General features: G+C 45.6%; 1 long non-coding RNA gene across 5 annotated transcripts; it reads right to left on the bottom strand.

The window, feature by feature from the left end:
- Positions 1 to 13,369: 13,369 nt before the first annotated feature.
- LOC149121834 (uncharacterized) lies at positions 13,370 to 61,617 on the bottom strand. 5 transcript variants are annotated; one of them, XR_016222780.1, is made up of 5 exons: positions 61,404 to 61,617; positions 18,545 to 18,632; positions 16,630 to 16,750; positions 15,526 to 15,570; positions 13,370 to 13,869 (listed from the first exon to the last, which is right to left on the bottom strand). It is a non-coding gene; the product is annotated as an uncharacterized LOC149121834 (long non-coding RNA). The 5 variants fall into 5 exon arrangements; XR_016222778.1 differs by having other exon boundaries at positions 13,410 to 13,869; positions 15,526 to 15,604; positions 18,549 to 18,632; XR_016222777.1 differs by having other exon boundaries at positions 13,410 to 13,869; positions 18,549 to 18,632.
- Between the last annotated feature and the right edge of the window lie 10,472 nt (positions 61,618 to 72,089).

The following is a 72,089-nucleotide window of genomic DNA, read 5'->3' as shown; positions in this document are numbered from 1 at the left end:
TTCCCAAAGGAGCTATTGTTGGTGACCTGTGTTAGATGGACTTGGATCCATCTAACCTAGCACTGGTGCATGTTGGAATTGCTGTAATTTGTTTTGTTTCTTGGTCTACTTTGTTTATTCTTTTTCCCATTTTGCTTTTTTTACCTAAATTTTTTGCCCATTTTGTCTCTTTTTTGCAGCTTTTTTTTTATTTTTGCTTCTCCCCCATTTTACTTGGATAGCACGCTTAGGCCTATCTTATATAGGACTTTTCTGTTCTTTTTCGTTTTCTTTAGATAGCACTTAGTCTTGCTACTTAGCTGCGTTAGTGTGGTTAGCTTAGCAGGTGGTGTGGTTAGTTGTTAGCAGTGAGTGCCTTGTCGGATTGTGTTCCTGGGTACCGTGGTCAGGGTAGACGTTGACGGTGGCTGGCGTAGATGGGAGAGAACGGACAGGTGTCCACCAGCCAGCGTGGAGGGTCCGGGCCTGTCCGGGCCTGGGAGGCTCTCCCTGGGGCGGGGCAGAGAAGATCCTCCTGGGAGCCTCTAGCTGGGGGAGGGCGGGAGACTGGAAGCACCCACCGTGTCACACGCACAGTGGGGCTGGGTTCTGCCATCTCCAACACAGCAGGGAGCTCCTAGTCTATATAGTGAGGGGCGCTGCAGCACAGCTGAGAGTGTCCATGCCCAGTGGCTCCCTGCATTGCTCACTGAGAACAAGACCCCCGCCCACACCCCGGGGCCATGGCCCCCACATCATGGTGTGTGTACTCGACCAGATGTGGACTCAGACAACTGTAGGTAGGAGCCAGGCAGGATGTCCACACTGCCCTGTCCCTGCACCCCCACACTGAGACCCGAGTTCAGCGGAGGACAGAAGCGGGCCAAGGGCCCAGGGACTCTCTTCTAGGTATTCAGATCAACAGAGCACCTGACCGCTCCCTGGCTTCCACAGCCGCCTGTGCAGAGTGAGCTGAAAGGGGGGCTGGGGCCGCCTGCAGAGGAGTGTCCCCTGGGCCTCAGCTGGGGAAGCTGTGGAGATGGGGGCCTCCCCCCCCCCGTCTTCTCTGCCAAGTTCCTGGGGGAGAGGAGGGTTCTTGGTGAACGGCCCTTTCTTCCAGATCTGAGGGAAAGGGGGTGCTCCCCCGGGTCGGATCTCAGCTCTTTTCTGTCCTGCATTCGCCCAGCACAGAACTGGGGCTGTGCCTGCTCCTGCATGAGCAGGAAGCCATGTCATCCTTGGAGTGCCTCTGAAAAGTTACAGGGAAGAGTGACTTCAGGAAGTAGCAAGGTCACCCCCATGAGTGGCAGATGGTTCACGGTGGGCCTGAAGGGCTAGGGCTGTGAGCCGTGTGCAGGGCACAAATGCAGACCTCCCGGCACACGTTACCTTGGTGCCAGTGTCCGAAGGGCAAGGGGAGTGCTAGGCTCTGCTGGCATGTGTTTTCCCTGATGATGTTACTGTGACCTCCTCGATTCAAAGACTTGGCTACACAATCTATACACACATTCACTCCTAACAGAAAACAAACAAAAATATGCATTCATACCATTTAATTATGCCTAAGGAAATTCAAGCTTTCTTTTGGTTCTAACTTGTTGACCAGAGCTGGCCATTTGCATGGCTTAAAAAGATAACTACCAATTATAAAGATTGGTTGAAGGCCATACATCTAACACCCCAACTCTCTGACCTCCATGTAACTGTCAAATTGCCAAAAGATAGTAAGATTAGCATCATCCTTGAATAGCCAAATAAAGGATCCAAGAGTTTGAATTCACATGGGGAAAAGAAACATCTTTCCTGGTTAATATAGGAGGCTGACTAACTTACATGCATTCCCAAATATCCCAGAGAACAGGAATCTGATGGAGAAAGACTGGGGAACAGGGGTTCCTACCAAGGCCTGGCAGTAGATGGCAGAAGAATTGCCCAGGAGTGCTGGGTCTCCCTTCGTATTGTATCCCCCGAATGCCTAGCACAGGGTCTGGTGTAAGTGAATGAATAAAGGAAAGGATGTGTGGCTGTCATGGTGGGAGGGTGTTTAATAAGTGCTGATGGTGGGAGCAGCCTCCTAAAACCAGCAGGGGAACGGGGCCACCTGGGTGTGTAGGGAATGCATTTGGTGAGATTTTGTTTTTTAAGGGCAACTCTGAAGTCCTGGTGTTTGTTTTGGGAACACGCTCCCAAAGCAGTTGCCTCTCATCAGATGCGCCGCGTTTAGAAAGGGCCAGGTCCCCTGTCCTGGCCTTTCTGCCTGCCCTGGGGCCCACAGCTCATCCCAGCAATGCACAGCACACCACCCACACAGTCAGCCCTCTGTCCAGTAGACGGCGCTGTTGTGCTCCAGCCTTGCTGCTGGTGACGTCCTTCTCCCCCAGCCCAGGTTTTCCTAATAGAAAGGTTCTTAGGCATTTGGGCAAAGACTTCACCCCCTCCCCAAACTAGATGCAAAAATATCTCTTTGCACTGGGTTCACCCCTCATGTCTATACCAAGTAGCACAAGAGGAAAAAAAAAAAAAAAAGAAAACATTCACGTTTCTCACGATCTGGGAAACAAAGCCAAACCACTCCGACTTCTCTGGGATGGGGTCCTGACACCGTCGGCTGGACTCAGCGGCTGGAGGACAGGAGAGGAGGTAGTGGCGGTCAGGTCATCTCCACCACTCAACCGCCAGCCTGTTTTGGTTGAGGGCCCCAGTCACACACTTGGTGGGAGGCCTGAGCTGAGCAGGACAGGTCCTCCTCCCAGGGAGCTGTGCAGAACACAAGGGCATTGTGTGGGAAGGTGCAGGGGCTGCAGCAGGAGGCCCAGGCAGCAGCTGTCCCCAGATGCCCACCGTCAAAGAGTCCGCAGAGCAGCAGCGCTGGCTGTGACCTCAAAGGGACCAAGGAAGCTGCCACCCTGGCCTGGGGTCAAACTGTGTGTGGTGACAGGGAAAGGAATGTGGAATTTGGCCGAGTGGGGAGAGGAAATACGGGAACCCAGGGGAAAAGCCACCTGGGTTTGTTGAAGATTTACCACCAGCCAGGGAGGGCAATGTTCCTGGTCTCTCCAGACGCGCTGTGGGAAGCCCCAATCTGTTAGCTGCTTTGAGCAGTCTCATTCTCTCTGTTGGGTACCATCCGGCTGAATCAAACGAGCTCTTTAGCTGGGGAGAGAACTAGCCGTTGGGTCGGTTCCATGGAAAGTCAAAGGCACATCAAAGCAAGAAGCTGTTTCATAAACACACAGGCTTCTCCTGGATCGTTGCAAAACGAATGTGCAGCTAAGAATGATGGAATGATGGAAAACCATCAACGGGAAGATTTACTTAGTGCAAATTCTCAAGTCTAGTTGTGAATGGTGGTAAACAGGTTGGATTAGGGAGGGGCATTTGTGGGACTGAGCCCAAGGGTCTTCCGTTTCCTGCTTCAGATGGGTTTCAGTGTGCCGTGACAGCTCGGAGTCTCAATCCCATTGCTGGGAAGTGAGGGTATTCATTCCTGTCCCGACCCCCTCACTGGGTTGAGGGGCATGCATGGAAAACAGTGGGTCAGCTCTGAAGTGCCCTACAATTGTGCAGATTTCTACTTATTAGGGATCATATTCTTTTCCTGACTCCCTGCCACAGAGATGAATACATAATTTCTACACACACCAAATAATAACACAAACAAATCAAACAAACCCAACATGCATGCCATACAGAGCAAACTCCCTGTCACATTGATGTGACATTGCAACAAACATTGGAAGGTTCCCAGTGCTATTCCCCGTCTATACCTTGGGTGTTCCAAAGCTTAGCTCACTGCCTGCTATTACAGAGCTCCGCATTCAGAATCTTCATTTAGCTCTTTCACTGTTGAACCCACTGCTTCTTAGCCCAGTAGCACAGATACACACCAGAAAAGACTTGCTGTGACCTCAGAAGGTTAAGAAATACTACTCCATGAAGATTGTAATCATTACAGAAGAGATGAGAAAGACAAATGCATTTGTAATAATTCCCAAAGGCTCAAGAGAAACTGTCTATGGCAAGCTGAATTCCATAGAAAGTAGAACAAATAAGAATTAAAATATTATATACCTGTAATACAAGCTAAGACTCTAAGAAATACAATTCAACTTCTGTAACGGATATAAATACTCTAAGATCAGAAAGAAAAGGAAGGGAAATGCATTGTTAAAGATCTCAAGTCCTTTAGAAAATCCCCAAAGTGAGCTGCCTTCAATTCTTTTTTGGATACAAACAAATGCAGATATATACACACTAAAGTCAGTCCAGGTTTATTCTCTGCACATATTCTTAGGCTATGACTAGCTGACCAAAGGGAACACAAAATTAGAATAAGTGGCTGGTGAAACAAATCCAAATAAGAGAACCAAATAACCATTCAGCACAATAACTGAGAGCAAATATTAATACAGGGCTTTGGTTGGCTTCCTGCGCCTCTCCTGCTCCTGCCCCCACCCCCACCCCTGACAAGAGCAGTCTTTGGCTGATCTTCTCCACATTTCAGCACAGCCACCGTGGCCATGGGACTGTGCACATGAGAGAATTCTGGGGGGTAGGGGGCGCTAGGAGAGGTGTTTCAGGGCCTCTTCACCGCCCATTCAATTCAACTTCCCAACAAATGTCTAGGTTTGGGGGGAAAGTTAGACTCAACAGGATAATGAGTCATCAAGCATCCATTGAAACAAATGGGAAATATTAACAATGCAATGTAAGGGAGAATTAGAATCCAAATTATGATGGCACAAGGGGGAGGGAAAATGTGGAAAGAAAAGACATGAATTGTGGACATGGGCTTCCTGAAAACTTATTTATTTCCATACTATTTTTGAATTGTATTTAAAAGCAATGTTGCTTTTTTCAGTTTATAAAAACTGGTTGTTCAGACTCCATCATGATTTCCTTAAAAAATAAATTAAAAAAACCCAAAACCTCTTTAATATTCAATTTCGGTGCAGTTTTTTTTTTTTTTATTTTCTAGACCTTTTTATTTTCAAGACCTTTTGATGATTAAAGCTTTTATATTCATGCTGTTTAATGTTTTTCTCTGGATGATGCCCAGTGTTCTACTACTGCCCTCCTAAGTGCAATACTGCCTGGATTGGGCAAATATTTAATCTATTTCTCTTGAACAAATACTTTACTAAGGTCTTAAAAGTACATACGTAAATATCTTTCTATGTCATTTAAATTTGATTTTTAAAATTAACTTGGCATTTTTAAAACATAGTATGAAAAATGCTGATGCTAAAAGAGAAACCAGAGAAACGGTTAAAGAAAACTGATGCTCCTGACCGTGTGCCTCTGATTCGGCAAACGTGGAGTGGGAGTCCCTGGGACCTGCAGCAGCTCCTGTCCTGACTCCTCACTCGGCTTCCCTGCCTCGCTGTGTGACAGCATCATCTTCACCTTACAGCCGCTCAGAGGAGTTCACCCATCGGCACAAGGGACAGAGCCAGGGAGAGGCTGGACCCGAGCGCCAGCCTTCTGATCGCATGTCTAGATTCCTTCCCAGATAGCTGACTCTCAGAAATTGAAGTTGACGCATGTATCTTTTTATATAAGTGTGTTTTTTTTTTTATATAAATGTGTGTTTTGTGCTTTCAAAGTTTACTATCACATCTCAAAACAATTAAGATGAGATACAAAAACAGGCTGCTGGAAAAACTAGAAAAAAAAAAATCAAGTGGATGAGATGTTAAGATAATCACAAGGGAGTCCAGTAAAAGTTACCTTGGAGGCCTAGCAGGTAGGACATGGGGGTTCAGCCCTGGGTCTTTCCCTGAAATGCTGGGTAAGTTTGGGTAAATTATATTACCATTGTGGACTTTGGCTTTTCATTTGCAAAACAAGGACACTGAATTTCATGATGTACTCCCTTTACCATCTCTCATCTCTTTGAGGCTGTTTTGCCAGAGATTCCTGATATGCCGGTTGGTCTAAAGATTCAAAGCAAAGATAAATCTAAACCTTTGCTTGCTAGGGCATTTCCAGGCTCTGGGGAAAACAATAGCTCTCCCTTGAATATTCGTGAGCAATTTTTGTTACTTGTGATGATCCTGGATTGAAGGGATCACCAATATTTGTTAGAGAAATGAAAATTTGGGGAACTTACAAAGCTGGTCTGAGAAATGCTTGAAATAAACAAAAAGGAAGCGGGTGTTTGGCCTGGTGGTTAAGACGTATGCGGCCCCACTGGAGTGCTTGGGTTCAATTCCTGCCTCCAGTTCTTGATTCAAACTCCCACTATGCAGACTCCAGAAAGCCAAGAGGATGGCTCAAGTGGCTACATTCCTGTTTTCCACTTGGGAAACCTGAATTGACTTCCCAATTCCTAGCCCTGGCCTTGGCTCAGTCCCAGGCATAGATGCATTCTCATTCTTTCTCTCTCTCTCTCTAAACCAACAAATTACAAAGCTGGAGACATTAAAGATTCCTTGCAAAAGTAGATCTGCTTAGACAAGACTGGATCAGGGTCCAGCCAATGTCCTCTAAAGAAGATACAGGGGTGAATGGAAACCAGGGAAGGTTCATTTACCCATCAAATTGGGTGTTTATCAAGTTCACGACTTTGTGCTGGTTAGCTGAGATAACAACTCAATTACGCTCTCAAGAGCTTTTAAGTTTGAAGTGCTATAAAAATATACATAAATATGATCATCTACAGTAGCAAATTTTAACTTTCAATAGAAATACAGGTAGTATCAAACATTACTATGATAGTAATTGTGAAGGCAAAAGACCTTTTGATGATTAAATACATAAGGGAAGAGCATTCGAAGCAGAAGTGTACCAGATGCCAGGAGGAATGAGAAAAGAGGCCCAGAGAAGGAAAGAAGGAAGAGAGCTGCTACAACCACACTGATTCTACCTAGGTCTCAGTTCCAAGCAAAATCATAAGGTAAATTCCCTCTGATCTTCCTGGGTGGAAGTGGAGCAGCCAGAACACGAACCTGTGCTCATATGGGATGCTGGTATTGTTGTTGTTGTTATTGTTACTTAAATTGGGACCAGCATTGTGGCATAGTGGGCAAAGCCATTGCCTGCTGCAATGACATCCCATATGGGTGGCCAGTGAGTCCTGGCTGCTCCCAGCTCTCTGCTACAGGCCTGTGAAAAGCAGTGGAAGATGACCCAAGTCCTTGAGTCCTTGGGCCCCTGCACCCACATGGGAGACCTAGAAGAAGCTCCTGGTTTTGCTTGGTCCAGCCCCTGATGTAGCTGCCATCTGAGGAGTAAGCCAGCAGACAGAAGCTCTCTCTCTAACCCTGACTTTTAAATAAATATTTTAAAAAATATTTGAGAGGTAGAATTACAGACAGTGAGAGGGAGAGACAGAGAGATCTTCTCTCCACTGTTTCACTCCCCAAATGGCCACAACGGCCAGAACTGTGCTGATCCAAAGCCAGGGGCTTCTTCCAGGTCTCCCATGCAGGTGCAGGGGCCCAAGGACTCAAGGACTCAGGCCATCTGCTACTGCTTTCCCAGGCCATTGCAGAGAGCTGGGTGGGAAGAGCAGCAGCTGGGACTAGAACTGGCGCGCATATGGGATGCCAGCACCGAAGGCGGAGAATTAACCTACTGCACCATGGCGCCGGCCCTTTTTTCTTTTCTTTTCTTTTCTTTTCTCTTTTCTTTTCTTTTCTCTTTTCTTTTCTCTTTTCTTTTCTTTTCTTTTCTTTTCTTTTCTTTTCTTTTCTTTTCTTTTTTCTTTTCTCTTTTCTTTTCTTTTCAAGATGGAGGTAGATGAAGGATGGTGCAGTGGTTAAGAGCCCATTTATTTGAAGCCAAGTCCTAGTTCCAGAGCTCATTCATATTAAGACTTGGGGATTCAGTTTCCACTTTGATGCTTTGCTTCCTTATCTGTAAAATGGGGTTTAGAGAACCTGTCCCATTCACTCCACTCCTGACAAGGACCAAATTCAAAGAGGCCATATTTAAGTAGGTACTTTCCTCCTCCTTAACAGCAGGCATGTAACTTGTACATTGATCTCTTTAGTCCCAAGCCATCCCATTACATACCCCAGACACTTGGTAAGTTGGGCTCAGTTGTGTTGCCCTTTGAATAAAACACGAGGCACTGCCGTGGTCTCTTAGATGCATGTGATTCTGTCTCAGTGACTACTTACCCCTTTTGCCCATCATACCAGGTCAAGGTGAGCTTCTCTGATGAAGTACAGTGTAGTCTTCCTCAGCTGTAACTATCAATGTCTCCATCAGATCATGCCATTTTCCTGTGGTCCCCCTTCATCAATGCACACACAACGTCGTCTGTCATATAAAAGGATTTGCCATGTAAAGTCCTAGGGTCTGTTCTGTGTTAGCTAACAGCTACCCACTATGGGACAGCTTAGAACACTGCTCAGCAGGAAATCGTGTTGTAAACGATTTGTTTTAGTTTCGTCTTGTCATCTTGTGTAGCTCTGCATTGCTTTATCTGGGCTGTGGAAATGGCTTTGCATGCAAGTGGTCAGAATCAAGCAGTGTTCTCTCACTTCATCACATTTGGCATGTTTTCTCTCTGGGCAAATCCAGTGGACATTTTGCAGACCTGCTAATCTCAGGAAGACTGAAGTTTTCAGAAGGCCACTCTTCATATTTAGGGATAAGTGGCAAGGAGAGGAAATACTCACTACTGTTGGGATGTGTTTTCTTAGCTTGGCAGAGACTTATAACTTAATGGGATTGATTAATGACTCACACGGGAGACACAGTCCAGTAGTTTGGGCTGAATAAGCCTGAGTGCCTACTTTGCTTTTCAGGCTCCCAAGATCTTTAGCAATCGCAAAGCATCTGCACCTCCAGTTTGCCTCTGGAAGTAGATCTACCAAGAAGAAATGTGCTTGAGTAGAATTCAGTTGCAATTTCTGCAGCCCCCTAGGGAATGGCAACCTCCAAAGAATGGAATGTCTGATTCCATAGAAAGTTGAGGGGGCCAGTGCTGTGGCTTAGTGGCTAAAGCCACCACCTGCAGTGCTGGCTCCCATATGGTTGCTGGTTCGAGACTTGGCTGTTTCACCTCTGATCCAGCTCTCTGCTATGGCCCGGGAAAACAGTGGAAGGTGGTTCAAGTCCTTGGGCCCCTGCACCCACGTGGGAGACCTGGAGGAAGCTCCTGGCTCCTGGCTTCAGATCAGCCCAGCTCTGGCTATTGCAGCCTTTTGGGGAGTGAACAAGCAGATGGAAGACCTCTATCTCTCTCTACCTCTCTGTGTCTCTCTTTCTCTCTCTGTGCCTCCACCTCTCTGTAACTACGCCTTTCAAATAATAAATGCATAAATCTTAGAAAAACAAAAAAGAGGGTTGAATTCTTGAAATGGGTTTTTGAAGTTTTGTGACTGCTTTGGTGATATTTGCTTCTAGAACATTTCAGACATTAGGGTGGTCAGACTGGCTTGGCAGCCCTATTAGAAGGTAAGGTCAGGGGTGAGTGCCCAGAGCTTTTGGGCCAGGCACTGCTCCTTGGCCTGCTCCATCATGATGGTCAGGTGGGTTTCTATTGGACTTTGAGAACCCCTTCCTAGTTCAAGTTCCTTCTGAAGAGTTTAAAACTAGTTTTATCCAGATTTGGATTCCTCCGTTGACAGTGGTTTGATACGTGGGTTGATGTTGTTCATGAGTGTTTTACTCATTAATATAAACATTTATGCTGCGAACAGTTGAATGAGTTCCAGGTGAAAAAGGTACTGATACAAGCCAAACCAGGCTCCTGGTGTCTTGGAGCTCGCTTTCTAGTAGTGGGGAAAACCATGCACGAATACTCAAGCTAATGTTTCCTATTGCATCAGGCTGCTGTGAGTGCTATAAATAAAAGAAGCCGCTGCACGGCCTAGAGAGTACAGGGCGTGCTGCTTCCAACAGGCAGCTGGGACAGGTCACGCGCAGGAAGTGACGTTTGAGCCGAGGCCTGAATGGCGAGAGGAAGGGAGCCATGCAGACGGGTGTCTAGGGGCTGATGGGCCCGGGAGGAACAAAGTCAATACAGGATTATGGTCAAGCGAGCGGTCCTTGGAGTTTGGCTGGCCAAGTTCAAATCCTGGCTCTGCCACTTGCATCGGGGCCTGACACACTAATGATGATCCCAGTTGGTGTTCAGAAAGGACTTACAATGCTGAGTCTTTTACAGGGGCTCTTTTGTTCAATTTTCACATGAGCCCTACACAACCAGTATGATTATGAGTCCCGTTCTTCTAACAAAGAAAAGAGGTTTGTTAAGGGTGGCTCCGTGACTCAGGCCCTGCAGCTGGAATTGAGAGCCAGCAGTTTTAGTGCAATATAAGACGCGGGATGAGCATAGCCAATGTGGGAAAACTGGGACATTTGCCCTTTGCAATTGCTCCCTCGCCTGCCAGTGACTTCCTTGCCTCCAACTCCACCCGGGGTGGACTGGGAGGGGGACCCCAGGCATCTCCACTTCTTGTTCTCGACCTTTCCCCACAAGAAGCATTCCTGGTTCCAGCACAGCCATCTCTTGTCTAATTCAACTGGCAGGTCCGGCTTAGCAGAGTGCAGGTGGGAATTGTGACTTAGCACAACTCACAGGAGATGATAAGTGTTTGCTGTGCGGGTAAGCAGCTGCGTGACCTCGCCCACATCACTGGATGGCTGATCCTCGGTTTGCTCCCATGTGAAATGGGTTGATACCATTTGTGCTGCCTATGCTGCCTTGTACTATTGCCTGTGCATATCAAATACAGCCCTCCATGATAATGCATAATATAAACCAAAATACATGCTATATTTGAGCACAACCTAATGGTATAAATAGAAAAAGATCCTGTGATATCAATTTTGTGGCTACCAGAACAATTATTGTGACAAACTACTGGCCCTGTTTGATATTTCCATCTCTGATGTCACACCCTCCCATGCCTTCCAATTCTTTATTTTTCATTTTAGGACAGTAGAAACTTTTCCCTGGGCACTCACTCAGAGTTTCCTCTAAAAATGCTACTTCTCTAGAAACTAGATAAATTAGAGCAGTTTGCACCTTTTGGACTGGAAGCTATTTGCCTCTAATGTCTACCACGTGCATTTATTTTGCTGTACAGAAAAATATCAGTTGATCAGAGTGCTAGGTGGAATGAGAGGTTTTAAGAACTAATTACTGGTCAATTTAAAATGAATGAAGAGCTCGTCCTCTTCTTATTCTGTAGAAATTATTCTTGAAGTACATCAGTTACTCTCCAGTGGGGGTGACCAACTGTATGTGTGTGTGTGTGCGTGTGTGTGTGTGTGTGTGTGTGTGTAACTGTCTTATGGAGAACAAAATTGCCATTTTGAGCATCTCTGCTCAGCATGCAACACTGTTTGTGAAGTCATAGGCAACACAGAAAGTTGAGCTAGAGATGAAATGACCTTGGGATAGTGAGAACTCATTATACCTTAAAAGGGTGTTAAAAATGACATAGCAGTTAAGGGTTCAGGCTCAATGCCAATTCACTTGGCTGGGAAGCCCAGTGTGGTTATTCAGCAGCTCTATGGCCCTGGACAAGTTACTTAACTTCTCTGAGTTGCTAATTTCCCCATCGGTTATAATAAGGAACGAATGAGGATTCTTAGGTCAACGTTGCTTGATGCATCGGTACGGCCTATGAAGGCCGGAATTCCTGCTGTTGTCGGTTGTGATGAACACTATGTACTCAGCTGTCAACTCACAACAGCTCTACAAAGCAGCTACTGCTATTACCTCTCTTTTATGAAAGAGGAAATTGAAGATGGGCATAGTGAGTAATTTGCCTGAGGCCAGTCAGCTTCCACTAAAGGTGGCGAGATCCCATCCCACACCTGCCTGCCTCCAGATCCGTGGTCTCCACCACCATCCTAGACTGCCCTGGACACATCCTTCTCAATCTCTCTCCTTCCCACTTCCTTTAGTTCTCGTTGTTTGCCTTCCTCTTTGGAGTTAGATTTAACAGTAAGCATCCTGGGAATAATCAAAATTAGAGATCTGATTGCTAGATTCCATTTAATTGAGATTTTCAAGTATTACACTAATGAACATTTCTTTAGTATCAAGCCCAGCAAAGCTATCATACGATGCACCTTGATGCATTTTATTCTCTTTTGCTTTGCAATGCATCTACTCAGAAACTTTTTTGTTGTTGTTGTTAATGTACTGTCTTCTTAGACTTTTATTTGCAAGATTCAGGGTTAAATCTGAATGGTGCCTAGCATGGTCCACTCTTGCTCCGAAGTGACACAATTTGATGTGGGGCTTGCCGTGCAGTTTGTGATGGCGGGGCAGTGGCCTTGAGAAAGGTGTGCACCATTAAAGTCTGCCCTTTTTGGTAATGGCAATGGGTCATGGGTGAATTTTAAGCAGAAGGGGAGAAATTACTTTTCCATCTCAAAGTATAAAACTATGACTCATGCTGGAATAGGTCTCCAATGTTGGTCAAATAACCCAGACTGACAACTTAGGTTAAAAGATTCTGGGAAGGCAAGGTAGAGACTGGAGTGCCGGGACAGATAGATGGGATTCTTGGGTGCATCTGAAAAAAGTGAACACATTACAGAAAAGGAACAGGAAAGCAGAGGGTACAACATCTTTTAAAAAATCAAAGAAAGTGCCTTTAAAATGCCTCTGCTGATCTCTTTTGATAATCCTAGGAATTCCAAACTCCCTACCCAGCAAAGTCGCGGCCTATCCAAAGAAAACCAACTCCTCCTTGTAAACAAAGTGGAAATTTCCTTCTTTCCAAGAGGGCCCCAGTCCCAGCCATGGAGGAAGCAAGGAGGCAAAAACACATTTCTGCCTGAAATGACCTCCTATTTTAAGAAAAAACAACAGGCCCAAAAGAAGGAAAGGAAAAACAAAGTTCCACCCAGAAGGAAATTGTATGTAAACAGCCCAAAGGGAGACGCAGAGAGAGAGGGATGGGAAACTGAACCAGGCAAGGAGGGAAGGCGGCGATCAGCCTGGGGATGTCAGGAGCTGGACTGGGCGACCACCGACAGCCGCTTTGTGATCCACAGAAAGGGGTTGGGGCTGGGGCACTCAGACAAAAGCAAGCTGCTTGGGAAGGCCCCTCCTCAGCCTGGAAACTTTGAAGTTGGCTGCCTTTTTTTTTTTTTTTTTTTTTCCAGGTCTCTGCTAGCGTGTAACTCAGGGAAGATCAGCAACCACAAAACGTTGGCTATAATTTTCTGCAATTTGTCACATGCCCTCTTCAAGCCCTGGTGTGATAGTTTTCTTTTGTTTTTAAGCTGCAGATGGTAGCAAGGTAGTTTGGGCAAAATAAGAGCAAATTGGAATCTTCCTTCAATCCCCCTAAGCCTGGAGGCTACATTAACCCACAGGCTTTGTTTTTGTTCTGCATATGTATTTTATTTGGCCTACAGGGCATTCTTTTTTTTTCTCCCTCCCTCTCTCTTCTTGGATTCAGAATTTAAAAATCAAAAGATCCCAAGTTAAAAGTGGATTTTTACTTACTCTTGAAAAATCTAGTGACACAGTCCCAGACTCCTGTGAGGCAAGCGTTGTCCGAATCTGAGAACCTGCCACCTGGCTCAGGTGGGGCACACAGCTACAGTCCTCCAGCCCTGGGGTGCTGGCACTACCCTCTTGGACTACTGGTTGGTCCCACCCAGGGGAATCAGCCTTGGGTTCTGAGCTGATCCACACATATCGTTAGGGATATCTCCTGTTTAATTCAGGATTGCAATAGCCTAGAGATGCTGAGGCTGTGTTTGGGCTTGGCGTAAGGAGTTTTGATTGGTTGCTGATGTTCTCTTCGGGTACAGCGTGAGTGGGAGGCTGCACATGTGCCCTGCATGACTACTTACAACCCCGGTTTCATCCTGTTTAATCTCCTCTTAAAATAGGAGCCAGCCTGCTTCTTTCTGTACTCTTTCTGCAAACATCTGGTAGTGTTCACTTCATCTCCAAACCTGTAAACAAAACCTTCCTTAAGAAATCCCATTGGCTCTGTAGGAATCTCATTATCCCCAGCTTCTTTCCACGGCTCCTCAACTGCTTTACAAGCAGCTCCTGGTACAGAGTCATCGACGAAAATTCACAAAAGGGGATGTGCTAGTAAACTGTAGCCCTGGCTTTAAGATGGTATATGAAGTGGTAGAGATGGCTGTGGCCTGCTTGCTCATTCATTCATTCAATGGTTTGCTTGTCCATGCACCCATACACCCATCCATCCTTCTGTACTCTGGGCCTCCCAGCTTCCTGCCATAGGAATCAGGCAGAGGTAGTCTCTCCTCCCCTTAAGTGGCTTTCACATCCTCCTCATGGTTCCCTACCTATTTACTGCCCCTTGGCCAACCCCTCCAATTCAGCGGCGGCCAGTGTGTAACTAACCCTTTCACACAGAATGGCCTGCCACAAGTCCAGGGGTGGGAACCTCAGTGAGCTGCTTTTCTTAAATGAAACCTCTTTAGTCCTTTTAGGGATTCTGTTGTTGCAGCCACAAGGACCCTTAAGAAAAATACTTGGAGCCAGCTGGTCCCGGCCATCACAGAAGCCCAAGGGAGGAGCGCCACGGGTGAGGAACCACTCCTGAGATGTCTTGAAGTTGCTTGTATTTCAAAAGAATTCAGCTCACCACCACTGTGGCTTTTAGCCTCTCTAATAAAGCAGTTTTTAAAAAGCTAAAAACGTAATCTGCCTTTTAAATCTGCTCTCCCTGCTGAGTCTAAATGGGGTTGCAGCAAAATGCCTGGCCAGCATTAGAGTTCTCCCAAGTCAATCAGCTGAAATGGGGTTGCTTGGGGGTTTGAAATATATTTGAAAACACTCCAGGGGTGGTGCAAAATAACCGAACAAAGGCGAATTACATGAAAGGAAGAAGCAGGTGGAGGTTTATAAGGCTAAAGAATCACTTGTGTATTTTGGAAACATCAGAAACTGAGACAGCAATGCTGACCTTAGAAGTTCATCTATTTGATCATGAAAATGTTTTCCATTTGGACTTAGGAAAAGATTATGCTAATGCCCATGGCTTCAAATACGAAGTGTGGAATAGCCAAGGCCATGTAGACTCTTGGAAGACATAACCAAGTACCCAAAGCAGATCTGAGACTAGAACGTGCTACAGGCCAGGATGCCTGCATGTCGGATAATGTCTCAACACCTATGAATGGAGCAGCGTCATACATTTTCCTTGTCCTGTTGAAAAGGTGGAGGGGCCGGCGCCATGGCTCACTTGGTTAATCCTCCGCCTGTGGCGCCGGCATCCCATATGGACACCAGTTCTAGTCCCAGTTGCTCCTCTTCTAGTCCAGCTCTCTGCTGTGGCCCAGGAGTGGAGGATGGCCCAAGTCCTTGGGCCCTGCACCCGCATGGGAGACCAGGAGGAGGCATCTGGCTCCTGGCTTCGGATTGGCGCAGTGGCGGCCAGTTGGGGGTGAACCAACGAAAGGAAGACCTTTCTCTGTCTTTCTCCTCTCTCTCACTAACTCTGCCTGTCCAAAAAAAAAAAAAAAAAAGATTGTGGCAAGCAGTGCATGATACTATGGGTCAGAGTTACTTGGAACAAGGCTGATCTGAGGGAAATATGTGAAAAGTGTGGGTTACCTGACAAAAATGCAGCTTACCTGGTAGGGAAATCTGGAGGGTCTTCATCCCCACGGGAAGGCTCCCTGAATCATTGAGAAAGGAACAGGACGAGTTTCCCTGTAAATTTGTTAGTTACGTGAGCTGCCTTAAAATTTTACTTGGCCACATTGAATTCTATTCCTACAAGGGAAGAGAATTTAGTAATGTAAACAAACACACTGCTGAGAAATAAATTTTTACGCAGGAGGGTATGTAACACTCCTCTTCCTGTCCTTTTATTCTGTATGATGCAGAATGGATACCGTCGTTGGAAGCTCTTGCTCTCTTTGCTGGATGACAAGACAGAGGCCTACACTTGAAAATACGGTTTTTGCCAGCACACAATTGCTTGTTACCCTTGGAAGGCCAACATGTGTGCTAAAAGAAAGGCCTCGGAACACTTGAGAAGGTGGATGCATAGGGGTAAATTGTGAGGATTCAGGCTGGGTTTGGATAAGAAGGGAAACATTCAGTGGCTTCGCCAGGGCTGTTCCACACGACTTTGATCTGGGTATCTCAGGAGAATGAGCTTATGCTGTTCCAGCATTTTCTGGTTTTGGCTAGGCAAAGCATATAGTAAAGACATAAATAAAAAATAAAACCCAAAGTTTTTAATGGACTTTTAGAACTTCTACTTCTGGCTGCAAATGGAAGACAAAAGACAAATAGATATTGTTTTTAAAACGCTAAGCCAGGCTTTTTCAAACCTCAGAAAACATTGGGGCTTGATTAGGTTCAGATTTGGGGCAAGTTTCGGGATGCTGTTTGTTCTAGCAACTTCCTCCCAGTCTCTGTGGGCCGTCTGCTGGAGGCTGTTGTGGTCCTGGGAGCCATGCTCTGGAGCCCTAGGCTGGGGCATTGCTGCGACACAGGCTTCGGTCGTTCCTGGGTGCCTCTGCCCACGCTGCCTTCAGTGTGTCCTTGGACCTGGGCCTTCACAGGGCTGCACAGAGCCCTTCCTGTCCAGCCGTTGGTGTAGGCGCTCTGGTTTCCCTGCCACCCCCACACAGCTCCTGTGAGTGCACCGGTGCCCAGCTCCCTAAGAGGAGCACTTGTCCATTCCTACCTTCAGGGGAGCTCTCTTCCACTCCTCTGCGTCTCACCTTGGATGTGAGGGGTCCTTCTCGGATTCAGTCAGCAGGCTCTCTTTGCTGCGTCATTCATCCACTTCTGGAAACCCCTTGTTATCTGCTATATATCAGCCAGAAGGCAAAATTGTGATATCTGGGAAATAAAAGGTAGAAAATTAACATTTTATGAGACTCCGTCATGCTGTAAGCATGAGCTAGAAGCTTTATATGGAATCTCAGTTATAAGCCACATCAGTGTAGCAGTATCCAACCCTTAGCGTCAGGAAGACAATGAGAGAATTCAGAGGACACGGAGCCAGGACATGGCATGGCTCCCAATAAACACCCAATAACTGAGTCATTATCGCTATTCTTTAAATTCCTTCCAAGAAAGCAATTCATTCATCTCTGCCTTTCGTTAGGGTCTCCTGCAACACCTTGCTATTTATGGGGCTCTACACATGTTTGTTGAATGACTGAATGGACTCTTGCCAGAAGTGTGTTATTACCATTGCTGGTGTTCTGGTTAACAAGATATAATGTGACAGATTAGTTAGTGTTCCTTTATAAAAACCATAGCTTTGAAAAAGAATTTGAAATCAAAATTGTCCAGATAAGGCAACAATTTCCCCCTAATTTTATCTTAGTTTCTTTTCCTTCATTTTGTTATCAGCCCCGAGTTCCAATGAGCTATATACTTCTTACGCTTGGATGAAATACAAATATACTACTTAGATAGCATTGTTTGATAAACCCAACCAGTAAATGCAATGTTTTGCAGAAATGGAAACTAGCTTGAACTCAAGCCATGGGAATATAAAAGTAAAACTGTGAGAAAATAGAGAATCACTTAAAAATTACACTTGAGAAAGCCAATACAGGCAAATGTTATAAGAATAGCAATTATTTAGAATGCAATAATTTTTTAAAAAATTATTATTTGAAATAGAAAGATAAAAACAGAGATTCTCCATCTGTTGAGAGAGAGAGAGAGATCTCTATCTGTTGGTTCCCTCCCCAAATGCCTCAAACAGTGAGGGCTGGACCAGGCTGAGGATGGGAATAAGGAACTGAATCCAAGTTGTCTACGTGGATGTCAGGGACCCAATTATTTGGGCTACTGCCTGCTACCTTAGGAACAGGGAGTGATGCTGGTAGTCAAGTCCTTGTATTTCAACATGGCATGCAGCCATCCCAAGTGGTATTTTGTTTGCCCCATTAAATGCCCATCATTGCAATGCAATTCATGAATGCGGGAACACGTGATCAACTAAGAACTCAAATCTCTAGCGCTTTGCTTTCTCTGCTTCGGTTTTCTTATCTGTGAAATGAAGCCATGCAAGTTAATCTTTAGGACCTTCCCTCCTGAACACTAACATCGTAGGAGTCCATTTAATAACATTTATTTTCCAGCTTTCAAAAGTTTCTTATTTAAGAAAGAAGTACAAGGTACTATATATACATATACATATACACACATATATATTCTATATATGTATACATACATGTATGTGTTTTAAATGTGGTTTACTTACATCTGTTGAATAGTAGGTAACAAAGGTTGAAGATAAACGTAAACGTATTACTTAGCTTCCCAGAATGCTGGAAGGGAAGGACTTCAGAAATCACGGTGATGAAAGACAAAAGAATGGGCCTGAGGTCATTCGCTGGTTTTGTTCTGAGATCCCCACGCTCCTAGCTGGGTGCTCTTCATGTGACACCAACTTCACTGAATTGATTGCGTGCCTGATCATACTGACAGTCCCACGTAAACCAGGCCATCTCCAGGGCAAAACAGAGATGTAAGTAATGTCAGAAGCTAAGAGATTTATTGCTAACGTGCCTGAGAAACCTAAGTGATTTCTGCTACTATTCTATCTCATGAAGATTCTGGCTCATCCACCACCTATAATCAAGGGAAAAATCTAATATTTATTTATGTACTTACTTACTTCTTCCCCCAACCCCATCTCAGTCCACTGGAGGAATGTTTTGTGCTTTATCTATATTCTGTTGGATGTATGCAGTATCTCACTCTGTAAAACAGATTATAGAGTTCTATTAGTATAATAAATTAAATATTGAATTTAGAAGTTTACTATATTCCTAAATCTGTATATGTGAAATACATGAAATTTGTATAACTTAAATAAAATGGAAAAATTTATTTTGCGTAAAAATAAACTTATTTTTTTAAAATAAAACTTTTCCATTTAAAAAAGTAGATAAATTTAGAAGTTTCTAAAGATTAATGTTCTACTAGTTCTAAATTTATCCTCAAGAAAGGCAATGCCAGAGAGCAGAACTTTTTAATCTTTAATTTACTTTTGTGCTAGAAAACTAACAGAATTTTATGTACTGACATTTAAGGTTTGAATGGTACATTAGTGTAATTTTCAAGATTTCAACATGAACATCTATTTCATATTTTTAAAAAGAGACTGCAAAATTACTCTTCTTTTTGGGTTTGATAAATCCTCATTGCAGCATGGAGTTTCTCTTTAAAAAGTCTTTTGTAGAATTCATATGCTAAATATCAAACTAGGGAAAGTGTCAAACTTTGTAAAAATATAAAGAAATTAGAGCTTTCAATTTTATTAGCATATAGAAGTAGGAATCCTGTGGCACACATTTGAATACTAAAAATTTTACAGTGATGTTAATGCAGGAGACATGTATCAACTCTCTGGAAGTACAAATCACCAGGCTGGGTGCTGTGAGAGACTCCTTCTACTCCAGAGCTTATTATAAGCCAATATAAGGGGCCGAGGAGAAATGTTTTTGGCTTTGTGGACCATATGGTCTTTGTATGCTGCTATTGGAGGAAGAATGCAGTAGTAGACAATACCTAAAAAAGGGTGATAGTCGCCACCTTTTAATACAACTTCTATTTTTTTAAAATGCTTATTTATTCTCATCTACTTGAAAGGCAGGTTGTGAGAGAGAGGCAGGGAGGGAGGGAGCGGAAGAGGAAGAGGAAGAGGGATGGAGGGAGGAGGAGGGAAGGGGAGAGGGGGAGAAGAGGAGAGAGAGAGGGGGGGAATGAAAAATGGATGCAAACTCTCAGTAGAAAGAACTGGAAGAAAAATGCAGCCAGGCCAAGCCCAGGGCTTTGAGAGTGAGGAGGAGGTGAGCAGGGAGGGGGAGGGGTGGGGGTTAGAGGAGTGGAGGTGGGTGGGGTGGTAACAGCCTGGCCAGCGAAGCCCTTTTAGACTTTTAGGTAAGCAGAATTCGGGGGGCTTGAATCAGAAACCCGGGATCACTGGAGCAGAGGGAGGAGAAGTCAGCGCAGTGGGAGGCGGCCCCTCCGCACGCACCGCACGTGTGAGGTGCAGCCAGGCCTGGAGATCTCCGCGGCGCGGCGCAGTTTTAGCAGAGCGGCCTCATCTACCCACTGCCTGAGGTTCCCGTCTGAAGTCTCCCACTGCACCTGCTTAGGGAGCGAGGTCGCGTCCTGCTTACCTTGTGTCCTCAGTCACTGAAGGAAGCAAACGGCTCTATTCAGCACCTATTCATATATATTTATGTTGGATAAATGTTTACCTGAAGTGCACACTATTGGAATGGCTGTGAAAAGAACTTAGCTTCCCTGAGTTATCAGGACTCCCGCGGTACAGTTTACCCGAGCAGAACGTTCAGAGAACCTCTGTATTTATTTATTCCATGGACAACTGGTTCTCCTCAATGAGAATCTCCAAACTTAGGCTTCTGCTGCAAGAGCTGAGAGTCCCAGCTTTTCTTCATGAACATCTTGTACTATTTATACTACCATAAAAGTGCTGAAGGACCAGGCAAGGGCAAGAGAGTGAGAGTCTGTAATTCATTAGGTGTATGACTTGTGAAAGTGAATTAATCAGGCATCCATTTCTTTGTGGGGCACCTGTTGTGTCAAAGCACCTGTTAACATTACTCTCCCCGAAGTCGAGACGTTGATGAAGAACACAGAGCGGTGAGTTGGCTACTGTGGGAGAATACGTGGAGGCTTTTCAAAGCAACCGTGCCATCGTGAGCTCACCAGACAGCTGAGGGAACGGCATCCAAAGCAGAGGCCAAATGCAACCCCCTGGTCACACAGACGAGTGTGTATGTTCTGAGAACTGAGAGGCCTTTCTGAAGGAGCTGGAGTCATTTTGTCCACCAGCATCTCTTGTCCGGGAATCCACACCCCACCCTTCCACGTGGTCTCTCACTGCGCCTGCCTTGCTGACCAGTGGATGGAGTAGCCATCCAGAATGACCGTTCACAGTGACTTAGCCTAGTGGATGGAACTGAGTCAGGCAGAGTGCGTGGGAGACTCACGGAAGGACACAGGAGGGTGAGGCTATCTTCTCCTTTTGGATAAAGAGTTGTTAGAATTGGGGTTTGGGTGTGACTATGGTGTCATTTTCTGCCACAGCTGAGAAACGAATTCATAGCAAGCTAAAGAAATATGGATGAATATATATATATATACACACACACCATTACAAATGCTTTATATAAATCCACACACACGTATATTATGTATCATACATTACATATGGACACACATATATATATAACACATGTAATATCACACCCATGTATCCACAGATAGAGGGATACTTGGATAGAGGGAGACAAATCAGGTGATGTAATTTGAGCTACTGGGTCCAGTCATGCCTAAACAAACCATATTCCTAGATCTCCTAGTCTGAGTTATGCTCTCTTACCGTGCTGAGAAGGTTCCACAGCAACAGAAAACAAGACTGCAGAGAAACTGTCTGCTTTCTAGCCTAAAAAACTCGAGACTGCAGTTGGCATCTGGCAAAAAGAGAACATTGTCGGTCATGCCTGCCTCGGGTTCAGGACTGGGCCACTCTCCCTGCTGAGAGCCTAGGCTCGCACTTTCTCGGATGCCGGCTCCTATCTGCAGCCCCAAGCTTGTCTCCTTTCTCCTTCACTTGCCCATAATGCTTGTTTCCTCACAGTCACGCAGGTTGCCCTAATCCCATGACATCAGGCAATTTTAAGATAGGCCTGGGGGCTGGCACTGTGGTGTAGCAGGTAAAGCTGCTACCTGCAGCGCTGGCATCCCACATGGGCACGGGTTTGCATCCTGGTTGTTCCACTTCTGATCCAGCTCTCTGCTATGGCCTGGGAAAGCAGCAGAAGATGGCCCAAGTCCTTGGGACCCTGCACCAACATGGGAGACCCAGAAGAAGCTCCTGGCTTCAGATTGGCTCAGCTGCAGCCATTGCAGACATTTGGGAAGTGAACCAGTAGATGGAACGTCTCTCTCTGCTTCTGCCTCTCTGTAACTCTGCCTTTCAAATAAACAAATAATTCTTAAAAAAAAAAAAGGCCTATGACTTTCTCCTTATTCGTCATTTAAACTAAAAACCATTTTGAGTACTTGTTAGATGTTAGACACCACTTTATGTGCTAGGGATACAGGGGCAGTTTAGACAAGATCTTGCCCTCATGCAACTTATACTTTGGTGGAGAGAAATGGCCTGGACATAACTCAGACCGTGAGACATTCTACGACGAGAATAGATAGGGCTACATAGAGAGTAACTGGGGTAGACTTACTTCAGGTGTGGCAATCAGTGAGACTTCCATGGGGAGATGACACAAGCCAGCCCTGTCCCCCCAGTTATTTTAAACTAAACATTGCAGAGAGTTCATAGAAGAACAGCTCAGGCAGAGGGACTTGCAAGTGTAAAGGCCCTGGGGTAGAGAGGCTTTAACGGGCTCCAGGTGCTAGCAGAAGGCCAGTGTGGCTGAAGTGGTTGAGGAAGCAGACTAATTCCATACTGTGCAAGCCTTGTAAGCGAGGACAATGAGCTCTGAAGATTTATAAGTATGCAAGTGTCATGGTGTGATTGACTTACATTTTATAAAGTTCACCATGACTAGTTTGTAGCTGATGGATTACCAGAAGGGGCAAGAATCCAGTTAGGGAGATCAGCTTTGAGGGCCTGCAGCGTGGGCCAGAGGTGGTTAATGGTGGTGAGATGAGACAGACTTTGCCTGTGAACAGAACTGGCAGATAGACTGCAGGAAGGGAGGGCAGGCAGGGACTCAGCAGGGGGTCCTAGGGTTTGGGTTGAGCAAATGGAAGTGCGTTTTTCTAGAATGCAGAAGAATAAGGGAACAATTTGGAAAAAGGTCTCAATAGTCCTATTTTATGTTAAGACCCAGTAGGAGCTGTAGAAAGAGGTCGATACTGGACAGACCACGTTTCCTCTGCAGAGAGACACAACCAATCGGCCTAGTTTAGAGCCCGGGCACACCGAGGCCTTGTCTACTTTGAGTTCCGATTTCACTTGCATAAAGTGCTTACACCTGTCTAAGAAGCTGACGCCATGAGGAGTGGTGACAAGTTGGTTCACACACTCCGACTCAGACCCTGGGAGGGCACCCTGGTCAACACACCCATAGAGAGAGAGAATCCTGTCTATTATACCCCAAAGGGTTGTTAGCACACAGAGATTCTACAGCAGGAAGCTTGCACCCTCTAAAATGATCACAAATGCAATGGTTTAAAGAACCTCAAAGCTGTTTACTTTACCAACCCTACACATACCACTTTCACTGAATCAGTTGAAAAATTATAAAAAACTTCCATTTAACCAGATGGCCACAAAAATGAAACACACACACACACACTTTTGTGCTCAGTGGAAGAAGGTCATTTAGTACAAAGGCCAAACTGGCTCCCTAAGACTCTAAATAACAACTTAAGAATCACTTTGTATTAATTGAGGGAAAAATAACCCCTAATATTCTTGTCAGCAAGGGCTCCCAGCCTGGTGTTCTGTTGGGACAAGGCCCATTTGTGCTTCCTACTCTCACCTCCTGGCAAACGTTACAGCAGTGGTTTTAAACCTGGGTAAAGGGCTGTTCCATCACCTGCTCCTCCCTTCCAATTGGCTCTCTTGGAATTCAGCCTTTGAGATGCTAATCCTTCAGGTCTAGCCTTGGAGCCCAAGGCTGGCTTCATGGGTGTGTGACCTGTGCGGTGGCTCAAAAGCGCCCCATACTCTGTTTACTGCTCTGCTGTTTGGCAATGCTTAGCAACTTTCTCTTTAGACCTGTGTTTCTTAAGTGGAGTTTGATGCAACAACAAAGCTGGCGTTTGAGCAGAGGAGTCATGGGCATCATGGTTCCTCCGGCTCCCCAGGCACCCCATCTGCAGACGGCATTCCTAGTGTTCCAGGAGCACCTGGAGAACCCACGACATGTGGCAGTTCAACAAGGCTCAGAGTCAGCACCAGGTAAGTCAGTCACATCCAGGACTCTGTAGGAGAGATGGGGGGAGGGGTTTGTGGGGACTAACAGCCCCCCAAAGACCACATTTTCTGTTCAAACCCACAGTTGTTTCAGACATAGAAAAGAATGTTCTAAGAAATGCAAACAACCAGCAACCCTGTCATCTCTCTTGGTTTATTACATCCCTGTAGCCATCAATCAGTTATGCTAAAAATGATGACATGGAAAGAAAGGGGAACCTGGGGAATTTATGGTCCTTGTCCTTCCAGTCTTTACCCATCAGTGAGCTGAAGGTAGAGCATGGCGGTAGGCTATGCGCATATTGAGACCAAAAATAAAAACAACTGCGTCAGTTCTGTGTAGGATATCCACTGTTTGAAGAATGAAATACATGTGCATGTATAAGATATTCCAACAGCTAAACATGTCCTATAATTAGCATGGTCCTTTTTAAATTTGAACTGGTGCTTTGCAATATTTTAAAGTAGTGCATTCTCTTAGGAATCAAAATAGTCCTTCAGAAATTTCAATAGACAGTATTAATTTTCTTTCTTGATGCTTTGTTGGGGGTTGGTGTTGTGGTGCACTGAGCTAAGCTGCTGACTGAAACACTAGAATCCCAAATGAGCATTGGGTCAAGACTCTGCTGGGCCGGCACCGCGGCTCACTAGGCTAATCCTCCGCCTTGCGGCGCCGGCACCACCGGGTTCTAGTCCCGGTCGGGGCGCCGGTTCTGTCCCGGTTGCCCCTCTTCCAGGCCAGCTCTCTGCTGTGGCCAGGGAGTGCAGTGGAGGATGGCCCAAGTGCTTAGGACCTGCACCCCATGGGAGACCAGGAGAAGTACCTGGCTCCCGCCATCGGATCAGCGTGGTGCGCAGGCTGCAGCGCGCCAGCTGCGGCAGCCATTGGAGGGTGAACCAACGGCAAAGGAAGACCTTTCTCTCTGTCTCTCTCTCTCTCACTGTCCACTCTGCCTGTTAAAAAAAAAAAAAAAAGACTCTGCTGCTCCAGTTCCGATCCAGCTCCCAGCTAATGCACCTGAGAAAGCAGTAGAAGATGGCCCAAGTGCTTGGGTCCCTGACGCCCATATAGGAGACATGGATGGAGTTCCAGGCCTACTCCAGCCCCTGCCATTGCAGCCATTTGGAGCATGAACCAGTGAATGGAAGGTCTCTCTCACTCTGTCTCTCCCTTTCTAACTCTACCTTTCAAATAAATAAATAAATCTTTAAAGAATTTTTGTTTACTAACAATACAACAACTAATCATCTTGATTTTTAATTAATGAGGTTTAATTCAAATTTTATTGTACTCTTAATTTCTTAATGAGTCACACCAAACTCCTTTGCCTATAACATCTGTTAAGAGGAATCACGTTTTGCTGCTCCCGTGGAGGGAATTCTACTTGGGGAATACTCCTGTGTTCTGGTCCCATCCCAGTTGCTCCTTTGCAAGGTGACTTCATCAGAATCCTTGTACTGAGTTTGAAAAGAGCTGGGCATGCAAAGTCAGTGTGCAGCCACCAGCAGAAGCCCATCTGCTCAGCTCCTTGCTTCACACCGGCGGGCTTCCACGTGCCGTGGTCTAAGGTGCAGGTATTGGGTGGGAATATCTAGTCCTAGTCCTTTTAGGAAGCTCTTGTCTGTGACAGAAGAAACCTTCTCTGATATCAACTGCCTTCTTTCATAGGGTGTTTAATTCATTGTTACATTTTACTGATTTCTTTAAAATATTGAGGCTATTTCTCTTGATAGTAAAACCTGAATTGAGCACCAGTAATTTACAATAAAGGATCTCCCTTCCACCTTATTCTTTTGTCTTATTTCTCCACTCAGAATTCAAGAAGCGAGAAGGGTGACACTGAGTTCCAGCAAGGTCAACATCATTAGTACGGCTGGTGGTGACAGCTCCCGTACAATTCCATGGTGAGTTGAGATTAGTGGTTTCCATTTTCATTTCCACTTCCAAGCTCCTTTTCTATCCTATGTAGTTGTTATAACAGCTTAAGTTTCAGAGATCTGTCACAATATTCCCAAGGAGAAAAGAAAAAGTGAGCTAAGTGAAGCTTTGCAACATGCCTTGGGGGAGACAGACTGGCTCCAAGATTTAAGGCTTGCGCTTTCCTGCCCCAGACCGGGCAGACAGCAGTAACAAGTCGGTCCCGCGGTTCAGCCCTATTCTAGATGTGGTGGGATACTCTGCATTGAATTCACACCCGTGATGGCCGGTCCAAGGTGGGGACAATCAGATTACTGTGGCTTCAATTATTCCTCCTGGGCCAGCTTGTCAAAGAGCTTTTTCGAAGGGCTTTCTGATAAAGAGTTCCCACCCATCTCGCTCGCTCTCCCCCCAACACAGCTGCACATGTATTAACCAACTCCACTGTTTTTTAAAGACAGTTTCTGTCAGTAAAGATGGAAACGAAAGAACATGTTTCAGAGTGGTCCTCCCTCGACCCATTAAATCGCATTCTCAGCAGAGCTGACTTGACCCACAACAGACTTGTAACTTAAAACACTCACGACCAGCTATTCCTTGGCAGGGAAGGCTCTGTGAGCTAATGAGCTCCAGATAGCACTGGGGGTGGGCAGCAGGGCCTCCAAGAAGTCTGTGAAGTCCCACCTTGGGCTTCCTCCTTTAATGATGTCCAAAATAGACCCATTCATCTATTTTTAAACTTTCTAAAATTAGCAGGAGAAAAACAGAGTGCCAAGCTAAAGCCAGTAGGATACTTCATTACCTCTGTGATTAGCCTGACAAAATAAGTGACTGTCCATTAAACAGCAGTGACAGAAAAGGAGAAGGTTTAGAGGTCAATAGCTCCTGTGCTAGGAATCCCTAAATGTAGCGTTTCTCTAGGGACTGCGGGAATTAGCTGCTGACAAGCTAATTGCTCTTATTCCCTAATTAACCAAGCTTTGCTTCATTAGTAGTTTGTTGCAATTGGACAACATTTTCAAGGATCTAAAGATCTACCCAATGATAATTAGTAAACAACTGAAATGAAACCAGCCTCCACTTGTTGACAAGATTAATTGAATAATTATTGTTTCACTGCCAATAAAAAGAGCAAGGAAATGTAGCTAGGGAATCTGCATTAGTCTCTTTTTGGGCAAAATTTTCCCCTGAAACAAGCAAAAGCTTTCTATTCACAAGAGCTGTTGAATCTGGTCTATCTAAAGAATCCCAGTGTGGAATTTAATATCGAATTTGTTATGATTTATAGGGTTTTAGTTATTTTCAATAAAGTGTACTTTTTCATATACACATTTAACATCTGTATATATCATTTAAAACACTAACCAGATGGATAGATTGTGAACAAGCCTCTGACAAACGCTTCACACATATATAACTGCAAAAACTAATTGATTCAGCAATGCAAATTGTACTCAAAAAACTTGGCAAGTATCTCAGAACAATGTGTTTGCTTTAGTTTGACTTAATAGCTGTGATTTTCTGAAATTGTTCAACTGGTTTTTCAGTACTGGGTGCAAAAGACAAAAATTTACATCAAACTCGAAGATTCTTTTTTGTGTGTCATAATTAAGCGCTGGGGTGGATACTGAAGTTGGAAAATTGGTCACTGTGGACGATCCGTGATTTCGTTGTACTTAAGCCTGTTTTTTTCTTGTCAAGAATGATTTCAACCACACATCTCAAACTGTCAGTAAGAAAGGATGCCTGCTTTCTCTGACATGAGAGTTCCCTCTGGAACCTTGATGGGCTGTTAGTAAAAGCCCATTTGGAAAGGTCCAGGTTTTTGCCGACCCCTCTATCAGTAGGAAATAAGATCTCTCAGGCAACCATGGGGATGTCTACTCGCCCTGTTAGCCACGGAAGAGGTGAGTGCATCATTCTCCTCCCAAATGGGCTGACATGAATGGGCTAGCTTGAGCGCTGAAGGTAAACTCTGAGCAAGCAATCTAGAACCAGGGGACCCAGCCACCTCCACGTGACAATTTTATGAAACTTACTGCAACAAAGTGTGCAAAGGTGAGGAATTGGTGGTGGTGATAACAGTGGCTGCAGTCACAGTCAGCTGGGGGCGCTGAGTACCGCACAGGTATCCTCGCCTTTCATCCATACAAGGCTTCCTGCAAAGCGAGTTTTCCTCCCAGTTTACAGATAAGGAAACTGAGGCCCAGAAAGGCCAGGTGTCCTTGAGAAAGTTACCCAACCAACCAATAGAGGGGAAAGAATCAGGTCCAGATCTCTCTGGCTCCACGTCCAAGATGGCGGCCAAGAACTGATCTACTAGAATTGTGGCTCTATAGATGGTTCTAAAGAATACAGGTAACCCAGAATCAAACAATTCAATTTGGAGAGAAGAAAACAAATCATTTCATCTGGGTTCATGAATGGAAAAATCACATCTCACTGAGAAGCTGCATTGGTCATCAGGCCAAGAGATAAATTTGTGCTCGTTGGAAACAGGGCAAGCGCTAGAAGATATTTTGTCTTTGTCTAAATTAACCTATGTTCTTGGATGGCTTGCATGGCTTCCACAGGAGGAGCAGTAATGGAAGGGGGAAGGGGAGGCAGCCTCACAGAGTTGTGGAAGCTGAAGTGCATCAGACAGGGGCTTGACCATCAGGGCAAAGCTCAAAAGGGGTGAGGGAGGGAAAGGAATCGGAGCTGACAGAAATCCACAGGCTGGAGAGGAAAGAGCGACCGGCTGGGAGTCAAGAAACCTGGGTTCACCCTGGCTCTGCTCCTTGACTCCAGGCCTGCGTGGTTCTCAGCCTGGGGAGAATCAGAGTCATGCTCTCAGTTGCTGAATTTGGCTGACACAAACAGGAGCGGGCCCTGCAGGCATATGGCAGGAGAGGGCAGAAATGCCAAGTAACTACCAGGACGGACCAGTCCTGTGCAGTGAAGACCAATGCTGACCCCACATACTTGATGCCGCATCCCCGGAAAAACCGAGCCCTGTCTCCACTTCTTCATCCATGCAGAGAGCGAGGGGGTGGGCTTCCACTCCGAAGCCCTTACACACCAGCGGCTGCCCTTCCCTCGTGACCACAGCACGTCCAAGTGGCTCTGTTTTACATCTTAGTTTTCTGGGTGAGCCTTAATTGGAGGGAAGGATTCCTTGATTAAAACAAAACAAAACAACTTTGAAAATCAGTGGATTAGAAGACCTTTAAGCTCCCTTCTATTCTAGGTATTTGTGAGTAGAGGAAAATTGAGACTGAAAGTGAGAAAGGAGAGTTTTAATGGGAAAAGGAGTCGGGCCTGATAAGATCTGGGAGAACAAATGAGCCTGTCCAGCTGCGCTGAGGCTTTGATTGGCCTGCGACCCCAGTGGGTCACAGCTGTAGAGGGCTCTGACATCACTCATTCAAATGCAGATAAATCTGTCTGGATTAGTGGGTGCCTGGAAGATTCTCCCTCAGGCCTCCTCATTGTAATTAGCAGATGATGGCCATAGGTTTGGTTTTTCCTGATTGCTGTTCCTACAGGTTGTTCGGTGTGGGACTGGTATTTTCAAAAAGGCCTTGAAATGCAAATCTGCTGCCAGTTAAGGGGTCTGCGTGGCACGGTTCTAAATCCTAGTGTCGGAGAAAGTCTTGTTGCAGGTGTACTTCTGTTGCACACAGTTTCAGGCCCATCAAGTTGTGAAAGATTAAATTCACGCTCAAATGCGCTGGGGGAGCATGCAGGCACTCTCTCTTGAAGAGCAGGAAATCTTTGTTGCATGTCGTTACCAGCTCACTGCCCTACCAGTTTCTCTCGTCTTTGCCTAACGTGGTGATGGCCACGTTACACGTGGATTCTGTGTGTGGCTGGAACAGCTTCCGTGTCGTTCATGGCACACAGACCACTTCAAGCTGGGTCTTGTCCCCTTTGTTTTTCCTCAGAATCAACTCAGAAGAGGGAATTGAATGAGGAGGAAGTGGCCTTAAGGATAAATATAAATAATGAGAGCAAAACTGTTTTTTTTTTTTTTTTTTTTTTTACAAAAGAGTTTCTCATTTTTAAAATTGTAATTCTCGCCAGTGCCGCGGCTCACTAGGCTAATCCTCCGCCTTGCGGCGCCGGCACACCGGGTTCTAGTCCCGGTTGGGGCTCCGGAGTCTGTCCCGGTTGCCCCTCTTCCAGGCCAGCTCTCTGCTGTGGCCAGGGAGTGCAGTGGAGGATGGCCCAAGTGCTTGGGCCCTGCACCCCATGGGAGACCAGGATAAGCACCTGGTTCCTGCCATCGGATCAGCGCGGTGCGCCGGCTGCAGTGCGCTGGCCTGAGCGGCCATTGGAGGGTGAACCAATGGCAAAGGAAGACCTTTCTCTCTCTCTCTCTCTCACTGTCCACTCTGCCTGTCAAAAAAAAAATTGTAATTCTCAGTAACTGGACATCAATTATCAAAATATCCTGGAACAGTGACTGTAGGTTCAGTCTCTCCATCGGGACCCAGGAAGACTGATCCAGTTAGGGGTTGGTGCGTTACCCCAGAAGTCACTGTTTGCAGATGGTGCTGTGCTGAGTCGTGCAAATAAAGTAAAAAGAGATGGGAAATGCCCTTCTGGCTATGAGCGTAGTGGAACCGACACTTTCAGTCTTGATGGAGACCTCTGCCTGCAGTGCTCTGGGAGAGCTGGGGAGGATGTAAGACTGCCCCTGTTACATCCTAGTGGGAGTCAGGACAGAGCCACACAGAAGAGGCAAGGGACAACCTAAGGCTGGCCTTTCTCTTCCAGCGCATTTAGTGGCTACCTGCCGTGCAACACTGCCAGTGTGGCCAAGAGACGTCCGTGTGGTGTAGTCACGGTGCGCCCTGAGGGTGCGGACGCCTCGGCGAGCCAGCCGAAAGTGGCCGAGCATGAAAGTGAGTGGGCCACGGCTGCCCGCTCTGCTCTGTTGTCCCCAGCTCCGTACGAACTTCAGGCTTGTGGACTGGCTGTGACTTGGCCACCAAGGGACACGTTAGGGCCAATGATTGGGCCTTTGAGGACTTGACATGGGTGCTCTGAGGAGATGAATCCGTTACTAATAATCTAATACTTTATGCAGGGATCAGAGAAGCACCTACAGCTCTCTATCCTGGGAAGACACTGAAATAAAGTAGTTAGGAGGTAGCGGGTAGGAAAAGCCACACTCTATAGTCCCCCGCCCCCTCTCCGATTTCAGCTCAGTAAGCCCGAGATTCCCTATTCTAGAATTATGGCTTTCTCCATTTCAGACTGTATTCTTTGTGACAATCAATAAGCTGTTACCACACATACCAACTTGGCTTTACCATGAGGTCATATTTTTTCATTTATTCCTGTTTTTGAAAAAGTGTATTTATAGCCGGCGCTGTGGCTCACTAGGCTAATCCTCCGCCTGCGGCGTCGGCACACCAGGTTCTAGTCCCGGTCGGGGCGCCAGATTCTGTCCCGGTTGCCCCTCTTCCAGGCCAGCTCTCTGCTGTGGCCCGGGAGTGCAGTGGAGGATGGCCCAAGTGCTTGGGCCCTGCACCCACATGGGAGACCAGGAGAAGCACCTGGCTCCTGGCTTTGGATCCGCGGTGGCCATTGGAAGGTGAACCAATGGCAAAAGGAAGACCTTTCTCTCTGTCTCTCTCACTGTCCACTCTGCCTGTCAAAAAAAAAAAAAAAAGAAAAAGTATATTTATTCATTTGCATCTACTTGAAAGGCAGAGAGGGAGGGAGGAGAGGGAGAGAGAGGGGGAGGGAGAGAGAGGGGAGGGGGAGAAGAAGAGGGGAGAGGGAAGAGGGGAGAGGGATAGGGAGAGGGAGAGGGGGACTACACACACACACACACACACAGAGAGAGAGAGAGAGAGAGAGAGAGAGGTCTTCTGTCTATTAGTCCACTCCCCAAATGCCACAAGAGCTGGAGCTAGGCCAGGCAAAAGCCAGAAGCCATCCAGGTCCCACGTGGGTGGCACAGCCCAGGTATCTGAGCTGTCATTCGCTGCCTCCCAGCGTGCATTAGCAGAAAGCGAGATCGGAAGCGGAAGTGCTGAGACTTGAACCAGGCACTCAGGTATGTGAGCAAGGCATTGCGAGAGGCAGACTCAGCTGCTGTGCCACAGGCCTACCCTGTACCAGGATTCCTCAATCAGACCTTGGAACAGGTATCCCCTTGTCTGTCTGTCTCTGTCTCTGTCTCTCTCACATACACATCTTTCAGTTCTCTTGATGAGTTACTCAGTGCACAGTCACCGACTCTTCTCACCATCACAATCGCCTCCAGAATGCAAACAAGACATTCTTTGTGCATTCTTTCTGTCCATCAGGACACACGGAACAGAGCCAAAGGCCCAGGATGGGAAGGCGGGCATTGCCCTTGTATGATCCAGAGACAGAACACATTTGCTTGGCTCCTGAAATGCTACGTGAGCCAGAAATAACAAATAGAAGTCTAAGGTCTGGGGCCTCCACGTGGGCATTCTGATGTCTGTGGTCTGTTTCAAGATCTGTTCTATTTGTGTTATGTTTTCAGGAAATTATGTTAGTGTTGGTCATTACATGGAAATGTTTATGTAATTTAACAAGACAATTGATTGATTTTAATGGGATACATACCCACACCTCTCCGGGGTGCCTGTTCTCACCATAAGTGTACAGTTGAAATATGGGGCCTGTTTCCAAAAGGACTTCTAGGAAGTGGTACAACATACAGCAGAAGCTGGATCCAAAACACTAGGGTGTGTTGATGGTTAACTTTTCCTCCCAACATACAGATCAGCCCTGCTACCACATGCACACGTACATTTCCATACAGGATTCCTTTACTTGTAGCATTTTACTGAGGCCTTACTTTTTCACAAATTTCTTGCTGCAACTGCTAGGTGGGTCTCTGGGACCTACGTGAAGCCTCGTAGCTGCATTCCCATAGCTTCCACACAGCGGGGCAATCTATTATTTTATCAGCCCCATTCAACCTTACAAAGAGATCTGTTTCTACGTGGGCCGATACACTAAGCGCTCATTTCAGACCAGGACCTGCCGCTCCGGAGGCTGCCTGAACGCAGGGCCCCAGCAATGCAGAAATGGATGGAAACATCAACCGACTCCCTGCCTGGGCAGGTGCAGTCATTGCTTGATAAATCTCATTTGCCCAGAGGTTTAAAAAAAAAAAAAAGTGAGAGAAACGTAGACCCTTAGAGAAGAAATGTACACGTGTTACAGCGATGCCTTTCCTGAACTAGAAGGAACTGGGCATGCCATACACCATCCTCACCATCTTTTTCTTAAAATTCACATTGTTGCAAGAGAGCAGCATACACTCGATGATGTCATGCTTTCCAGCGGATTTCTGTCTTTTCAGTATTTTTATTTTAAAAAATATTCATGATTTTTACATGTTTTCATGTTAACCACCTTTAGTGAGAATTTTTTTTTGACAGGCAGAGTGGACCGTGAGAGAGACAGACAGAGAGAAAGGTCTTCCTTTTGCCGTTGGTTCACCCTCCAATGGCCGCAGCAGCCGGCGCACCACGCTGATCCGAAGCCAGGAGCCAGATGCTTCTCCTGGTCTCCTATGGGGTGCAGGGCCCAAGCACTTGGGCCATCCTCCACTGCACTCCCAGGCCACAGCAGAGAGCTGGACTGGAAGAGGGGCAACTGAGACAGAATCCGGCGCCCCAACCGGGACTAGAACCCGGTGTGCCGGCGCCGCAGGCGGAGGACCAGCCTATTGAGCCGCGGCGCGGGCCCCTTTAGTGGGAATTTAAAACTTACATAATTATTTGAGAGAGAAAAGGAGACAGAGAGAGGAAAATATATGTGCTCCCATCTGCTAGTTCACCCCCCCCCCCCCCCAATGCCTGCTACTGCCAGGGCTGGGCTGGGGCTGGAGCGAAGAGTTGGGAACTCAATCCATGCCTCCCACGTAGCTGGCAGAGACACAACCACTTGAGGCATCACCTGCTGCCTCTCAGTCTGCATTAACAGGAAGCTGGAGTTGATAGCGGAGATGGGAATTGAACCGACGCACCATGATCTGAGACAGGCATTTTAAGCACTAGGCTAAATGTCTGACCCTGGTAGAAATTATAATTAGGTGTTAGGGAGGATCCCAACAACTGGATTCATTAGAGGACAGATAGCAAGTGCGTACGGTCTAAATGATTTGACTGTTTCACTCCCCTCGCTCAAGCTTACCCCGCAGCTGCAGGGCCCCTGGGAAGGTGTGGGGAGGCTTAGCTGCCTTTTCTGCTTTTCTTTCATTCTGGCGCCCGAAGCGAAAGCAGGCTGATGTGGTTGCAGAGGGCTGCTTCAGCCTCTCTGAGTGAGACTCGCTGTCTCTGCCTGCAGTTTTATTTAGAATGTGGCTACTTGGTGCTTCTTTTTCTGGCCAGTTTCTCACCAGAAATACAATGTCAACTTTTCATATTGTAGAATGATTTAACTTTTTTCATTGGTCTGTTGTAAGGTATTAGAACATGTTAAGTAGCAGTAAATACATTTGCTCCTGAGAACTTGCCTTTCACAGCGTTTGGTCTGATGCTTTTTATGCAACAAGCCTTTGCCTTGGTCTTCTTGTTCAAATCTTCCCTCGTTATTCATTTATTAGCTTTCAATCCTTAGCCTTTTTTTCTTTTTACAGAGATAGCTTTCACATCAATAAAGTGCAAAAATCCTAAGCGTGGTTCCGGATGGGATTTGCATGTGAAGAAATACCCTCAACCACCACACAGGCGAGCCCCAGACATTTCCAGCAGCCCCGGCGCGCCGCCTTCTCCCGGAGGAGCCCCCGCTCAGCTCCGTGTGTCCCTGAGCCTCTCCAGGCAGGGGCACGCAGCACGCGCTCACTTCCGTCGGACTCCTTTTGTTAGTTTCTGAGACCGTTGTTTGCAAACATATAAAGAATTACTGAAGATGTTAGCTTTCTGTCAAGCCTGAGGAAAATACTAGAGACTTGAACTTAAACCAAACTGATCAGAATGGAGCACTCAGGATAAGTCAGAGAGAAGAACCGGGCACGAGGGAGCTCGCAGCGGTCTCCCACCTGCCCCTCCACCCGCACCGGGGCCTCCGAGCGCGGCCACGCGAGGCCCGCGACAGCGACACCGGAACAGGGGAGACGCACTGTCGTCTGGAACTACGCACAGGACTACATTTCTGCAAAACCCAGGCAGATAGGCAGGGCAAAGTCTGGTTTGGGGTGAGGAAAAGAGTGTTGAGGACAAGTTCTGAAGAGCTTTTCTTATCAGAGAAAGGAGTAACGAAACGAGACTAATGCCCTATGGAACAGGAAGCCATGGTTAACTCCTCTCCAGGTCATAGTTGAGTGAAAGACGCTGGCTTGTGGCCCTTTAGGGATAAGAAAAGTGAACATTCTGCATTGGAAAACTACAACAGTATCACTAAATAAGAGGGGTTGGGGGAAAATTAACCAATAGAAACAAAAATCACAATAAAAATATATGTAAAGATGGAACAAATAAAGTCAAGAACATGAGCTCTCTGTTACAGACTGAATTCTGCTGTTTGAAAGTAGACTGAAGGGGGCCGGTGCTGTGGTGTAGTGGGTAAAGCCATCGCCTACAGTGCTGGCATCCCATATGTGCGCTGGTTTGAGCCCTGGATGCTCCACTTCCAATCCAGCTCTCTGCTGAAGTCTGGAAAAGCAGTAGAAGGTGGCCCAAGTTCTTGGGCCCCTGCACCCGCGTGGGAGACCTGGAGGAAGCTCCTGGCTCCAGGCTCCAGGCTCCGGGCTCCGGATTGGCACAGCTTCGGCTGTTGTGGTCAACTGGAGAATGAACCAGCAGATAGAAGACCTCTCCTTCTCTCTCTCTCTCTCTCTCTCTCTCTCTCTCTCTGCCTCTGCCTCTCTGTACTCTGCCTTTCAAATAAATAAATAAATCTTTAAAAAAAAGAAAGCAGACTAACGGATCAGATCTGCTGATTACAAAAAACAATTTTAAAAAAGTTGTAGACTTCTGATGCAGTGGATATGGAGAAATTGAGAAGGTAACTAACTAGAGAATACTGACAAGACAATAGTTAGCTTTTACTGAATCTTTTGGCTTATCTAAATGACTCTAGACTAGTGTTTCTCAATTATAGACACTCATGATAATTACTTGTGGAGCTCTTTTAATTTAGCTTAATTTTTGTAAATTATTATCTCTGGTGAGTCCCAGCCCATTTGAATCAGAGTCTCTAGAGTGGGGCCTGAATATTAATATTTTCCTAAGGTTAATTCTCATTCCTAGGTAATTCTAGTGTGTAAACCATTTGACAACCACTATTTCAGTATACTGACAAAGATGGAAAGCTTCCCAAGTTATTTTAAAATACCAGCTATCATTTAAAACTTTAAACCAATGAAGAAAGCTAGAAAGACTAATTGCCTATGCATATAAATGCAAAACTAACATGTTAAATAGGATCTAGTAATATACAAGGAAATACATTTAGCTTGTTGGTGTCATGAATCAAACCATTTGTTTATATGATGAATTGTTAAAGTAGAAAAACTAAATTATACATGTATTTGCTATCACCAAATTTACTAACATTGAACAGTCATTTTTGATTTAAAAAAATTCTATGGGCCAGCATTGTAGTATAGCAGGTAAAGCTGCCACAGGTGACGCTAGCATCCCATAAGGGCACTGATGGGTCCAGGCTGCTCCACCTCTGATCCAGCTCCCTGCTAATGGCCTGGGAAGAGTAGTGGATCATGGCTCAAGTATTTGGGTCCCTGGCCTGGCTGAGCCCTGGCCATTGCAGGCCAGGGAGTAGGGAATCAGCAGATGGAAGATCTCTCGTCTCTGCCTCTCTCTAGCTCTTTCAAATAAATAAATCTTTAAAAAAATCTAAGATAACAATAGAAACTATTTTTGCGGTACAAGAAATATTTACTAAAATCACTTACATGGTGAAACAGTCCATTTCAATTAAAGCCAGGAACTGGAGAATGCTACCTTTTACCACTGTTATTATTGAAAAACATCTCAAATATTTGACAGAGGTGTTGCTCATACTTTGCTGTCCACATGAGTCACCTGGGGACTCTTTTATTTTTAGTTTTAAAATAATTTAACTTTTAAATTCCATTTTGTTTTGGTAAGAACACTTACCGTGATATCTACCTTCTTAAACTTCTAAGTGTACAACATGGTGGTATAACTACTGATCTCTGGAATACACTCATCTGGCATTACTTTTGTATAAGAATTCAAAGTGATTTGCCCAGCACCAGTATGGTAATACATTATCCATATTTATGCATTTATCTTTGTTAGTGAATTTTAGACTTCCTTAAGCTATCACCTTGCTGTTTCAGTTCCTTCTTTTCAACTTGAACTCCCTTTTGCTGTTTTTGTAAAACAGACCTAGTGGTGACGGACTCCTCTGGCTTTGGTTTTCTTTATCTGACCTTCATTTCTGAAGGACAGTTTTGCTGGGTATAGTATTCTTGGTTAGCAGTATTTTTTTCTTTCAGCACTTTGAGCATATCATCTCACTCTCTTCTGGCTTGCAAGGTTTCTGCTGGAAAATGCTGATAGTGTCATGGCAGCTAGAGTTTACCATGTCCCGTGAGCACTCTAACAGGCCCAACAGATCTTTGGGTAGCTCTTGGCAGAGCTGAGGTATTGGATACATTGGTGCACCCTTTTCCCTCCCCGTGGAGAACCTGAAAGCAGGGGGATTTTGTAGTGACTGTATGGTGTTGTGTCAGGAGTAGGGATTATGGCAAGAAGGTATTTCAGACTTTTCATATTCACTGTGATACAGCTGGGTTTATACCTGCCCGAGGCACAGAAGCCTCTTAACCAGTTCCTGACTTTCTTGCAACAGCAATCTGCCTATAGATTGTTGAACTGGTGTGTTTGTGGGGGAAAGGTAGGCCCAAGGCCACCTATTCTGCCATATCTCTCACTAGTCTGGGGAAAAAGCAATTTATATTTGACAATTCCCTGATTTCTGATGAAATGGTTGGCTTGGCCTCAGTTGTCTCAAGCAGACCCTGGCTATATTTCCTGTTTAAGGGAAAGGCTCCCTATATTTTCTGGATTGGAACAATGGGTAATGTGGCATGCTTATGCTAGAACGTATCTATTGTGTATAAGGGAAATCAAACTAAAGGTGAATCTGATGTTAAGACTGCAGAGCAGAGAGAAGTATAGGAGAACCTTTGAATGTACCACTGTTTGTGCTGAGCCAGGGCATGCTCCACCTCTGAATCTCCAGTTACACAGAGTCATTAGCCAGGGTGAGAGGGTAGTAGCAGACAGTTTTCATACAGATAAAGAATATATTAACTAACACACTGAGTCAATATCCATGGCTATAGCTTTACACACTTATGGCAGGGGAATATGGTTATAATTGTTGGCATAGAGACACTGAAGTTTCATTGGAAAACCAAGGTTTGATGCTGGAGAGATCTGAGTTGCAATCCTAAATCCTCTACATACTACTTGCAAAGTCTCAGGTATGTCATCTAACTTCTCTTTGCCATGGCTAACTCGTGAGTAAACAGTAAATTGTAGTATCTATCAGATAGGTTTCAATGATAAAAATGTGCCTCTGATAATGTCTGTAGTGCCTTGCACATAGAGAATGGACAAAAAGTGGCAGCTAATAACTAGGATTAGCCACTTAATGGAATACATGTTGACTCATGTCTCATTTCTTTGATCTTTCATAGTCAAACTTTGCCGAAGGGTTGTCTAAATTGTTCTCTACATTCCTTTTCTTGGGCCACTCTGATGGGGTTTTAGGTCCCTTATCACAGTTGTTTTTGATTTCCACATTACTGTATCCACTGAGCTCTTCTGGGTACCCCTCATCATCTTCACATCAAGTGCATTTGACTTCCTGACCTCTACCCTTCTCCTTTAAAGCTCCTTCATAGCACTTTCTTCTCTTGGCTGTCAGAACACACTTGGCAGGATGTAACCCTGCCTCTCATCGGTTGCTCCTTCGCTAGCTTTTCCTCCTCTGCTTTCCTCTAAATGTTGGGATATCACAGAGCTCGGTCCTGGCTCTCTTTTCCTCTTAAGACCTTCTTAGGTGACAATGCAGTCCCAGGCCCTTTCCTACCTCTGCTTTGCTGACGGCCCCCACGTTTATGATTCTATCTGCACGTTCTTCCTGCTCTAGGCCATCTCTGCAGCCTTGCTCCGTGCGTCTCTGCTTGGTTGCCTGTTGTTCTGTCCTCATGTTCACCCCAGTGCAGCCATCATGGTGCTCACCTCAGCTACTGTGATGGCTTCTCAATCAATCGCCAACCCTGGCTACTCTCCCTTCCCCCAACTGCACCCTCCCTGCCCCACCATCCCCGTGACCATGCAGCAGCCAATGTGCTTCTGTTGTTTTTAATGCAATTCAGAACTCGTCCCTCCTCTGCTTAAAGCCCTCCACTGGCTTCCTAGAGCTCTTAGACTGAAGTCTAAACTGTAACGCTGGGCTTCCCTTGTACCACGCAGCCTGCTCACCACCCTTCAAATACTGTAGACTTCTCTCATCCTCAACTGGGCCCAATTTAGGGCCACTGCATTTGCTTTTCTATATGGCATTTAACAGCCTTTGATGTTTGGCGGCATCCTTTCACTCACTTGACCTGGTTGGATCCCATGATAACTCCCTCTGCAGGTGTTACTGTTGTATTCATTTACAAAGGAACCAAGTGATCTCGTGCTCTTTCACCTCTATCTCCAAAAGACAAAGGAACTACATTTTGTAAGGCTCCAAAGAAGAGAGCCAAGGAACTTCAGTAAAATTATTTAATAGGCTGAGCTAAGCACCGGCAAACTTCTGCTTTTTTGTTTTGTTTTGTTTTTCACCAAATGTTAGGACTTGAACTCCATGTGTTTCTATCCTGAACGCTACAAGCCATTCAAAGAAAATGCTGTCTATTATTCCTGGGTCCAGATGCGAGAGGTCCATGGTAGTCAGTGCTCTGTAATTAAATGAGATTTCAGGCTGAGCTTCTAATCCCCTGAGACACAGAATGTGCAGCTGTACTAATAACATGGCCGATTATAAGGAAAGCTAGCTGGCCCTCATTTCTTTATGTATATATGCACACACATACACACACACTCACATGTATATGTGCACATTTATGTTTTTAAAGCCAACAACAATCTAAACACAAGGTTCTCATTCCGCCTTTAAATATGGGAAATAATATTAGATTAAGTTAATGTAATCACTAACATCATGTTCTGTAAATTGAAAACTAATGCAGCTTTGCTTTTCCACTCCCAGACTGCCTAAGAAATCAGAATTTCCAGAATGCCCAGATCCATGCTTTTCAGTGATAAAATATGTGTACCCCACTTAGAGCAAGGTGCATAATTTAATATTTTATTATGTTTGATTTATAGGCTTTCTCGGTCCTTATTAAATTTAAGTTGTTACAATTGAGGCAAGGCCCTAAAGAAAACATATTTTGTGGTTAAAGATGTATCCCACATGTGCTGGGCTGGCAATTTAAAAGTCAGGCTAATTCTTCTCTGAGCCTTCCCTGTGTTGCTAAAAGTTCTGATGGCAGGGTTCAGGTTAGCAGGGCTGACAGAGAAAGCGCCAGTGTGCAGAGCGCAGCTGGAAGTGGTGCTGAGCCTTTGAGCTACAAAGTCACATCAAAACCCACTTCAGGACAAAGCCTCGTACGCAAATCCTGGAAGAATTTTATCAGAATCTCACTCCCCCCCCCCTTTTTTTTTTTACACGGGAAGGGGTATGGAGAATGATTTGGTTTTGATAAGGTTGACAGGGGGTTTGCTAGGCACACATTCAGAGCAGAAATTCCCAATCTGATGAAGACCTGGACATGACCTCAAATACTTGCAGCTCAAGAAATGTTACGTGCAGCCGCAGATGTTTTCAGCCAGGAATGCCAGGTCCTGATGAACACAGGGAGTGGATGTTTCCCGTGACTCTCTTCTGCCCCAGGGAGTCTAGGCATGGACCAGGACCCACGCTGGAGGACGGGAGCCATCCTTCGGCTTCTCCAATGGGTAACACTGACAATGAACCCCTCATCCCTAGGGGATTCTTTGCTTGTGTTTCTCCTGAAACTTCGCATTTCTGTTAATGCAGTGATCGGATTCTATGCTGCCCATCAGGGACCAGAGGCCCTGCTGTGGGCTCTGTGTCTTTCATGTCATCTCAGAGTACCTTTGAGTCTTCTCTGGGACCCTTTACATCTCGTCAGGCTTCTCTCTCCTCCATATCGCTTTATTTTTTTTATTTTTTTTTTTATTTTTTGACAGGCAGAGTGGACAGTGAGAGAGAGAGAGACAGAGAGATGGCCGCCGCGGCCGGCGCGCTGTGGCCGGCGCACTGCGCTGATCCGATGACAGGAGCCAGGTACTTCTCCTGGTCTCCCATGGGGTGCAGGGCCCAAGCACTTGGGCCATCCTCCACTGCACTCCCGGGCCACAGCAGAGAGCTGGCCTGGAAGAGGGGCAACCGGGACAGGATCTGGCGCCCCGACCGGGACTAGAACCCGGTGTGCCGGCGCCGCAAGGCGGAGGATTAGCCTAGTGAGCCACGGCGCCGGCCTCCATCTCTCTTGAAACCACTCGCTTCTCACTATTTCCACCTCCCTGAGTCCAGACCCCAGCCTGCTCTTCCTTTTGCCACGACAACCACCTCATTGGTCTTCCAGATGCAAGCGTTTCCCAAGACCTCCCCTTCCCTGTTCACTGCTTACCCTTCATCCAGAATGAGCGTCCTACAATGCCTGTGTGTCTCATCACCCTATCCACTCCTCTGCCGCCAGCCTTTAGTGTCTTACTGCCGCCCTTGAGATGCAGCGCATTCTTCACCATGGGTTACACGGTTCTACCTGCATCTCTCCCTACATGTGCTTTGCATCGCACCCTGCACCCTGCCCCCCAGGTACATTTCACTCCTACTACTTGCTCCCTACGCCGTTCCCTAGTATTGTCCCTGTATCTCTCCCTGGGTGATTCCTACTCATGCACTGTTTTCAACTTCCACTGCCTCCTGGGCACCTTCCTTGACCCCTCTTCACTGTGCTCTTCTGCTCCTTAGCATTTTTTTTCTTCCCTAGAACAACACTTAGAATTATGGAGGTGTGTGCTTTTTTATTGTTTAAACATTCTTATTTATTTATTTAAAAGGCAGAGTGATGGGGGGGGGTGGGGAGAGAGGGAGGAAGAGGGCATGGACTTCCATTCATTGGCTCACTCTCCAAATGCCTGCAGCAGCCAGGGCTGGGCCAGGCTGAAGTCAAGAGTCAGAAACTCTACCTAGATCTCCCACACAGGTGGCAGAAGCCCCGTGATTGGGCCATCTTCCACTGCCTCCCAGGTGCATCAGCAAGAAGCTAGTTGGGAACCATGGGGAACTCTGGACTTAAACCCTCTCCATAGGAGATGCAGATATCTGGGGGGTAGGGTGAGTTTAACCTGCTTTGCCCCAGTGCCTCCCCTAATTTTTTTTTTTTTGACAGGCAGAGTGGACAGTGAGAGAGAGAGAGAAAGGTCTTCCTTTTGCCATTGGTTCGCCCTCCAATAGCCACCGCGGCCAGCGGCGATCTGAAGTCAGGAGCCAGGTGCTTCTCCTGGTCTCCCATGGGGTGCAGGGCCCAAGCACTTGGGCCATCCTCCACTGCCTTCCCGGGCCACAGCAGAGAGCTGGCCTGGAAGAGGGGCAACCGGGACAGAATCTGGCGCCCCGACCGGGACTAGAACCCGGTGTGCCAGCGCCACAAGGCGGAGGATTAGCCTAGTGAGCCGCGGCGCCGGCCTTCTTTTTTTCCCTGTAGACCAGAAGCTCTCCCAGGGCAGAAGCTGTCTTTTCTTTCTTGTGGCGTCATCACTAGCTCAGTGCCTGGCACGCAGAAAGGCACTTAACAGTTATGGAATACATACTCATTTTTGTTTCTTCCACACCTTTTGACTTGCACATAGAGGACATTCAGTATCAGCTGGATGAATCATCTCCAACGGACACATTATTCTAGAAAACCCAGGGCTATTGAGACAAAGAGTAACACAATTAACTGGTTATGTTTTTGAGAAGTGGATTTAATCAACTGATCAGCAGCATTTGCCCACCAATAACAGTCAACAGATAGTGTTATGGTTGCTATAATCACTTTTGTAGATGTTACTATTTAGTTTTTAACCATCAATGCGCCAACTTCACCCATTGACTGGAAATTGGCTGCTATATGGGTGAAGAATTAAAAATGGCCAGAATACTGATTATGTTAATAATTATTAATAGACCGATAGCATGTTCTTTATGTGCAAACTCATTTAATGCCCCAATAATCCAATGAAGTAGACATTATTATTATTCTACTTTATAGATGAGATAAATAGAGAAGTTAAATAACTTGCTCAAAGCCCATAGCCAGAGGAAGGCATTTGGGTAACTATTTAAGACCTCCATCACATGGCTGGGTTTCAGTCCCAATTCCAACTTCCTGCTCACATGCACCCTGGAGGGCGGCACATGATGGCTCCAGTAGTTATGTTACGGGCTCCTGGCTTCAGCCTAGCCTTGCCCTGGCTGCTGTAGGTATTTGGGAAGTGAAGAGCTGATAGGAAATCAATCAAACAATCTCTCTCTTTGTCCCTCTCTCCCTCCCTTCAATTACATTTGAAAAATAATTTTTAAGTCCGTAACTGAGGAGTGTTAGAGATGGAGTCTGGGCCCCCAGCAGCCTTACTGTGGACCTTATGCTTTTAGATGCAATGCTCTCTTGCCAATACCTTTTGCTGTGATAACGAGCAAGGGACACAGCTTCAGAGATATATGAATTTATGAACTATATGAAAGCCTTAGGACTCATTCACATGAGCAGCATGCAAAGTGCACTTGGAAAACAAGGTCAGCCTCTTGTCAGACCTGCTGGACTTGATTTTAATAAAGCTTTGCAAGCAAGTCATAAGAGAAATGGGAGCAATTTGGAAATAAATTACTTCCATTATGCTGCAGGATCTCCCATACACTGTGGCATTTAGGAATTATTCACAGATGTATGTTTACAGTTAAAAATCAACTATACTGTGCTCAATTATATGAGGGGAAAACTCTAGTAAACAGTTTTTAATTGGATTGAAATTAAGATAAATTTAGGATAATGAAGGAAAATGTCTTAACAGCAAGATTTATAGACTGTGTGCAAAACTCCCATTGCAAGTGAAAAAAGCCCAGTATTTTGAAATACAAAATTTACATGCACATCAGGAAAAATGATTATGTGTACAGTCAATTTCCATGTAGTCACAAAATTCTTTAGAAACAACTTCGGGTGTATGTGGGTTATTCTCTTGGCAGATGGGAGCGTTCACTCTTACAAGGTTCTAAGTTGGGTACTGCGGGAGATAACGGGGTGCTCAGAAATCCAGTTATAGATTTCAAGCCCTTTACAGGCGGTTAGGCTTCTCTGTTCGACAGACTATGTGGTGTAGGCATAGCATGCTCACAAAATGAGAGAATTAGGTCATTCCTTTGTGAGAAATAATGCACTGGGTTAAAAACAGAAATGAGATGAAGCATTTGCATCCTGAAAGAAGACAGAGGTGTGGGATTCTCCCCCTGCTTTTTTTTTTTTTTTTTTTTTTGGACAGGCAGAGTGGACAATGAGAGAGAGAGACAGAGAGAAAGGTCTTCCTTTGCCATTGGTTCACCCTCCAATGGCCGCCGCGGCTGGTGTGCTGCGGCTGGCACACCATGCTGATCCGATGGCAGGAACCAGGTACTTCTCCTGGTCTCCCATGGGGTGCAGGGCCCAAGCACTTGGGCCATCCTCCACTGCACTCCCTGGCCACAGCAGAGAGCTGGCCTGGAAGAGGGGCAACTGGGACAGAATCTGGCGCCCCGACCGGGACTAGAACCCGGTGTGCCGGCGCCACAAGGCAGGGGATTAGCCTAGTGAGCCGCGGCGCCGGCCCCCTGCTTCTGATTCTAAGGCTTCAATGCAGTAGACATTCTACTGGCCACTCTAAAACAGATTCTCTGAAAAGACCAGCAATGTGGAGTAGGTTTTCATTGATGATACTGGACCATCTTTTAAAATCATACAAACAACCTGGGACAAGCCATGCTCTCTCCCAAGTCCTTGCTGTACAAACTGTGGTGTGCAGGTCAGCAGCACCAGCACCAGAGGAGAACTTGTCAGAAATGCAGATGCTCAGGCCAGCCCCCGTCCTATGAATCGGATCGTCACCTTAGCAAGACTGCAGGTGAATGTGTAGGCACAGGCGTGTTAGCATGCGGAAGCACTGGCCTGACTAACATCCCTGGCACAGGAGATCGTGCGGCTTTGGTCTCTGCAACAATCACGTGCTATGGTATCTGTCAACCTTTCTGACGTCTGTCTACTTCTCTCACCAGACCCTCCTCAGATGAGCTGGTTTTCTCACCATATCCCAGTCAAAAATTAAGCTTTCACATCTCTACGGCTTTCCCTGAAGGCTGCTCTTTGATGGCTTTCCAGTTTATTTCTGCCTCAGTCATATTGAGTATTCTGCATTTATTGGATATGCATACTATGTTCTGTCAAGCCTTCGACCCAGGTTATCCTCCCTGTCCCCAGTTTTGACCGATTTGGCCTTCAGGATTCTGTGACATCTTCAGCGTCCCCTGATCACTCTACTCCCATCACACTTGGTATATTCCCAAGTCAGAGCTTTCATCACGTTGTGATGTAATTGTTAACACAGTCTCTTTTGATACACTGTCAGTATCTCAGGAAAAGTGTTTTAGCCACCTTTGTAGTCCAAGGGTTTACAGAATGTTTGCTAAATGGATGCTACAATTGCAAATTGATAGGGCTTGGAGCCAGCACTGTGGTATAGTGGGTAAAGCTGCCACCTGTAGTGTCAGCATCCCATATGGGTGCCAGTTCCAGACCTGGCTGCTCTATTTTCATTGCAGCTCTCTGCTATGGCCTGGGGAAGCCATAGAAGATGGCCCAAGTCCTTGGGCCTCTGCACATGCATGGGAGACCCAGAAGAAGCTCCTAGCTCCTGGCTCCTGGCTTTGGATCAACCCAGCTCTAGCCATTGCGGCCATTTGGCCTATGGATGATTCTCTCTCTCTCTCTCTCCCTCTCTCTCTCTACCTCTCTGTAATGCTGCCTTTCAAATATATAAAATAAATCTTTAAAAAATTAATGAGGCTTGCCCATTCTGTCAACCTCTTGGCAATATGGCAAGTGCTAAGGAGAAAAGGAGACATGTCTTGGATCTCTAAAATACTGCCAACAAAGCTTGCAGACACACACACACACACGTAATCCTAATGTACTGAGTAGTTTCATATTTGAGTTACTGTTCGCATACCTCTGAAGGACACCTGAAGCAGCAATAATGTGGGCAGATGATAAGGTGGCTTCAGAATCTCTGTGAGAGTCCCCGACAACTGGCTCCTTTTGTGATCTTAAATCAAGGTGGACCTTCTTTGTATTGCTATTTCTCCATCTGTAACCTATTTATTCCCCACCTATGGATATGTATAGAGAAACAATCTCTGATGATTCCTTATAGAGATGGCCATGTGACTATTTCAGATCTTTCTGGAAGAGTTTTCAACCGTAAGACAAGTAGATTAAGGGGTAGTACCATTTCTGCCAAGTTTTGCTAGGATTTACTATTAAGATTTTTTTTTCTCATTTGATTTAAACATTTGTTGATTGTATGTGATATTTTAGCTTTAAGAAATATGGAAATTTTAAAAACATCTTGGAGGAGAATGGAATTTAGGGGAGGTAGAAATTACAGTGAATATTTTCTATATTGTTTACAGTAGAAAATCTATGATGATTAGATTACCATTAAGAGTCTAGGTTCTACATACTGGGCTCAAATTTTTAAAAGCCCATGTATATTAGAGCAACCAAAATTAAGGGGAAGCAGTTAATTTTAAAATATCTCTATGAACAGAAAAATTTTAAATTGCAGGTGCCGTGTGAAGCACCCTGTCTCTCTGCCTTTTGAAAAACTCACTTGATGCAATATTCAAAAAGAATTTTTTTAGAAAAGATTATTTATTTGAAAGAGATACAGAGAAGCCAGCGCCGCGGCTCACTAGGCTAATCCTCCGCCTGCGGTGCCAGCACCCCGGATTCTAGTCCCGGTTGGGGCGCCCGATTCTGTCCCGGTTGCTCCTCTTCCAGTCCAGCTCTCTGCTGTGGCCCAGGAGTGCAGTGGAGGATGGTCCAAGTCCTTGGGCCCTGCACCCGCATGGGAGACCAGGAGGAAGCACCTGGCTCCTGGCTTTGGATCAGCACAGCACGCCGGTCGCAGCGGCCATTGTGGGGTGAACCAACAGAAAAAGGAAGACCTTTCTCTCTCTCTCTCTCTCCCTCTCTCCCTCTCTCCCTCTCTCCCTCTCCCTCTCACTGTCCACTCTGCCTGTCAAAAAAAAAAAAAAAGAGTTACCGAGAGAGAAGAGAGACATCTTTCATCCCCTGCTTCACTCCCCCGGTGGCCACAATGGCAAGGGCTGGGCCAGGCCAGAGCCAGGAGCTTCATCCTGGTCTCCCAAATGGGTAGCAAGGACCCAAACACTTGAGCCATCTTCTGTTGCTTTCTCAGGCCATTAGCAGGGAGCTCAATCGGAATTGGAACAGTTGGGACTGGAATTGGCACCCATATGGGATACCAGCATGCAGACAGAAGCTTTACCTGTTATTCTACAATACTAGTGCCAAGAAAATATGTTTAAATGCATAGAAGAGCTGGCAAGACTGTAAAGAGAAACCTTAGAGGACAACAGAAATCCAGAGAGGTGAAGGAGCACAGGAGCAGGTGGTTGACCTTGGGACCCAGAGCCTAGGTTTCCAAAAGCTCCATGGAGCATGAAAGCCAAAGTCAAGAGCACACCTAAAGTGGGAGGGACAATGAGACGCCAACTGTATAAAGCCTGGATCCTCAAAACTGGGTGAATGGAGAGGATACATTGTAGGGGAAGAAAGTGAATAACTTGTTTATTTTCTCTGTTCTAGGTTGAAGGCATAAAAATTTCCTTCTAAAATTTCACATTTAGAAGCCAGTCCTCAAGTGGATTTGGGGACATTATTTTTACCATGCAAGCTGAGAATTTACTGTAAAATGGTTTGGGGCTGGCATTGTGACTTAACGGGTTAAGCCGCCATGTGTGATGTTGACAGCCCACATCGAAGTGCTGATTCCAGTCCTGGCTGCTCTGCTTCTGATCCACCTTCCGCTAATGCAGCTGGGAAGGCAGCACAAGATGGGCCAAGTACTTGGGTTCCTGCCACCCACATGAGAGACCCAGGTGGAGTCCCTGGCTCCTGGCTTTGGCATGGTCCAGACCTTATTGTTGCAGCCATTAAGGGAGTGAACCAGTAGACAGAAAATCTCCTTCTATCTCTATTTCTTCCTCTTTGTCATTCTTCCTTCAAATAAACTAAATACAATAAACAACTTAAAAAGTAAAATGGTCCTCATGTGGGGGTGCTTCCAGGGGCCATATAAGATCACTGTGGATACTGAAGAAATGCACCTTCATTCTACGTCTTAAAGAATTGCTATTCCATGAAACACAGACTGACATACAGGATTTAAAAATACTCAAAAAAATAAGTGACCATTAGGAAGTTAGCAGAAACATGAGGCTGGTGTTGCGGTGCAGTGGGTTAAGCCACTGTCAATATCCCATTCGAGCATTGGTTTGAGTCCTGGCCACTCTGCTTGTGTCCAGCTCCCTTCTAATGCACCTGGGAAAGCAGGAGATGATGACCCAAGCACCTGGGTACCTGTACCCACATGAGAGACCTGGATGGAGTTCCAGGCTCCTAGCTTTTGGCCTGGCTGAGCCCCAGCCATGACAGTCACTTGGCGAGTAAAGGAGTGGATAGAGAATTTCTCTCTCCCTGTAACTCTGCCTTTCAAATAAAGAAATAAAACTTTTAAAAAAAGCCAAGAGGAGGCTATAAAAAGTACCAAGCTAATTTTAAAAAGAACCAAATAAAATGATTCATGGGGTAATTAAATTAAATATGTAATGGACTAAACAGATTAGAAAAAATGAAGAAGAAATTCTTAAACAGAAAGTCCAAAAGAAGACTATCATCGTGGATCTTAGACGGAGATTGGAAATAAGGAAAATATGAGGGGATGAGTAAGAAGTTCTCATGAATGTCTCCTGGCTGCTACCGACAGACAATGGATAAAAGGCCGTAACCTAACTGACAGCATCTGAGAATCTTCCAGAACTGTAGAACAGGTTACATAAAATGTGGGATTTCACATCCAGGCAGCATAAATAAAAATTCTATTCCTAGAAACATTTTAATGAACTAATAGAAAACCAAAGGCAAAGAAAATAAATTAGAGGAAATAAATCAGAAAGGTTATATATTTAGAGTAAAATGGTTAATGTGTAGACTCTGGAGTCAGTCTGCCTGGGTTCAGATCTAGGCTTTATAGCTAATTAGCTGATTGCCTCAGTTTCCTTATCAATAAAACGTGAATAATCATAGTGGCAAGTACTTCATGGTACAGACACGAAGATTAAATGACACAATTATAGCCCATAATAGTACTAGCATGTTGTAACACTCTACGCTTTATTTTTTATTTATTTATTTATTTATTTTTTGACAGGCTGAGTGGACAGTGAGAGAGAGAGACAGAGAGAAAGGTCTTCCTTTGCCGTTGGTTCACCCTCCAATGGCCGCCGCGGCCAGCGCGCTGCGGCCGGCACACCGCGCTGATCCGATGGCAGGAGCCAGGAGCCAGGTGCTTTTCCTGGTCTCCCATGGGGTGCAGGGCCCAAGCACCTGGGCCATCCTCCACTGCACTCCCTGGCCACAGCAGAGGGCTGGCCTGGAAGAGGGGCAACCGGGACAGAATCCGGCGCCCCGACCGGGACTAGAACCCGGTGTGCCGGCGCCGCTAGGTGGAGGATTAGCCTAGTAAGCCGCGGCGCCGGCCTCTACGCTTTATTTTTAATTCTTTTAACTACTCTCTCTTATAGAGAAAGGACTTCTCATGAGCAACAGTGAGGACAGAGGAGAGTGGAGTATTATCTACAAACTTGAAAGAAAATAGTTTTATGCCGAGTAAAATTATCTTTCAAGATGAAAGTCAAAAGTAACTTCAAGAAGAAAATAGCTGTGTACCAGTAAAATCATCTTTCTTGAGCAGATTGAATTAATGTAATTTGAGGGCAAAAAAAAAAGTTTAACACCAACATCTTACTTGATAAATTACTAAGAAATGTATTTGCTAAGGAAATTTCTAGACAATAGGCATTGGGGAGCTGGCACTGTGGCATTGTGGGTAAAGCCACTGCCTGCAGTGCTGACATCCCATATGGGCGCTGTTCTATCTCCGGCTGCTCCACTTCCAATCCGGCTCTCCGCTATGGCCTTGGAAAGCAGTAGAAGATGGCCCAAGACCTTGGGCCCCTGTACCCACGTGGGGGATCCAGAAGAAGCTCCTGGTTCCTGGCTTCAGATTGGTCCAGCTCCAGCCATACGGCCAATTGGGGAGTGAACAAGCAGATGGAAGATGTCTCCGTCTCTCTCTCTCTTTTTCTCTCTCTCTGCCTCTCTCTACTCTGCCTTTCAAATAAAATAAATCTTCAAAAAAAAAAGAGGCATCAGAAAGAAAGCACATGATCTTATAAGGAAAGCTCCAAAGTGAAAAGAGGAAATGGCAAACCTGTCAGTACATCTATATAAATGCCGCTGTGCAAAATAATACGTGTTTAATATGGAGAACTAAAGAAAAATTATAAGTAGTGAGAATATATTATTTGTCTGTGGGGTAATGGTATCATTATAATGAAAGTATTATATGGAATGTATATCCCAAGAGGATATAAAGATATTAAACTTAAATATGAATGTTAATATTTAAAGAAAATCATTAAAATAATAATGGAGTTTATAGTTTTCATAATGATAGGGAAAGTGCAGTGAAAAGAATTTTAAATTAAGACAGGAAAGAAGACAACATGATCAGAAAAAGTACAAATAAGCGAAAAAAGATGAAGGAAATGATAACATGGGCTAAATATATCACAACTCACAATCAAAGTAAATAGGCTAGTCTTTACAGTTAAAAATAATGATGACCGGCCGGCACTGCGGCTCACTAGGCTAATCCTCCACCTGTAGCGCTGGCACCCTGGGTTCTAGTCCCAGTCAGGGTGCCGGATTCTGTCCCAGTTGCCCCTCTTCCAGGCCAGCTCTCTGCTGTGGCCAAGGAGTGCAGTGGAGGATGGCCCAAGTGCTTGGGCCCTGTACCTGCATGGGAGACCAGGAGGAAGCACCTGGCTCCTGGCTTCGGATCAGCGAAGTGTGCTGGCTACAGCAGCCATTTGCGAGGTGAACCAACAGAAGGAAGACCTTTCTCTCTGTCTCTCTCACTGTCTAACTCTACCTGTCAAAAAAAAAAAAAAAAAAAAAAAAGATCATACATAGCTAAAAAATAAAGTCCGGTTTGGTGATATATTCCTAAAAGGTACAGCTAAAACATGGAGTCATTCCACCAGGTAAGGCGAATGTTGAGGATGGAAAAAGTATCCAGGAAATACTCCTAAGGTGCAAGATAGTATAATTTTATTAGTATCAGACAATAAAGAATGTAAGGCAAAAAGTGTTACTGGAGGTAGTCTCTACCTGATGATATGTGATTTAATTCACCAGGGAGATTTGACCCGATTCTAGATATAAACACAGACATGGAAACATAGACAAAGACATAGAAACATAGACTCTGCTCATTGAAAGGAAACTTGAATAAAATTACAAGGCGAGATTGCTAAATTCTCCTCTGCAGTGAGAAATTTAATACATACTCTTATTCCAGTAACTGACAGCTCAAAACACGAAAAACACAAAGTATACAGAAGAACTAACCAATATATTCTTTCCAAGCACAGAGAAGACTGATGAAAAGTCATCATGTGTTAGAACATAATATATCGGCTAAATATTAATATTGATGAAAGCTAAAGATTAATTAATCAGGAAACCTGAGCTATCAGGAGTGGGCTCGGCAAAGCGGTTAACACACTGTGTGGGCCACCTGCATTCCATATCCGAGTGCCTGGATTTGAGCCCTGGCTCCTCTTCCGATTCCAGGTTCTGCTTAGTGCTCATCCTGGGAGGTAGTGGGGACAGCTTAAGTGCTGGTGTCCCTGCCACCCGCATGGGAGACTCAGATGGAATTCCAGGCTCTGGCTTTGGCCTGGCGTAGCCCAGCTTTTGTGGTCATTTGGGAAATGAACAAGCAGATAGAAGATCTCTCTGTGTCTCTAGCTCCCTTGCCTTTCAAATAGATAAAAATAAATTTAAAAATTTTAAATCTGAGAAATTAGCAAAACAAAATAAATGTAAAGGAAGTAGATGAAAGGAAATTTAAAAATAAGGGTAACAGTTAATAAAATAGAAAAGGAAGAATGACAATGTCAAGGTTAGGTTTCTGAAGATAACTTGAAAATGGACAAAACTGTGGCAGCCTATGTTAAGGAAAAGAATAGGAGACAGATATGACAAATGGAAAAGGGCTGTAACTGGAGACAGTGAGTGTTAGTGGGTCTGAGAGGAGGCCCTCGGCATAGTTTTATCTCAGAGAATCGTCTTGCAGGTCAGAGACTGGGGTTTGGGCCCTGGATGTGCTGTGTGACACTGATGGAACCTTGGGCCAGTCTCCTGAGTCCAGTTTATCATTAGAACAAGAATGATAGATTGTGAACATTAAATAAAGCAGAAAGTAAAGAACTGGGGTGGAGGGCGGTGGAGCAGGTGCTGTCCCTGCCACCCATGTGAGGGACCTGGATGGAGTTCCCACCTGCTGGCTTCAGCCTGGCCCAGCCCCACCACTGCAGGCATTCGAGGAATGAACCAGTGGATGGAAGTGCTCTCTCTCTCTCTCGCCTCTTGCTCTCTCTCTTACTCTGCCTTTCAAATAGGTAAACCTTTTTTTTTTTTTAAAGTAAAGAATGGGGCACATAAAGACATAGGAAACATTATGTATGAAGTCTATTATGTTTTTAATCATATGCATTAGAGAACTGGGTGGTGTTGTTGGCTTTTGATGTATAGATAGGGTATCCAGAGTGTGAAAGAGAGCTGGAGAGGGAACAGAGGACATTTCACAAGGGACAAATTTGTGAACAAAGGCACAGGAAGGAATGCCCAGAGCTAGAGCAAGTCACGCAGGTGGAGCAGTCAGCGTGGAGTGCATTTTACACCGTTAAAACTGAGAAGATGCAGGTAAGTCCCTGTGTTCCCTGCTAACATCGATGAGAAAATGCATTACTGAAATGGCTCTGCAGACAGCTTGCCTCCACAGTCCCCACGGCTTCCTCTGGGCACACCCCACACACGCGCCCTGCTAGGGACTGCTGCTACGGAGAAGCATTCGGGAGAGCATCAGGCCAGACCACATTTCCATATTCAAATTTAGAACATTAAATTCATAGGCTTGACAGACTGGGATATTAAGCAGTAGCTTAAGCCCTCCTGGCCACTGTAAACTGAATTCTCCATCCAGAGGAGAATCTTCCCTTAAAAAAAAAAAAAAAGACTTCTAAAGGATGCTTTAGAACTTCGACAGTCCTGTGATCATCCACATTCCTGTGTTTTATGTTCTGAGATTGATTTATTTAAGGAGCAGAGGGAGAGGGAGAGACAAGAACAAAGAGATCGTGCATCTACAAGTTCACTCCCCTAAAATGGTCATGATGGTCGGGGCTGGACCAGGCTGAAGACAGGCGCCTGGAATTCCATCTGGGTCGCCCGTATGGGGGAAGGGACCTAATTATTGGGTCAGAACCAGGGCTACAATGGGATGCCAGCTGCGCCACAACACCAGCCCCACATTCTTGTGTTTTAGTAGTTGCCACAGAACAGGCTTCAAATAATATTTGATAAATAAGGACAGTGATGAATAATTCAAATTATGGTACCAGAATCTAGATATTTTGTGAATATCAGTATAAGGGGCCCACAGAAGGTTGTAGAAAGTATGTATGAGGGCCGGCGCCGCGGCTCACTAGGCTAATCCTCCGCTTAGCGGCGCCGGCACACCGGGTTCTAGTCCCGGTCGGGGCGCCGGATTCTGTCCTGGTTGCCCCTCTTCCAGGCCAGCTCTCTGCTGTGGCCAGGGAGTGCAGTGGAGGATGGCCCAGGTGCTTGGGCCCTGCACCCCATGGGAGCCCAGGAAAAGCACCTGGCTCCTGGCTCCTGCCATCGGATCAGCGCGGTGCGCCGGCCGCAGCGCGCTGGCTGCGGCGGCCATTGGAGGGTGAACCAACGGCAAAAGGAAGACCTTTCTCTCTGTCTCTCTCTCTCACTGTCCACTCTGCCTGTCAAAAAAAAAAAAAAAAAAAAAAAAAAAAGAAAGTATGTATGAGGCCGGCGCCACGGCTCACTAGGCTAATCCTCCGCCTTGCGGCGCTGGCACACCAGGTTCTAGTCCCGGTCGGGGCACCAGATTCTGTCCCGGTTGCCCCTCTTCCAGGCCAGCTCTCTGATGTGGCCAGGGAGTGCAGTGGAGGATGGCCCAGGTGCTTCGGTCCTGCACCCCATGGGAGACCAGGAGAAGCACCTGGCTCCTGCCATCGGATCAGCGCGGCGTGCTGCGGCCATTGGAGGGTGAACCAACGGCAAAAGGAAGTCCTTTCTCTCTCTCTCTCTCACTGTCCACTCTGCCTGTCAAAAAAAAAAATGTATGAAAATACGCAAAAACAATGCTTAGATTTGAACTGTTCTGCATCAAAATAAATTTATCTTCTTAAAAATTTTTTGTTATTTGGGAGGAGAAGAGGGGAGAGGAGAGAGAACTTCAGTCCACTGGCTCTCTCCTCAAATGCTTGCAATAGCTGGGACTGGAGCTGGAGCTGGAGCTGTGAGTCTGGAATGCAATCCAAGTCTCCCACGTGGGTCTTGGAAATTCAAGGACTTGAGTCGTGACTGCTGCCTCCCAGAGTCCGCATCAGCAGGAAACTGGAATCAAGAGCTGGAGGCAGCTGGTACCAAACTATGGCACCCTGGTATGGTCTGGGATGTGGACAGCTTAACCGTGTAGCCAAATGCTCACTCCTAAATTTCTCCTTGAATTCCATCCTCCACGAACATTCAGCAAGTACCCGTGAATATGGCATGTCATGGTACAGGGCTTTAGGCTTTTCCAAATGTTTGATCAGATAGGGCCCACATGCAGAGCCTGTCTTCCTGTTTGTGAAGGTAAATTTCCCATCCATACTCAGTGTGCATATTTTACATGAGAACACATTGGAGTTGCAGTGCCCCCTTAGATACAATCTGGAATCCCGAGGAGTCTAGAAGATTTACAGTTTTTCCAAGGGAAATACTTCCCAACAGCAGGTCCATGAAGAAGATGCAGATCCAGAGCCCCAGCCCTGGCCTCAAGGGTGAGCCTGCTTCCCAGCTAAGCCCTAAGAAGAGGGTGGCTGTTAAAAAGCCAGAGAAACCCAGATAACTCCCCCAGGGGCTTCCCTGCTTAGCAGCCTCCCTGTCATGACCACAGAGCATCTTCCACCTGCTGCTTCTTGATCTGAGTACCATGGCGAGAGATTCCCTGCACAAATACATCCCAGAGCTGGGCTCCTGAGGCCTCTGTGATTACGTAGTCCAGGGAGCCCTCAGCCAGCCGAAGCCTGGTGTTTTGGGGGACGGCTGGGAGCTTTTCCCCTGCTGGCCCCGGCAGCCTTCGTGGCTGGAGATTGCAGTGCAATGCAAAGGGGGCCATTTGACAGTGTTTGCACCTGATCATTTCCAAAGAATCGCCGTTCCCGAGACAATCAGTGCTCTCAGCTGCCTGTCAAGTTCAAGCACTTTTGTCTTCCACATATCTGAGTGTGGGGGCTGAGGGGCTGAAGGACACTCTTCACAGAGACGTTCTTCTAACGCTCACTGTCCCACACCCCTGCATCTTTCTGCTCCTCTCTCTTAAGATGCCAGGCTGGGGATGTAATTGGCCCTCTCCCTGTGGGACTGCTTCCCAAGGCATTGCGTAACTGTGGCTTGGCACCATGGGGCAGGCACTGCTGTGGTGAGTCCAGGGTGCTGTGGGTGGTCAGTCACGTCCTCCAGTTCTGCCATGAGGTCAGGGACACTCCCACCTGTGGCTAGTCCACCCTGGCTTTCACCTCTGTGTTGCCTGGCACAGAAGACAGGATGGACAGCCCATGGCCAAATAGACCCCGGGGAACCATTCAGGGTGATGCTGTCATGCAACTTCAGTTCTTCACTGGTGTAGCAAATATATTCTATCCTCCTGCCTTGACAGACGTAACCTCCTAATGACAAAACCAGAGGACAGGTGTGAAACTGTGACTTCTGTGTATGGGAAGGCTGGTCAGTTATCAAGTCTACTAAACTTGCCATTGCACACACTTGGCTCTTCTGCCAAATAGTTGAATGACTAATAAGAGATTTACATAACTTATATGGATTTACATAAAGATTTACATAACTTGTATGGGTTCCCAATTAATTGTTCTTCTCTTTATTTCAGCAAAATCACTAATTTTGTTGTTATAATAAAGATGTTTACACAGTTTGTCTTCAACTATGAGCAATGGCCTGAAGGCTTTAGAAATTTAAATTTTGTATGCCTTGAATATAATTATAATGTATTTTATGAGAACATAAAATAGAAAATATGAAAGTGATTTTTCTTTTGAAAGTTCTTTTAAATGTTCAAATTTGTCTTTTAACTTTAAAAGTTAAAATATAAACTATAATAAATGCCAAAATTGTATTTATTATAATGGCATTTTCATCTTATTAATTTTCATAAGCATAATACTATTCACATGGTAAGCGTTCTGCATCCATCCAGTTACCAATGCCAAGGACTGGTAGCATGATACATGTATGACACAGATAGGCAAATTTAAGAGTAAAAAGAGAGACCAATATTGCAAGTGTTCCCGAATCGTCATATATGACTTTTCTGAATATTGTCCTGAGTAGTGTGGAACCAGGGAACAGGGAAGAAGAGAAGGAGGAGGAAGGATTTTAGGTGTGATGAGATGTGACCAAGCACTCTTCCCCTCAGGGCCTGTGGCTTCCCAAAGCACTGCTGTCCTAGCTCCCAGTCCTCCTCCACCCGCACATCAGGCTCGCTTCCTTTTCAGGTGTGTGTGTGGCGGGAGACGTGCAGGTGCACTCCCCTGGGCTTGAACAGTGGCCCGCGAGAGTGGACACCAAGTGTTCAGGACTGAGCTGGGCCAGCTCCGAGCATCGGATTCAAGTGACAGAGGCGCTCATGTGTTGCTTCTCCTTTTCTTTTTCTAATATAAAGAGAACAGAATTTATATAGTTCACAGATACAATTCTAAGAATGTAATAATACTTTTCTTCTTCGTCTTTCTCTCCCTCCCATTTCCTTTCACCTTTAAAAAAATTTTTTAGACAACATATTTTTAATTTACATTATTGTCAAAGGCTTAATATTCCACTAATAAAGAGGTCAGCAAGTAAAAAGTAAAAAAGACCATGATTCAGCAGGGATCTTAAATGAATTTGTATGTGGTTGTGGTATGTGGGGCTCTTTAAAATATCTCTTGCCTAGGTCTATGGAACACATTGCATATGTCATTCATAATCATGTTCTCCAGGAAAAACTACTAACATTTTGAAATATTTCCATCCAGTTTGTTCCTTTAAAGATTTATCCATTTGTAAGACAGTTACAGAGAGAGGAGAGACAGAGATCTTCAATCTCTTTTTTTTTTGGACAGGTAGAGTTATAGACAGTGAGAGAGAAACAGAGAGAAAGGTCTTCCTTCCGTTGGTTCACCCCCCAAATGGCACGCTGCACCGATCCGAAGCCAGGAGCCAGGTGCTTCCTCCTGGTCTCCCACGTGGGTGCAGGGGCCCAAGTACTTGGGCCATCCTCCACTACCCTCCTAGGCCACAGAGGAGAGCTGGACTGGAAGAGGAGCAACTGGGACTAGAACCCAGCGCCTATATGGGATGCCGGCGCCTCAGGCGGAGGATTAACTGCATGAGCCATGGTGCCGGCCCGAGATCTTCAATCTCTTGGTTTACTCCCCAAATGGACACAACTGCCAGAGTTGGGCCAGGTTGAAGTCAGGAGCCAAGAACTCCACCCAGGCCTTCAGAGTGAGTGGCAAGGTATCAGGATAGACATCTTCTGCTGCCTTCCCAGGCACATTAGCAGGGAGCTGGATCAGAAGTGGAGCTGCTAGGACTTGAACCATCACTCTCATGAGATGTCAGCAATGCAGGCAGCGGCTTAACCTGCTTGTCAGCAATGCCAGCCCTGTATTTTTGAAAATTCTTATATAATTATGTTACTTATTCAGAAGGTAGAGAGACAGAGACAGATCTCCCATCCTCTGGTTCATTCCCCAAATGCCCACAATAGCCAGGGCTGGGTCTGGGTGAAGCTAGAAACCAGGTACTCAATCTAGGTCACCCACAAGTACTTCATTTATCATGCACTCCCTCCCAGGCTGTGCATTAGTGGAAAGCTAGAATTGGGAGTAGAGTCAGGACTTCAACTAGGGCACTCCAAAATAGGATGCAGGCCTCTTAAGCACTACTCCAAATACTCACCTCCAACCTGGTTCTTTTCTATTTCTTGTTTTCATAAACGAGAATACACCTTGTATATGGATTTTTAAATCGCTTTGTTGATAAAGTTGCCTGTGGAAAGAGCTCTTGGATGACTTCCTAGGTAGGAAGTCTCACTGGATGTCCATCTGCCTTACAGAACTGCATTCCTTAAACACTGTGAGGACACCTGTTGCCCAGTCACACAAGTTCACATCAGCTTTGTAGGATCACAGCCATCTGATGGTGAGTACAGCAGCAATCAAAACCGGTCAGCAGTCAAAGCAACCAAGTAAATAAAAACCCCAAGTCTATCCAAGGTGCAGTTTTAGCTGCAGCAAGAGAAATTCGAAGGGATCTGACAGAGTTCCTGTCCTTATGAGGGCTTGCTTGTGAATAACCAGCCTGGCTTTGTTCTCAGTAAAGATTTGACTGACAGCTGAACTCTAGGCCAGAAGAATTAATAGGCTGCTGGAATGGATTAACCTGTTCAGCCAAGTTATCCACTAATCTTGAGCACAAAGTTGGGTCCTTGGGAGATAAGACGACCTTAGTACTGCCTAGGAGAAAGCCTTGGTTTGTCAAATTCCCTTGTGTTAGTAAGAGGAGCTACCATTTACTAAGGGTGTCATGGTCTAAAATAAATGCTTTGTACTCATTATTTCCTTTGAAATTTCACTTGAATATTCACTTGATATTTTCATTTCATCAATTACCCCATGAGGAAGGTCCTATTTACTCCTACCTTCAACAAAGAGAAAACCAAAGCGTAGAGAGATTTAGTCACTGACTTTATTTTGTTTTTTGGTTTTTTTGTTTGTTTGTTTATTTGTTTTTTGACAGAGTGGACAGTGAGAGAGAGAGACAGAGAGAAAGGTCTTCCTTTGCCGTTGGTTCACCCTCCAATGGCCACTGCGGCCGGTGCGCTGTGGCCGGTGCACCGTGCTGATCCGAAGGCAAGAGCCAGGTACTTCTCCTGGTCTCCCGTGGGGTGCAGGACCCAAGCACTTGGGCCATCCTCCACTACACTCCCTGGCCACAGCAGAGAGCTGGCCTGGGAGAGGGGCAACCAGGACAGAATCTGGCGCCCCGATAGGGACTAGAACCTGGTGTGCCGGCGCCGCAAAGCGAAGGATTAGCCTAGTGAGCTGCGGCGCCGGCTAGTCACTGACTTTAGAGACATAAACCTTTCCAAAGCCTTCTGCTGTCCATATGCAGTTCCAATAGCAACACTTCTGTTGACACAGTTGCAGGAGTGGAGAAACTTTGCTGCTGTGAGGTCATTCAAAGAGAATAGTATCAGGATAGGCAATGCTGTGCTGCAGTAACGACAAACTATCAAACCCCAAGGGTTAAATCAACAAAGGTCCATGTCTCATGCACCTTTCATGTCCATCTTGTATCAGCTAGGGACTTCCCTAGTTGTTTTCACCCTGGGACCAAGATGATGGAAAAGCTACTTACTGGTATATTGTCAGTCATGGTAGCAAGGGGAATAGCAGTAGAATATCCTTAACAATTAAGTATTTCTCATAATAACTCATTGGTCAGTGCACGTCATGAGCCACTGGGACACACACAGGGCCAAGAAGTACATTCTGTGTGTCTAGAAGACAGAGCCAGAAATACTGGGTATTGACATGACTGCTTCAATAGACCTGGGCACCATATGACCAGGCTTTTCCATCCTTACTACGAATATGTGGCTAACAAGTTCTTTCTGCTGGGACCAGATTGTAGAAGTCACCCAAATGGCAGCAGGGCTGTCTGCACAGCGCTGGCCACGAGGACAGGGGGAGATAAATGGAGTCGTGGTAAGAGTAGGGGTCTCGGGACGATACATGAAAAATAGAGGCCAGGCTCCTTTTGGATACACTTCATGTGATTAACCTATTTCCTCTTCACAGCAGCCCTAGGAGGAAGGTCCAATTATCCTTATTTCAGAGATGAGCAAACTCAGATGTAAATATTGAGGAAATTGCCCAAGAAAGCACAGCTAATATGCAATGGCGTGGGATGCAAAGGCTGGCAGTCTGGATCCTGAAGCCATGTCCTTAGCCACCAAGTACATTCTCCAGCCTGTGGTCCGTGCCCAGAAGGGTATCGCAAAAAATCCTATGCCTTGGCTTGTTTTCAGTGTCAGCCACACCACGCTGACTTCAGCTTCGCCTGGGCTGAGGTTCTCTCTCAGAGGCGCGCGTATAAGACTGCAAGCCCTCCCTAGCTGCAAAGGCGAAGCAGTTTCTATTCGTGCAAACTTGGGAAGAGAGCCAGAGGCCGTAACGTAAAATGCTAAGTCAGCAAATACTTGCCAAGGAGGCTCACAGCTGTGGCTTTATTGATTTGAACCATCTGCGTCTATATGCACCTTGTTGACTCGGATGTCAGTGAGAACCATGAACAAGCCCGTGCCTCCACCATCACAAACAGAAGCAGCCCAAACATAGGCAGATCCCAGGTCAATACGGCATTGCCAAGGAACTACTCTCCACCAGAGATTGCCCCCAAATTCCAGCTCTCGCAAGTGACCCAATTACCCAATTTCATTGGCATTACTGGGTGCCTAAAAAAAAACCCTCATTACCATAGAGAAACCTGTTCCTCTAAATCTCTTTGTTCTATGACCTTGCCCATGTCTCTTTTCTTGAGATGAAGCCATAAACATTAGATCTTATGACTCAAATATCTGGAATCCAACTTCCTAAACTGTCTCACTCTGTCAGAAATGGGAATACCATAAGCCACAGTCAGCTGTTATTCCTATTAAGACGGAAAGCATGTGCGTCTTAAGCGTCTCACTGTATATAGCACTGATCTGGGTACTGCCAAAGGGTCAGGCCCATGCACTGTGCCAAGTTCAACTCAAACACACTTTGAGGTTCTCCAAATACACAGCAAAATATGTACTTTGATAGCTTTGAACATTTGCCACCAAACAACCTGCAAGACAAGATCACTGCTTGTTAACGTATGTAACAAAAAGAATGACCCATGTCAACCCCTTACTCATCGTTGTAACTTTCTGTTCCTAACAAGTATCTCAAACAGAGCAGCCTGCAACAAGGTAAACTTGCTGTCTTACCGTGGGGGAGATGAGGTGTCAGCCAGGCTGGGTTTCTTCTCAAGTGTTCTGGAGAGAATTTTTTTCTTGCCCTCTTCAGTTTCCCTCTCTCCTCTCTCCAGCCTCCTGCCTTGGGGTATCTTTACAGCTCTTTTTACTCTCTCTCACCCTCCTGCCTCCCTCTCATGGAGACGCTTGTGATTGCATTGGGCACACCTGGCTAAACCAAGCTACCCTTCCCATCTTGCCATTTCTGACTTAATCATACGGGCAAAATCCCTTTTCCCATGTAAGGCAACATGTTCACAATTTCCAGGGAGTAGGATGTGGACTTTTTTTTTTTTTGAGTGTGTGGGGGGGACATTATACAGTTCACCACACCCACCAAGTTTTTTTTAGATAGTGATAAATTGCATAACATTTTACCCTAAATATTATACATAGAGCAGGGAAGCACTGAAAGAAAGGAAACTATCACATATCAAGGTCACAATTGTGAACGTCATACCATCATTGGTCTCTCGTTTGAATAACTGGTATTACGGAAACAAGAGTTAATTTTGTTTCCACCTGTCTTTCCTTGTGGGGCTCTCATCTGCTGGCTGGAAGGTCCATGTTCTCTGAGTTGGACGTCTGGAGTTGGATGTCTCCAAGTTTGTTTGCTGTCCTACCAAGGTCAGCTGCTTGTACTCATGGTTCCATGGGCCATGGGCCACTGAGCTGGGCTTTCCAAGGGACTTCTTCCTTTCCTTCCCGTACAGCAAACGCTGCACACACACAGGGTCCTCCAGGAGAAACTGCAGGCTTTACCCCAGGCCTAACAGTTAGGGAAGAGGCAGGCAGCCTGCTCCAGCTGCCCCGTGTCTTCTCCCATCCACACACCAACCAGGCCTGTCCCTACTTAGCTTCTGAGCTCAGACTTGATCGGGTGCACTCAGAGCGGCAGGGCCACAGTCTGCCCTGTGTGCTCTATGTGGGAGGCAGTAGCAGCATGGAGAGCAGGGCTCTGATTGCTCAGTCATCGCCTGCAGGCCCTTAGCCATCATTCTGCTCCCGGCCATTGGCACTCCAAGCCCGTGTCCTTATTCTTGCCTCCACTCAAGGGGACTGAAGCCAGCCCTTGGTGCATAAGAGCAGACTCAGGCAAGGTATGGATGAAGCAACTTGCAAATCCAAACTTTCTGGACTGGGCGTGTCGCTGCTGGAGGGACTCTCCCTAAACCACGCACGGCTTTCCTAGTTACATGAGTTCAACCAGTTCTCATACCAGACATCGTGCTGAAGAGTCCCCTGGCCCCTGGAAAGCACTGTGTGTAGGCCTAGGGCTGCCTTATGATCCTGACACTGTGTTCCCACCGTTCAACAGTTGGACTTTCACGAGCACGCCAGCAGGGCCTTCTGACAAGTGCTTGAAACTAGATGAGAAAATTCTGGAGCTAGATGAGCGCTAGCCAGGTGTAGATGACAGCCTACAGGTGCAAAACCCACCCAGCGTAAAGGGCTGGGCTGGGTGAGATGGGTGAGGTCTGTGCATGATGGGCCTCAGGTTACACAAGTTAAGAGAGTGCCTTTTAGTAATAAAGGAATCAATCCCCCAAATTTTGAGGAAAATACTTTTAAAAAATCACAATGAGTGCAGAAAGTCCATGATGAACAAAACATCAAAATTTTATATCCAAATCAGTAAGGATGCCAATGAGGACAACAAACAGAAACTAGTAATACTGATGCTGTCTTTATTGGAAATTTCATTGCTTTGTTCATTGCCAAATTTTTGCGTCGATTTTCATGTTTCTGGAATGTTATTTATCTTGGTTACAGGGTATTTGGCACCCCCTTGATCTGTGCCCCCAGTGAGTGTTCCATTCACCTGTTCCCCTCACCCTAGTGCCTGCCTTGCAGTGTGCAGGGCAGCTTGGATACTTTAACCCATTAGGGCCTCAGGACTGCCCTGGGAGGCAGGCAGGGCAAGAGGTATGTGCATTTGACAGCGAAGAACTAAGTCTCAAGCAAGAGGACCACATGGTGTATGCCAGCGAAGAGATTAAAAACCAGGCCCGGGGACTGCATCTGGAGCAGTTTCTATGACAACAGAGATTCTCAATCTGCATTGTATCAGCTATAGAGACTGATTCAGAAGGTCTGAGATGAAACGCAAGAACCTGCATGTTTTTTTGGAATGAAATCTGTCTGTCAAAGAGATATCTACACGCCCATGTTTATGGCACCAATTACAATAGCCGAGGTATGGAACCAGCCTAAGTGTCCAGCAGCTGATGGGTGAATAAAGCAAATGTGGTTTATAGACACAGTAGAATTTATTCACTCATAAAAAGGGGATGAAATTCTGTTGTTTTCAAAAACATGGATGAGTGTGGGGGACATGTGTTAAGTGAAATTTGCCACAAAGAGAAAGACAAACACTGCACGACCAACTTATTTATGGAGTCTCAAAAAGTTGATTGTATAGAAGTAGAGGTAGGATAATGAGTATTGGAGGCTGCAGAGAGAAGCGAGGAGGTGGGGGAAGGTTGGTAAACAGGTACAAACTTACAGTTAGACAGAAAGAGGAAATGCTGGTGCACTATGGCACGGTAGGGTGACTTGAGATAATAATGATGTCTTGTGTACGTCAAGATAGGTAGAAGACAGCATTTTGGATGTTATCACCACAAAGAAATGATATGACTCAGATGATGTGCCACTCACCCTGTTATTACACAACACACACATGTACTCAGACATGACCTTGTACTTCATAAATATGTACAATTACGACATGTCAACTAAAAAGAAAACAAAAGAAAGAGAACCTGCGATTTTTTAGACACTCACTGAAGTTAGTTTTGATATCAGTGGGCCACCTCCTCCTGGTGGCAGCTCTGCAACAAGTCAGGCGGATACCCCGAGGCTACGCCTGGACGGGGCGGACACGGCTGGAAGAGCTGACAGTTTTTGTTACCAACATTTTCTCTTGCAAAAAGATATGTGCACTTAATACGTATTAAAATATTACTTTACTTTCTGGTAAGTGTAATCTCAATAAATTACTATTAACCCATCAACACGAAGGGAAAACAGTCTTAATTCACAAAAATGCTGTGCTCTAGGGCAAGAGAGAAAAAGGAAAACTTCCAGGTTGAAGGATCCCTGCATTCAGGGGGTGCTCCCTGAGCAATCACGGGTCCTCTCCAGGGCATTGGATACCTGGGGTGAGCACCCCAAAAAGAAAGGGGACCTCAAACTCCCTCTACTTAATCATTTTGCCAGGGCTGGTCAGAACTGAGAAGTTAATTCTTTTCTGGTAAGGATAGTTTCTAAACCCTCATCAAGTGAGAGAAAGAGTTAGAAGAAAAAACGAATGCTTTTTGCCTTAGTACTTTGTGGAAATTGTAGTCTAAGCTTAAATGCATGACCAGGGCCATAAAGACAGAAGGGAGGCTTGGGCTGAACACTGGTATGTGGCTACAATAAGAGCAACTTGAAAAAGCGTCTTGTCAGTGTGGCCAAGGGAAGCTTTTTTGTTTGAGGCCGAAAGATGGAAAGCAAGCAAACAAATAAAAATATTTAAATTGGATTCTTAAACCATTCATCTCAGCAAAGCCGAAAACAGCTGATATTTTCTTTTCTATCAAGTGCTAGCCATGTGGATTTCAGCAGAGCATTTAATCTCGACACACAATTTCCAGTTACCCCCATCCTTAGCGGTTTACTGTAGTCTCACATAGCTTGATTATGGCAAAGAACAGAATTCCACACCAAAATGAAATTTATTGGCCTGTTCTGTTCTTTGAGCTGTGGTCAGGGAAGTGGCAAAGTGAGCCAGCTATCTAATAATTGAAGGACAGAGCTGGCTTCAATGAAGTTTTTGATCTCAAGTGTTCGAATTGCCCTCTTTGCCTCCTGGTAGGTGGGTCATGGTGGCCATCCGCCCTAATAGGGACAAACTGTTGCAAATTTGAAAACAGTTTGTCTCCAAAAATTGCACTTGGCTGATGGATGTTTGGATGCTTACCTGTGAGCAACGCCAAGTGTGGTGTTGGGGTTTTCAGAGGCACTGTTCGGCGCAGCCCAGGAGAACACAGGAAAACCCTTCCCTTACTTTCTAGAACGTTCTAGCTTCCTGTTTCACTCCATTCCTGTTTGCTGGGTATCTGCCATTGCTCTGTGGCTCCTGTTCACCCTGTCAACCCGAGCAATGGTTCTGGGTCATCGAGGCATCACAGTCACCAGGGAAGCTTCTTAAACTGCAAAGTGCGGGGTCCCCTTGCGAGTTCTTCATCTGGGAAGTCTGTGTGGGGCCTCAGAATTTTCATTTCTGATCAGTTCCCAGGTGATGCTTCTCAAACATCCCCATCACACAGGGGAGCTTTTCTAAGGTGCCCTCAGACCAATGCAACCAGACCGTTTGCAAATAGGGCCTATTGCAGGGGCTCTTCTGAAAGTTTGTAGAAAGATGGAATTGAAAGATAAGTTAATTTGGGTGCCAAAAATATTGTGAAATACATGCATAGCTTTTCAGCAACACACATTTCCCATGGACATTCTGATGAGTCCTTGTATGCATGGATTTCAACAATTTGGTTTTTTTTTGCAGCAAAACAAACTTGCCTATGAATTCGATCTTGCGGGAACTTGCTGCAGCACCCTCCTAGGGATTTCCTAGGGCTGCTGCAATAAAGGACCCCAAGGGAGTAATGGGCGACAGAAGTCTCTGTTCCAACAGTTCTGGAGGCTGAAGCCCCCAGTGAAGGTGTTGTGGGTGGCGCCACGACCCCTCACAGCTCTAGGAAGTGCTTCCTGCTTCCAGTTGTTGCCAGGCAACCCTGGCGCTCCCTGCATCCCAGCCCCTGTCCCCATCTTCACCTGGCCTTCCTGCCTGTGTCTATCTGTGCCTGAGTGTTCGCTCCTCCGTTTTTATAACACTCAGGGTTGGATTTAAATTTCGCCCGCACCCTGTATGGCCTCGTAAAGTAAAGGACAAGGAAAGGCCCATTCTAAGGTTCCGGGTGGACATGAATTTTGCAGAATTGGAGGATGCCACTCGACCCTGTGTAGCCGCCTGGACTGTAAGACGGCTGAGGGCCAGAACCTGCGTCATCCGACTTCCAGGGAGAGTCTAGCACAGACTGTGGGGAAGAAAAAAAATCTTGAATGGGTGCAACTGTGTGTTCTTTCCGTGGACTCCTGTCCTCACAACATAACAGATAACACCTACTCCCAATCCCTCTTAAAAGCTTGTTAAAACTGACTTCAGATTCCGAGGACTTAAAAGTGTTTATCTGGAGGACCCATTCGGCTGTAAACTGGAGACCTTTCCTGCAGCAACGCCAGATATTGAAGGTATTTCTTTGTAATTCCTGGGGCACTTTATGGGGTACATACCTATAAAGACCCAGATCACACACTCCTGAAAGCTTTTAATGATAAGGGACAATGTTTTTGAACTTTCCATTACAAACTAGAAATAATATTTTCACATAAAACAAAAATGCCAAATGACCCAAGGGCCTCCCTAAAGCTTTGCATTTTATACAAGTGTAAATGATTGTTTTCCATGAATGAAGCCCACAGGGGTGTTGCTCCACAATGTCCCCCCCCCCCAAATGCAAGCAAGGCTGCTGGAAGCCCCTTGTCTGAACTGCAGGGATTTGGGTGGGGGGCAGCTAGCCAGCAGGCCCCAAGGCCAAGTGGAATGTGGTTCCTTGCTGGAAGGGGTGGTGCGGACTGTGAATTGGTTGAAATCAGTGAGTGAGGTTTGGTTTGGATGGGGTGGCGTCTGAGGACCACAGTAAGAAGCCAAACGGCTTTCTGGTGACTGTGCTGTGCCAACGTCGGCTGTGGGGTTGGCGAGGGTTCTTTGAAGACTGATCTGTGACCCGCTGGGTAGCACTGTAGAAAGTGGGATGTGGGCTGAACTCAGAATTAGGAGCCCTGGCTTCTGGTCCTGGCTCCACCGCAGTCACTGAGGCTCCTACAGCTTTAAAAGATATATTGCTGGGTGTGTGTGTGTGTGTGTGTGTGTGTGGTGCAGATGTGATTAATAACACCTGAATCCACGCGTCTTCCTCTGCACTGCTGCGTCTGCTCTATGCAGACATCTTTAAAAAAAATGAGGTTTGGTCACTTATTTTGATTTTCAGAAGTATTTTTCCATTAGTATATACATATTTTTTGTTTTAATATCCTTTATGACAGAAAACTCATTTTCACGTAAGCCAGGAAAATGACAATGTTTAGAAGTTATGAAAATATCCAAGTGCTTTTTTCACATTTATGATGGTTTTCTAAATCTTTATAACCATACACTCACTAGTTATACTTCCAAGTTTCTTCTTTAACCAGGGATGGAAATAGCTTTTCTTTGTTTGCTTGCTTTAATATTTATTTATTTATTTATTTGAAATGCAGAGTTAGGCAGAGACAGAGAGATCTTCTATTTACTGGTTCACTGCCCAACAGGGCTGGGCCAGGCCAAAGCCAGCAGCCAGAGCTCCATCCAAATGTCCCGTGTGGGTGCAGGGGCCCAAGCACTTGGACCATCTTTCACTGCTCTCCCAGGTACATTGTAGGGAGCTGGATTAGAAGTGGGGCAGCAGGAACTTGATGGGATACCAGTGTCATATCTTAACTTCTTGTGCCACAACACTGGTCCTGTGATGATAGCTTTTGAACATGATGTTGTCTTATTCTAACTTCAAAAAAAAATTTTATTTAATTCATTCAGAAGGCAGAGTGACAGAGATAGAGGGGGAGAGAGAGAAAGAGACAGAGAGATATCTTCAATCCGTTGGTTCATTTACCAAATGGCTACAAGAGCCTGGGGCTCAGCCAGGCGGAAGCCAGGAGCTTGGAACTCCGTCTAGGTCTATGTCACAGTGGCAAGCTTCAGCTTAATCCACTCTGCCACACGGCAGGGCCCTTCTTCTTCTTTGAACATCTCTCTCCTGCTGAACTCATCTGAGAGACATGAATCGTCTGCCCTCCGAGAACTGGAAGTCCCATTTTAGTGCAGGAGGGGTGGCTGTCCGTCCAAGGCAGCCTCATGCTAACTTCTGCATTTCCTGGTTCTGTCTTTGCCTGAGCAAGGGGGTACCTGTCCTGCATGGGCCTGGCCTTTCTTTCCTCCCTGACAGCTGCCCCTACTCTTCTTCAAAGTTACTCTGTTCGGCATGAAAGATGCACATTGATAGATCTGCAATTTAAGTCTGTGGAGTACAAAGGTTCCTTTTTAACTGAAGAGGAATATTTACAGAGTAGCCACTAAATGCAAAAGAGCTGCACATACATCATTGCTTTTGATCCTCAGCGTTGCCCAGTTTACAGGAGAGAAAAAGGAGGCACCCAGCTAGGAAACGGCAGAGCCTGCATTGGAGGCTGGCTGCCCACATGCCACTTGTTTCTTGGGAATGCCTCTTTGTTTTGCTCTCGGTGTTTACACATTTTTTTTTCTTCACAGGCATCTTCTTTATTGTGGTAATGCACATAAATAAAATTTACCATTCTAACCATTTTATGTGTCCGGTTCAGTGGCACTACATGCAGTCACACTGTTGTGCCACTATCACCACCATCCATCTCCAAGCTGAAACTCTGTACGCATTAAACAACAATTCTGCATCTACTCTTCCTCCAGCCTTGGCAACCACTCTTCTATGAACTTGACTTGTCGATACTACTAGGTGTCTAAGTGAAATCGTACCATATTCTTCCTTTTATGTCTGTCTTATTCACTTAGTATAATGGCCTCAGGAGTTACTAATGTTGTAGCCTGTGTCAGGGCATCATCATTCCTTTCTAAGGGTGAATAATATTCCATTATATGTCTATGTAATATTCTGTTTATCCGTTCATCTGTCAATGGATTGCTTTTACCTTTTGGCTATTGTTTATGCTGTCATGAATATGGATATGCAATTATCTGTTCATTTCACTACTTTTAACTCTCTTCAGCTTAGAAGTAGGAATGCTGAATCAGCAGTGTTTCTTAAAAATGTGTATTTGTTGGGGTGGGCATTTGGCCTGGTGGTATTAGAGCAGCCAAATTGTTGTCTCCCCTCCAGCTGTTTACTCTGGTTTCCTGCCAAGGCAGCCCCTGGGGGGCAGTGGTGATGGTTCACGTGATTGGGTCTCTACCATCCACTTGGAGGACCTGGGTTGACTTCTAGGTCCCAGCTTTGACCTAGCGTAGTCCTAGCCCCAGCTGTTGTGAGTGCTTGGGGAGTAGTTGGGAGCTTTCTCTCTCTCTCTCCTCACCTCTCATTTTTTGCCTCTTTAAAAAGTTAAACGTGTGTACATTTTAACTAAAGCTAACTGTACTCTTAAATGGTTTTAACAATTAAAAATAATGTATTTCCTGTCCCAGTTCCCAACTTTCCTTGTTCCTCTAGTTGGTATCACCATTCTTCCCGTTTCCCAAGTTTGAGATCCTGGTGTTACCTTGGCCTCTTTGCCACTGGTCTTCTACTATGTTTAGCTATCGATTACCCTTGTTCGTTCCTTCCAGTTAGGTGCCACTCATCGACTCTGCCACGACCTCCGCCCAGGTCTGATTGCTGTGAATCACACCAGCAGCTGCCTGCTAGAGCTCTCGGCTTCCAGATGCTTCCCCACTGTCAACATCATGCCATCCACACTCCGTGCTCAAGAATCTACAGTAGCATTAGGTCCAGGCTGCTGTGTCGGCCTTTAAAGGTAGTGAACTCCCCGATTTCACTCATCTGGGCAACACTGCTTTAAACATCCTCCCATAGTCCTCTTCCACGCCAGCTGCGCAAGCCCCACTTTCCCCCAGACTTATGCGATTGCCTTCTACTCGCCTAATCCTCTCCCAAAACCACTTCCTATCACTCCTCAAAACACTCATGGTCTCCATTTATTTCCTACCTTTATTTTTGCTTCCCCCCAGCCACATGCCAAGTTTCTTGAGTACAGGATCTTTGTCCTGTAATTTTCTGAGAATCCTGTGATGCTGGGCAGATATGTGCTATGTGCTTGCTGGTTCATGAAATAAGACAAAGTAACAGGAGTACACAAATTGCAAAATGTGGAGACAGATTTTTATCAGAGCCTTTAGAAAGAAACTGCTTTACACCCAGGAAGAAATCTCTCACAGCAGTTGTCAAATACCAGAATAGCAGGAGGGTAGCTATTTAAATGGTTCCGTATGCATCTTTTGCATTGTGGTGTGCAAATGCGGGCCAGTGAATTTTCAGGGCAAAATGCTACCCAGGTGAATCTGTTTCTCATTTTGAATAATTCTCAAAATATGTAAAATGCTCAATCAGGGTTCCTGCTCTTCTTTTAAGGGTCCAGATGATGTCCAAATTCTAGAAACTCACTAGGAAATATGAAATGTCCTCAGTACTGCTAAGTTTGGGAGCTGTTTTCCCAATAACTTTTTAAAAGCTTTGAAGTCCAGTTAATAAAGAGAAAATTCCCCCCCAAGTAGGTTTTAGGAAGGAGAGTTTTACATCATTTAATAGCTTCCCAAATGAATAACTTGCTGCTAGATTGGAAATGCAAATCACTCTGCTGGAAGCAGTTGACGACATTGAGAAAGTAAACCCTGCAGTCTAGCATAGCCTTCTCTTGATTTAGGACATGGGTGTTCGCACTGCAGCATTGGGGAGGGCACTGTGGCTCTGCAGATTAAGCTGCTGCTTAGGGCACCAAGTCCTTGCTACTCCGATTCCAATCCAGCTTCCTGCTAATCTGCCTAGATGATGGCTTGAGTGCTTGGATTCCTGCCACCCACATGGGTGATCTTGATGGAGTTCCTGGCTCCTGGCTTTGGCTTGGCCCAGCTCCAACTGTCGCAGGTATTCGGGGAGTAAACCAGTAGATGCAAGATCTCTCACTCTCTTTCTTTCTGTGTCAACCTGCCTTTCAAATATATAAAAATTGCAACATTGTCCAATGCATGTTTAGGAACAGAGTATGTCAAAGAAGTTCAGATAAATATCAGCTAGGTAAATTGTGACAGAAATAGAGAAAAAAGTGTTGCCAAGAATATCGCAATAATATTTCAGGCTGGATGCTAAAGGTAGATACATCAACTACAGGCAGTCAGGCTCTTTTGGTCTTGAATAATGATCATACAGTCAAATTAGCTCATATCCATCTCTTATTTATAGACACTGTATTTGGACAGAGTTTTCACAAATAAACACCGAAGCTGGAGCTGACATGAATGAGTGCAGCCTACTTCCTGTTTGGTTCTCTTTCCCACAACTTAAGTGAGTCACAGAGGCACTGAGGGCTTTTATTTTCAACTGGTATTCTTCTTGTTCCTAGCAACACAGCCTGCAAGTCAGACCCGTCAACAAAGCATGTTGAAGACTCCTGCTACTAAAGGGCTAGTCTACCCACTACTGCAGTTATGGAAGTGAAACCTAAAAAATATCCACCACTGTTGTACGGATATTTAGTTAACAATGCTACAGCACTGTCCACACTCGAAGGCCCTGAATAAACTATTGTTGCAGCTTGGTTGATAGACAGCTTGTCAGGAAATGATCAGTATTGGCCATGATTTAGGGCTAATTTCATGGATGTTTTCCAGTTTCCGTGATCTTCCTTTCTCCTTTTCCAAACAAAAGTGCTTCTGAAAATTTCTGTTTAACATCTTTCACTTTGAATAAAGCAAACACAAAACATTCCCCTTGCAGCTGGTATTGGTGAAATTACTTCTCTGGAGGGACCAGC

This window comes from Oryctolagus cuniculus, chromosome 16 (assembly GCF_051225735.1).
Source record: "Oryctolagus cuniculus isolate XC-2025 breed Fujian yellow rabbit chromosome 16, ASM5122573v1, whole genome shotgun sequence".
Classification (NCBI taxonomy): domain Eukaryota; kingdom Metazoa; phylum Chordata; class Mammalia; order Lagomorpha; family Leporidae; genus Oryctolagus; species Oryctolagus cuniculus.
The sequence above is the reverse complement of the archived record's forward strand: the minus strand, read 5'-3'. Positions and strand labels throughout refer to the sequence as shown.